At 48.6% G+C, this 72,089-nt stretch overlaps 2 protein-coding genes across 2 annotated transcripts in view; both read left to right on the top strand.

Moving 5' to 3' along the window:
- The window catches only part of LOC143926940 (galectin-1-like), a 21,411-nt gene extending 9,048 nt beyond the window's left edge, over positions 1 to 12,363 (top strand). The window contains exons 2-4 of the mRNA XM_077450969.1: positions 1,918 to 1,985; positions 8,837 to 9,011; positions 11,771 to 12,363. Coding sequence (XP_077307095.1) covers positions 1,918 to 1,985; positions 8,837 to 9,011; positions 11,771 to 11,914 — 387 coding nt within the window. The 3' untranslated portion in view covers positions 11,915 to 12,363. The remainder of the gene's footprint in view (positions 1 to 1,917; positions 1,986 to 8,836; positions 9,012 to 11,770) is intronic.
- Positions 12,364 to 27,801: 15,438 nt separating this feature from the next.
- LOC143927104 (galectin-1-like) lies at positions 27,802 to 49,278 on the top strand. Its single transcript, XM_077451059.1, has 4 exons — positions 27,802 to 27,813; positions 38,273 to 38,340; positions 43,019 to 43,190; positions 49,022 to 49,278. Exons 1-4 carry the CDS (start codon positions 27,802 to 27,804, stop codon positions 49,163 to 49,165), a joined length of 396 nt encoding a protein of 131 aa, XP_077307185.1. The 3' UTR covers positions 49,166 to 49,278.
- Positions 49,279 to 72,089: the final 22,811 nt, after the last annotated feature.

Consider the following 72,089-nt stretch of genomic DNA (forward strand, 5'->3'; position numbering starts at 1 on the left):
CTGATCCCTACGGTGTGCATCTGTCACCTCGCCTCAAGGTGACCTGATAAAAATTTAATTAAATTCACAAGGGCTTTTTTTTAACCTTTATTATTCCTTTATATTGGCTTTTAAAATTTGTGGTGGGGAAGGGGGTAAGTGGGATACTCCAGGCCGTTTGATGTACACAACAAACTAACAGGATAGGAAAAAGAAAAAAATGTTTTAGTCACCTATGAAATGGACTAATTCCATTACCATAAGGCTGGGGTGAAAAGGGATTTGGACTGTGTACTAGGGTTGCCACCTGTCTGGGATTCACCCGGACACATTATTCATACAGGAATGTGTCTCAAAACAGGGCCTGATAGGAAGGTGATGGGGAACTATGTGTGCCGCATCAGTATTTTCTTTGGAGCGCCCAAAGGTGTCCCAGGTCTGTTACAATCCTATAGTGTATACTAAGAATTTCTTTTTTTGCTGTGCGCCCCTAAAGTGTTCGGGTTTGGTATGAAGAAAAAGTGGCAACCCTACTGTGTACATAAATGATGTTGGCTAATTTAAGAACAAGATGAGAGTGCTGGTAATAATCTTGGGATGGAACTGAGGGGTACACCTTTGGAGAGAGAACACTATCACAGATAACAACCGTATCTGAAGGAACGGAAAAATATTGTGTTCAATAAGTGCATTTTGCTGTTCTATCCATAGGCAGCAATACATTCTGATGAGTGTGCGATCTTCCTATATGGTGAAGGCACGTCACAGCAGGCAGTTGTTACTTGTATGGTGAAGGTTGAGAAAGCCATTCTGGGACTCTCTGGACCCTTCACTTGTGATGTAATAGCACAGCAATTGAATTACATTTCAACATTGTTATACAGATATTTATTATTATTTGCACGAGTGTTTTATGTGAAATATATTCTGATTATAACTTCCGAGTGCTGCAATTATTGTTATACAGGGTGTAGTAATCATCCCCCCTCTCTATTATACAGGGTGTAATAATCATCCCCCTTTCTCTATTATACAGGGTGTAATAATCACCCCCCTCCTTTTTATTATACAGGGTGTAATAATCATCCCCTCTCTATTATACAGGGTGTAATAATCATCCCCCCTCTCTATTATACAGGGTGTAATAATCATCCCCCCTCTCTATTATACAGGGTGTAATAATCATCCCCCTTGTCTATTATACAAGGTGTAATAATCATCCCCCTCTCTATTATACTGGGTGTATTAATCACCCCCTCTCTATTATACAGGGTGTAATAAATCTCCCCCTCTCTATTATACAGGGTGCAATAATCATTCCCCCTTCTCTATTATACAGGGTGTAATAATCATCCCCCTCCTTTCTATTATACAGGGTGTAATAATCATCCCCCTCTCTATTATACTGGGTTTATTAATCACCCCCTCTCTATTATACAGGGTGTAATAATCATCCCCCTCTCTATTATACAGGGTGTAATAATCATCCCCCTCTCTGTTATACAGGGTGTAATAATCATCCCCCTCTCTATTATACAGGGTGTAATAATCATCCCCCTTGTCTATTATACAGGGTGTAATAATCATCCCCCTCTCTATTATACTGGGTGTATTAATCACCCCCTCTCTATTATACAGGGTGTAATAAATCTCCCCCTCTCTATTATACAGGGTGCAATAATCATTCCCCCTTCTCTATTATACAGGGTGTAATAATCATCCCCCTCCTTTCTATTATACAGGGTGTAATAATCATCCCCCTCTCTATTATACTGGGTTTATTAATCACCCCCTCTCTATTATACAGGGTGTAATAATCATCCCCCTCTCTATTATACAGGGTGTAATAATCATCCCCCTCTCTGTTATACAGGGTGTAATAATCATCCCCCTCTCTATTATACAGGGTGTAATAATTCTCTCCTTTCTCTCATATAGGCTCTTTGCTCAATTAGACCTGGTCACTGCGTGGAGGTGGAGGGCTTCATTCCGCATGGCTGTAAAAGGTAGGTGAAGATTTTATCCTCAGCTACTTATTATACAATATGTGTCTGCTCTCTGTATAATACTGATGTAGCATCCCGGGGTTTAGTCAGTGAGCTCCTCACAAATGTACTTGCCAGGAGTAGTTATCTTGGTTGATTGATAGAGATTTATTGATTTCTCCCAAAGTTTGGCCTTGTTGCACTTTTCTCTTCTACCACTAGGTGGCCGGGTACTTGGTGGTACTAGATATGAGAAGAGCAACCCAAGGTCAGGTTATGAGTATATTGTTATCTCAGCCAATGAACAGGAGTTTCCTTGAATCCCTTGTCCTGCTGGGAGAACCTTTATATCGGATGGAGTCAGGTGATCTGTTCTGTGCCACCTGGACGGTGTAGTGTCACAGTTTGATGCCTATCACAGGATGGTGCGGAAGTGACGTTGTTGCGTACTGCGCATGCGCGATGCGCTCCAAACGCTCGCGCCGTGCGTTCCAACATAGTTTCGGCAATACAGTTCAGCGAAACCATCACATAATGTTACGGAAGTGATGTTACACACAACACAAACACGGGCCACGTTGTTGCGTACTGCGCATGCGCGATGCGTTCCAAACACTTGCGCCGTGCGTTCCAACATAGTTTCGGCAATACAGTTCAGCGAAACCATCACATAATGTTACGGAAGTGAAGTTACACACAACACAAACACTGGGCCGTTCGTTACAACACTAATACTTCCCTTGTTACCTAGTAGGTTTTGCATTGCTGGGACTTGTAGTGCCTATCCTGAGCTACATGCTTCAATGTTCAGTGTCCTCATCCCTATCCCCATGCTTCAATGTTCAGTGTCCATCCTTATCCCCGTGCTTCAATGTTCAGTGTCCTCATCCTTATCCCCGAGCTTCAATGTTCAGTGTCCATCCTTATCCCCGTGCTTCAATGTTCAGTGTCCTCATCCTTATCCCCGAGCTTCAATGTTCAGTGTCCTCATCCCTATCCCCCTGCTTCAATGTTCAGTGTCCTCATCCTTATCCCCGAGCTTCAATGTTCAGTGTCCTCATCCCTATCCCCCTGCTTCAATGTTCAGTGTCCTCATCCTTATCCCTGTGCTTCAATGTTCAGTGTCCTCATCCCTATCCCCATGCTTCAATGTTCAGTGTCCTCATCCCTATCCCCGAGCTTCAATGTTCAGTGTCCTCATCCCTATCCCCGAGCTTCAATGTTCAGTGTCCTCATCCTTATCCCCGAGCTTCAATGTTCAGTGTCCTCATCCCTATCCCCCTGCTTCAATGTTCAGTGTCCTCATCCTTATCCCCGAGCTTCAATGTTCAGTGTCCTCATCCCTATCCCCCTGCTTCAATGTTCAGTGTCCTCATCCCTATCCCCGAGCTTCAATGTTCAGTGTCCATCCTTATCCCTGTGCTTCAATGTTCAGTGTCCTCATCCCTATCCGCAAGCTTCAATGTTCAGTGTCCTCATCCTTATCCCCATGCTTCGATGTTCAGTGTCCTCATCGAAGCAGGGGGATAAGGATGAGGACACTGAACATTGAAGCTCGCGGATAGGGATGAGGACACTGAACATTGAAGCAGGGGGATAGGGATGAGGACACTGAACATTGAAGCTCGGGGATAAGGATGAGGACCCTGAACATTGAAGCAGGGGGATAAGGATGAGGACACTGAACATTGAAGCTCGCGGATAGGGATGAGGACACTGAACATTGAAGCAGGGGGATAGGGATGAGGACACTGAACATTGAAGCTCAGGGATAAGGATGAGGACACTGAACATTGAAGCACAGGGATAAGGATGAGGACACTGAACATTTAAAGCTTGCGGATAGGGATGAGGACACTGAACATTGAAGCACAGGGATAAGGATGAGGACACTGAACATTGAAGCTTGCGGATCGGGATGAGGACACTGAACATTGAAGCATGGGGATAGGGATGAGGACACTGAACATTGAAGCACAGGGATAAGGATGAGGACACTGAACATTGAAGCATAGGGATAAGGATGAGGACACTGAACATTGAAGCTTGCGGATCGGGATGAGGACACTGAACATTGAAGCATGGGGATAGGGATGAGGACACTGAACATTGAAGCACAGGGATAAGGATGAGGACACTGAACATTGAAGCTCGCGGATAGGGATGAGGACACTGAACATTGAAGCATGGGGATAGGGATGAGGACACTGAACATTGAAGCACAGGGATAAGGATGAGGACACTGAACATTGAAGCTCACGGATAGGGATGAGGACACTGAACATTGAAGCACGGGGATAAGGATGGACACTGAACATTGAAGCTCGGGGATAAGGATGAGGACACTGAACATTGAAGCACGGGGATAAGGATGGACACTGAACATTGAAGCATGGGGATAGGGATGAGGACACTGAACATTGAAGCATGTAGCTCAGGATAGGCACTACAAGTCCCAGCAATGCAAAACCTACTAGGTAACAAGGGAAGTATTAGTGTTGTAACGAACGGCCCAGTGTTTGTGTTGTGTGTAACTTCACTTCCGTAACATTATGTGATGGTTTCGCTGAACTGTATTGCCGAAACTATGTTGGAACGCACGGCGCGAGCGTTTGGAGCGCATCGCGCATGCGCAGTACGCAACAACGTCACTTCCGCACCATCCTGTGATAGGCATCAAACTGTGACACTACAACGGCTGTCTGAGTAAACGTGTGTCGTATGTCCTTGGCTGCTAGGCTGGAGATTGGGTCTATCCCAGGGGCATCTGGCTGCCAGGTTGTGTGAGATCCAGAAGTAAGAGAGCAGCGCAGGGTTGGGATTGCAGCTTGCAGTCCAACCAGAAAAGATGGTTCTGCCGGCCGGAGAACCTGTCAGTGGTTGGAGGTTGAAGAGAAGCTGTTGCCATAAAGGGACAGACCACTTTTACCAGGGACCACAGTGAGTTACTGAAGCAAGTACCAGAACCACATTCTCACCGAAAGGGCACGGTGGAGAATCGGGGAAACTTCAGGCGGTGATCAAGTCAGGGAAACGCTTGCAGAGCAGCCTTGTGTGTCAAGCTAGGGACCGAGCTGGTCAGCAGTTGTAGTGAAGCTGAAAGGATTTCTATGTTTGAGTTAGGAACTGTTAAAGACTGTTACCATAGGAGACAGCAATCCTACAAGTGCAGATGTGGCGCCTTGCTGGGGTCTTTCCCTGTACGGCTGTTCTCTTATTGAAGTCTCGGAGTCTGCCAATTGGATTTGAAACTACCTAAGGGTGTCCTGGCCCTAACCCTCTTCCCCCCAAGAATACAAAAAGAACTGATAAGAGAAATAAAAAACCTCTTTTACATGCAAGAAGTACAACTTACAAAAGTAGAAGTGTGCTCTGTGTACAGTACATCCTACTGACCCTCCTCACTGGGAATTTGGGGTGCGTGGTCCCTCAAATAATACCCGACATCAGATTGTTTTGCTGAGAGCAAGTTTAGCTTCAACATTTGTTCTTCTACATTGTAACAAAATGTCATCCTGGATAAAACTTGTCTGACTTATCAGCCATCATCTGAAATATGACAACTAACAATCTTGTGACTCCCATCCACGCTCTCCGTCCACCAGTCCTCCATCCTTCCATCAGTCTGATCAGCAGACCTCTTCCCTGCCATGGTACTTACACCCCATGGAGGTTGGCTGAATTTCCAGGACTTCTTGTTGGTCAGAGGATGGTGACTAGGAATGAGACGAACACCGCTAACCCCCCCCCTCCCCGGTTCGGTTCGCACCAGAACTTTCGAACGGACCAAAAATTTGTGCAAACTTTAGAACCCCATTGAAGTCTATGGGACTCGAACGTTCTAAATAAAAAGTGCTAATTTTAATCGCTAATATGCAAGATAGTGTCCTAAAAAGGGGACATGGTTCAATGCCTAAAATGTTTTAAAAAACTGCAGTTTTTTCGGGATCACTGATTTTAATGACGATTAAAGTAAAATATATCTTTAAATATTGTGCCTGGGGGGTGTCTATAGTATGCCTGTGAAGTGCCACATGTTTCCCGTGTTTAGAACAGTACCTGCACAAAATTACATTTAATGGAAAAATACAAAAAAAGGACATTTGAACAGGGGCATAAAAATTGGGCCTTAGGCACTGGTGCCACAACACTGCAACACCTCACAGAAACTCCAGTTGGGGTGCAGGAATGAGCCCTGCTGCAAAGTATTGCATCAAAAACTTTAATTACACGCCCCTGTTAAACAGGGGCTGAAGAATTGGGCCTTAGGCACTGCTTGCTGGTGCCACAACACTGCAACCTCTCCCAGATACTCTAGTTGGAGTGCAGGAATGAGCCCTGCTGCAAAGCATTGCATCAAAAATTGTATTACATGCCCCTGTTAAACAGGGGCTGAAAAATTGGGCCTATACACTGCAACCTCTACCACAGCGGTAGGGAACGTCAGCTCTCCAGCTGTTTTGAAACTACAAGTCCCATGAGACATTGCAAGACCCTAACAATCACAGGCATGACTCCCAGAGGCAGAGGCATGATGGAATTTGTAGTTTCAAAACAGCTGGAGAGCCAAGGTTCCCTACCCCTGCTCTACCATATACTCTAGTTGAAAAGCAGGAATGAGCCCTGCTGCAAAGCATTGCATCAAAAATTGTATTACATGCACCTGTTAAACGGGTTGAAAAATTGGGCCTATACACTGCAACCTCTCCCAGATACTCTAGTTGGAGTGCAGGAATGAGCCCTGCTGCAAAGCATTGCCGGTAAAGAGCCGGAATCGCCTTTCCGTGAGAAAAAGTGGCGTTTGGGGACCTGCCACTGAGGAACCACACATTGCACAAACTCACGGAAGGGGGCCGAGTCTACCAACTGAAAACGCAGCAGTTGAAGTGCTATCCATTTAGCCAAGCTAGCATTCAACCGCTGGGCATGTAGATGGCTAGGAGTGAACTTCTTTCGACGGTCCAGCAGCTGGGGCAGAGAAATTTGCCTGCTATAATCGGATGTGGGTGTACTGCTAGCAGAGTGCCTGCATGTACTTGACTGTGACACACCTAATTCTACCCCTTCATTCCTCTCAGTGCAAGTTTCATAGAGGACTGAAGGTCTAGTGGGGTTGGAGATCCCAGCTGATGAGGAGCAAGGAGAGGTCCGCTTTGTTCTTTGGTGTGGGTCTTTAAGGTACTCTTGCCAACAAGCTGCATGGCAGGTCAACATATGTCTGGTCAAGCATGTAGTGCCCATGCGAGATACGCTTGAGACATATGTTGGAAATAGCAGCGGTGCGATCTTATGCACTCGTCTCAAAAGAGGCCCACACCAAAGAACTTTTGGAATAATGCGCAGAGGCAGTGCCCTGCACAGGCGGAGCTCTGCGGTGTGATTCAGTCGGTGTGCTGCCCCTAAGCTGGCCCCTGCCTTGTTGGAGATGTGCCTCTTCCTCCTCTCTCCTATCAGGCACCCACGTGGAGTCAGTGACCTCATCATCCCCTCCCTCTTCATCACTGGAGCAAATCTGGCAGTTGCAGCTGGTGGAACATGACTGCCAGATTGCTGTCCTTCTTGAACATCCCCTCTCTCTGCGCTCACACTACTGCCTTCCTCTAGCTGGGTATCATCATCAGAGCCTTCAAAACACTGGGCATCCTCCTGGAGCATGTACCCAACACTGTGCTCAAACAGTTTGGGGGACTCCTCAGGAGGACGTGGTGGGTCTAGGGAAGGAGTGATTGATGATGACATTGAGACGAGGGAAGAGAATACGTTGGCAGCTGCTTTGCTAGTACCCTGAGCCTGGGTGAGAGAGGAGGAGGAGGATGAAGAGGGCTTGGTCATCCACTCTACCAAGTCTTCGGCATGATGCGGCTCAACACGTCCAGCTGCCGAAAATAAGGACAAGCGTGTCCCATGGCCACGTGCTAATGATGATGCACCGTGTCTGTGACCAGCACTGTTGTTTCTAGACACAGAGCCTGCTTGCCCTCTTTTATTGGCTCATGACTGTCTGCCTCTCCTTGTTGGCCTTCCAGACATAGTAATGGCCTGCAGGGAGATGGGAAAACCAGCAATTGGGTAGTGTATATTGTGCTGGAGGCACACAACACCCACTAACTCCTGCAGAAGCCTGTATGAGACAACACCAGCAATAAAGGGTAGATACAGGTGTATACTGTGCTGGAGGCACACAACACCCACTAACTCCTGCAGATGCCTGAGAAAAGAACACACTGTCCCTGCCTATGCTGCTCTTTCCCTGCATGCCGGAACACACTACACAAGGCCGCCGTGCTGGCAGCCTTATATAGTGTGGGGCATATACTGAACCCCCCTGAGCTATAGTTGGCCACCGGCATCTCGCCTGTGGCCAATTATTGCTCTCTTCACTGCCAGCACTGTGATTGGCCAAGCATGTAGGGTCACAGTGCATGCTTGGCCAATCATGAGCCCGCAATTCACTGTGATGGCGCAGTGCATTGTGGGCCGTGAGTGCCACACGAACGCCCCATAATGTTCGGTATTTGCCGAACGTGCGAACAGCCAATGTTCGAGTCAAAGACTTGAACATCAAGCTCATCCCTAATTACTGGTAGCACAGGAGTACACTTCATTAATAATTTTTTTTAATATTATGGCTCAGCAATTTCTATTTAAGGCACTTTTTTTTTTCCTGGGGACCTCAAAGCACTTTATCTACAGTTGGGGCAGATATTTTGGGTGATTTTTGGAAAATGTAAACATAATTTGCTATCAGGAACTGTCATTAAAAGTGTCAGAAGTCCCTTGATACCCCGCGGGAGGACCACTGGTGAATGACTCGAGTATTTTATCCAACAAGGTCAGCTGAGCGAAATAATTGTTATTTTATGTATTTCTAGGTTCAACATAAACTTGGGAAAAAATAATAATAGTAATATAGTGATACACTTTGATGCTCGATTTGACCATCTTGGAGACAAGGGCAAAATAGTCATGAACTCAGTGAAGGACGGTGTCTTTGGAAATGAGCAGAGAGAAGGCTTCTTCCCCTTCCAGATGGGATCACACACCAAGGTACGTCTACACCGGGAGGGGCGGGGCAAATGTTGGATGGGGCAAAGTGACATCACTGTTCATGTTGGACGCATTTTGAGGTTATTTATTAAAACTGGAGAGTACAAAATCTGGTGCAGCTGTGCATGGGAGCCAATCAACTTCTAACTTCAGCTTCTTCAATTAAGCTTTGACAAAAAAAAAAAAACCCGAAAGCTGATTGGTTTCTTTGCAGAACTGCACGAGATTTTACACTCTCCAGTTTTAGTAATCCCCATAAAATTGGCCCGAGAATATGTATGAATGTGTGTTGGGGACCTTAGGTTGTAAGCTCCTTGAGGGTAGGGACTGATGTGAATGTACAATGTATATGTAAAGTGCTGCGTAAATTGACGGTGCTATGTAAGTACCTGAAATAAATAAATTAATAAATAATATCTATCCACGAAAGGTGCAGTAGGCAGCCAGTGATGGCTCAGGTGAAGGGTATATAGGCTTTGCTATGATGGTCGCCCCTTCAGCTCATTCCATGAAGGATGAGAATCTCCCACATAGGAAGATCCAATGGATTCCATCATGCTGCCATTGTGTGCCATGATATACTGCCTATTGCGCGGTTTCTGTTGGTCAGATCAGCGTAACATTTCATTTCTATTTTGTGTATGCCTGATTGGAAATGTTCTGTTTGTGAGATGATTATTATAGGAAGAGGGAATGGGGATCAGGAAATCCCTGACATGGAATGTTGGAATGTCACTATAAGGTCCCCTGTAAAGGCTCAATCTGTGGAGTAGTGGGGGGGGGGGGGGGGTTTGTCCGGGAACTGAAGCGCATCACCATCATGTTACATCTCTGTTATGGAGAGACCAATGTGTGTCCCGGGGATGGGATACAGGGGGGGGGGGATCATTGTCGGTGCTGGGGGTAAAATAATGGAAAGGATCCAATGTGAGTGCCAGGGGGGAGGAGTACAAAGGAGCTACCAATGTGTGTGATGGGAAGGAAAACAGGGGGATAACAATGTGTGTGATTGGGGGGATACAGGGAATGGATATTACCAGGGGCGTAACTATAGGGGGTGCAGCAGTCGCGACCGCAACTGGGCCCTGTGATGCAGGGGGCCCATGCAGCCCCCTCTACATGTGGCCGGCAGCAGCATAGGCAGCTAGCACACAATATTACATACCCCCTCCATATCCCCCTGGGGACAGGGACCCCTTCTCACGTGAGGACAGGGACCCCCACCTCCCCTGGGGACAGGGACCCCTTCTCACCTGGGGGCAGTAACTTCATCTGCCCTGGTGAAAAGGACCTCATCTCTTCTGGGGACGGGGACCCAATTCTGCCTAGGGACAGTCCCCCAATGGGGCACCTAAAAATGTAAAAAAAATAATAAATAAAAACTACTGATACCAGTGGTGGAACTACAGGGCTCACAAAGGTCATACCTGTGACCATGCCCTGGAGTTCCACCACCGGACTCGGAGAGAAGGGCCCTGGCTGGGGTTCAGGGGGGCCCTTCATGGTTTCTTGCATCGGGGCCCTGAAGGTTCTAGTTATGCCACTGGATATTACTCCTGATGAATGCTCTATTCATCTCCATTTCTCTCTGGAGGCAGAATTCCTCAGACACTAAAAGCGAGAAGGCTTAATTCTATATAGGGTAGAATAAGAAATAACTGACCCAGAATAATCGTATTCTCAACAATTCAAATTTACCCCAAGTCAGTCATAGTAGATGGGATCCCTATCAAGGACACATATGAATTGGAGCCATGACTTGGATGGTGGCAAATGGGGTCCTTATCAGGACAGGACATGTATTGGGGCCCCTGGAAGTGGGAGATTGTTGTTTTTTTTTAATTATTTTTATCTGTATAGAAATGGGCGTAAGCATTAGATACATAGCAGACATGGTTTGTTCATGGTGATCTGCAGATAACAGACAAAAACAGTATTATTGAAAATAACAACCGAGAGGAATAACATTCCTAGTATTATACAAACATCAAATGTTAAGCCCATCCCCCTTTGACAATAAGCCCTGCCCCCCTAGGTATCACTGTCTAATGCCAGATCCTCAGTGCACAGCCGAGCCTTTGGCATGTTTGTGGTAGGGGTAGGATAATGGAAAGGCTGCTGTATGCCATGCCAGCTACGTTTCTCAACCTTTTTTGCCCCAGAGGAACCCTTGAAAAGTGTTCAGGTACCAATTCATTGGTAGTCAGTGGGAAAAAAATGCCCCTTACATTGGTGGCCAGTGGTAAGAATACCCCACTTACAGTGGTGGTCAAACTTCCACTCTTACCAGCAGCAAAAAGAACATTGGTGTCATGAAGCTGGCCCCACCGAGTGGTGTTGGGCTCCAGAATGAGCAGGCACCATAAAATGGATGGTTAATCGGCCACAGCTCAACGGATCCCTAGAAACCTCAGAAGGAACCTTGGGTGACGATGGTTGGCATACCGGCACTGCAGACTGGCCAACATCTATTGATCTCCTGAGGGCTCCAGTCATTGTTCTAGGTGACGAGATCCACCATCAGAGATCTGTCACTAAATCATTCTGGAACAGAAGCCCCTCCTTCCATTTTTCCTTTCCATTATCAATGTTCTGCAAGACATAAATAAAGATGACATAAGATAATCTACAAGCACACGGCGTCTTATGGAAAGATTTGTGCTGAAATTAACGGTTTGGTGGTCTTTGTCTCTACGGCCAACACTCATTGACTTTTTATAGCCCAGCAAGCTGACGCTGTGCCACCTCTTCTCTTACAGGTTTGCTTCACGTTTGAGAAAGACAAGATCCTCATACAATTACCTGCTGGAAGTCCTCTCTCATTTCCAATCCGCTTTCCCATAACCGAGATCACATACGTATCTGTGGAAGAATTGGAGGCCAAGTCCATCACACTGGAATGAAGAATCCCGCAACAGAGGAGCCGCCTGTCCCCTACGTGTCCATATCCAGTCTCTGTGAAATGGCCATAGTGGACAAAGAAGAAAAAAATCTTTAACCCTCCTTTGTAACCCCCCCTCCAATCTGCATCCTTGCTGCTCATGTAGACTTACATTGTGCTTTGCTCAGTTCATTTACTAGAAATGAATTTCATCCACACTTAAAAAAAAAAAAAAAAAAAATCCAATGAGCTCTATTGTGTCTGATCATACCAATCAAGTTATTATTTAGTGATAATGACTTTGTATTGATTTCTGAATTTAATAGCAGATCTGCTGCATCGCCCCCCCCCCCCCCTGCTGGAGGTTTGTTGCATTACTTATAAATGGAACGCAGTAACCAACAGTGTGCTAATGCTTAATTTTCTGTCTGATTTCTTATATTTTCCAATAAAAATCTTTCTGATCTTTTATATCATACATTTTTTTCTGGCTCCAGACTGAAAGCTGTATACAGATATTTATTCCAAAGCTTAAACTTTCAACAATTATATACAGAAAAATAAAATGTCACAAGGGCCTACTCCATGTAAATGACATACAGAAAAAGAGCAGCTGCAGTGGATATGCCCAGTACAGGCAGTGGTAGGGTATGGTGTAGTAGTTGCGGCAGTGAATGTAGCAGTACCCCGGAATGGGCAGGGGCAATGCTGGGGGGGGGTAGGAGTTACTGGAGCAGCTTTAGTCTCAGTGTACGGATAGTAGATCAGATGCGGGGGTCTCCAAACTTTTGAAACAAAGGGCCAGCTTACGGTCCTTCAGACATTAGGGGGGGGTCGGACTGTGATCACTGGGCATAGAACAGGTCCTGATGTCAATGGGGAAAAAAACAATGCCCTTTCTTTGGTGTCAGTGGAAGCAATTGTGCCCCATCATTGGTGTCATAGGGAGAAATTGGGCTCCATCATTGGTGTCATAGGGAGAAATTGGGCTCCATTATTGGTGTCATCGGGCCCCATTGTTGGTGCCAATTTTAGAAATTGGGCCCCATCGTTGGCGTCTTTGGTAGAAAATGGACCCCGTCATTGGTGTCATTGGGAGGGATTATGCCCCACTGTTAGTAGTAGTGGCTGAAATGGTGCCCCAAGGGCTGGATAAATGCAAGAAACGGGCCGCATCTGGCCCCCGGGCCGCAGTTTGGAGACCACTGGATTAGAGTGTAATAGATTAGGGGTGAGTAGTAGTAGTAAAAACATAGAAAGAGTAGTAGTAAAGAAGTGGTAGTAGTAGCAGCACTGTATTGTTTATAGGTAGTAGAACAATCAGTAGTATTAGCAGTTGGTGTCACAATACAATAGTGGGAGTAGTAGTAGCATAGCAAGGGCAGAGGTAAGGTGGGGAAAGTAGCAGTAGTAGAAGCAATGGGTGCAGCAGCAGCACAGACAAGGTAGTGGTAAGAGAATAAGCCCCCGTTCACACCGGTGCGACCGGTCCAAATCACATGACAAGTCGCACCCTATTGTCGGCAATGAAACTGTTCAAATTGGTGCAACTCTTACTGCGCGGTGCCGCACTGATTTGAGAAAAAGTTTCCTGCACTATTTCAGTGCAGGAACTATTAGTTCACTTGCGACTTGCATAGACCCCTGTGCATGAATTCGCACAGATGAAATCACGCAGAAGTAGCGTGATTCCAAAGCTGCATTCGGTGTGCACCGGGGCTGACTGTGTTGATGGGGGGAGGGATCGAGCGTTTTTCTTTCCTGCAAACAATACATGCAGGACATAAAGTCGCACCGCCCCTATGACCAGCTTTGGACAGCTAAAGGGCATTGCAGCCATATCAGTGCACTTGCAAATACACTGACCAGTGAAGTCGCACGATTTCAAAGTCGGATTCAGTGTGAACGGGGGGAGGGGGGGCTAAGTATTTGTAGAAGTGGGCGTACTAGTCATAATATAACAAGGGTGGTGGTAGGAGGACAGGTGGCCCCAGTCAGTTTTTTTTTTTTCTGAAGGTGCTAGGGGGTAAAAGTGGGGGAGCCAAGTCTGAAATTCAACAAAATTTAAAGGCAGACACATCAAGCCGCATTTGGACTGAAAATAATAATAATTATTGTCTTAAACGGTGATAAAATACCATGCAGAATAATCCCTGGAAGACTAGAAGCACACAATATGGAACGTCATGCATCGTACAATCTCAGGAGAGAACATAGGAAAACACAGCAGAGGACAACGTAGTCCATTGAGCCCGAGAGGATTCCATTTTATGTCCAATCATAAGCATTAAAGCAGAGATACAGAGGGGTACAGAAAATAATCACCCCCTTTAAAATAATCACATTTTGTTGCTTTGCAACTTATAACATGAAAGATATACCACCAACATGTCAAAAATAAATTGAGTTGGAAAAAGGACCCCCCCCACCTTGTGTCAGTATTATGTTGAACCCGGTTTGCTTTAAAGTGGTTGTAAACCCTTACAACCAACTTTGACCTACAGGTAAGCCTAGATTAAGGCTTACCTGTAGGTCCAAGAAATATCTCCTAAACCTACACGGTTTAGGAGATATTTACCCGAAGACAGCCACAGCTGTCTACAGTGCATGCGCCGTAGACAGCGGTGTGCAAGTGCACTGGGCAGGCCACAGATCGCGGCGATATGCCGCGAGTGTCAGCTCCCGTGCGCATGTGCGGGAGTGACGTCATCGCGGCTCTGGCGAATCACAGCGCCGGAGCTGCGAGACCCGGAAGTCCCTACGGGGATACATGGCAGCGGCGAAGAGGAAGACGGAGGACCGCCTCGGGGGCTTCGTTCTCAGGTAAGTTATTCATAACGAGCTAGTATGCTATGCATACTAGCTCATTATGCCTTTGCCTTACAGGGTGTATTTTTTTTTTTGCCTTTACTTCCTCTTTAATTGCAGCCTTTAGTCTGTTGGGACTTTTTTTCTACTAACTTCACAAATCTAGAATTTACAATATTTGCCCGCTCTTCTCTGCAGAACTGCTCAAGTTCAGTTACATTTAATGGTGGTGAAACTGTTCCCCCCAAAAAAATGTTGGGGTCAGGAGGAGAAATGGCAACTGAATGGAGGACGGAAGGTATTAAAGGTTAAATGCAGAATGAGATGTGTGATAAAATGGGGCCCCCCCTGTGTCTCCGCCCACACTCAAGCCACACCCACACACAGCCCCACCTACATATTGCATTGCCCACATTATTAAGTTAAGAAAATAAAGAAAAATGAACTTACATTAAAGAAAGTGCAACAATGGTAGATTTCTAAATAAGGGTTTTAATCAATTAAAATAATATAACAGGTGTAACAAATGTCTTCTTAGCCGAACACTACCCCCTATACACTTCATGTACTGTATATATGTAGATGTAGTGCCCTGGGGTTTAGTCAGGAAGCTCCTCACTAAATTCCTTGTCAGGAGTAGCTACTGCAGTCAATTGCTAGGGATTCATTGACTTCTCCCTAAGCCCCTCTACACACGATCGGACATTTCGACAACCAAATCCGTCGGATTGTGTCCGAAACTGTTGCATACACACGGTCTGACAAAGTTGTCGAAAAATCCGATCTTTCAGAACGTGATGACGTAATTTCGTTAAGACGGGACTACGTTCAGGCTAGTAGCCAATAGCTTTGATGTAGGAATTTGATCTGAGCATGCGTGGCACTTTGCCCGATCGAAATTCTCTACACATGATCGGAGTATGTCCGATCGGACCAGTTGGTCGGAAAATATTTCCAACATGTTGGAAAATTTGGTCCGACGGATATTCCGACGGAATCAGTCCGATGCATACCACACACAGTCGGATTATCCGACAACACGGTCCGATAGGACACATTCCGATGGATTCTCCGGCCACGTGTACGGGGGCTAAGTCTGGCCTGGTTGTACTTGGAGGTAGAGATGGACGAACTTCCGACGGGGTGTTTCGCAAACGCGAACCGCGAACGTGGCCAAAAGTTCACGAACCGCAAAGTTCGCGACGGGCTCCATTGACTTCAATGGCAGGTGAACTTTAAAAACCTACAGGTCATATTTTCAGCCACAAAATAATTACTAGCTGTGCACACATAGTCCCACTACATGGCCACTGACATAACACATGTATGAAGTGAATCTGGGATCGACAGCTACAAGCATTCTTTTTTTATCTGTGAAATTTTGACAATTCAGGACTCAGGAGTGCATGAAGGCCATGGAGGAGAGGAAAGGTCAGGGTAGGCTATGAAGAGAGTGCAGGAGATGATCACCAGCACCGTGATAGAGTGCACTGACACCGGCACCGAGATAGAGTGCACTGACACCAGCACCGAGACAGAGTGCACTGACACCGGCACCGAGACAGAGTGCACTGACACCAGCACCGAGACAGAGTGCACTGACACCAGCACTGTGATAGAGAGCACTGACACCAACACCGTGAGAGCACTGACACCAGCACCATGATTGAGAGCACTAACACCAGCACCGTGATAGAGAGCACTGACACCAGCACCGAGATAGAGTGCACTGACACCAGCACCGAGATAGAGTGCACTGACACCAGCACAGTGATATAGAGCACTGACACCAGCACCGTGATAGAGAGTACTGACACCAGCCCCGTGATATAGAGCACTGACACCAGCACCGTGATAGAGAGCACTGACACCAGCACCGTGATAGAGTGCATTGGCACCAGCACCGTGATAGGGTGCACTGACACCAGCACCGTCAATATAGAGTACTGATACCAGCACCGTGATAGAGAGCACTGACACCAGCACCGTGATAGAGTGCACTGGCACCAGCACCGTGATAGAGTGCACTGACACTAGCACTGTGATAGAGTGCACTGACACCAGCACCGTGATATAGAGCACTGACACCAGCACCGTGATATAGAGCACTGACACCAGCACCGTGATAGAGTGCACTGACACCAGCACCGTGATATAGAGCCCTGACACCAGCACCGTGATATAGAGCACTGACAGCAGCACCGTGATATAGAGCACTGACACCAGCACCGTGATATAGAGCACTGACACCATCACCGTGATAGAGTGCACTGACACCAGCACCATGATATAGAGCACTGACACCAGCACCGTGATAGAGTGCACTGACACCAGCACCGTGATAGAGTGCACTGACACCAGCACCGTGATATAGAGCACTGACACCAGCACCGTGATATAGAGCACTGACACCAGCACCGTGATAGAGTGCACTGACACCAGCACCCTGATATAGAGCACTGACACCAGCACCGTGATATAGAGCACTGACACCTGCACCGTGATAGCGTGCACTGACACCAGCACCGTGATAGAGTGCACTGACACCAGCACCGTGATATAGAGCACTGACACCAGCACCGTGATAGAGAGCACTGACACCAGCACCGTGATAGAGTGCACTGACACCAGCACTGTGATATAGAGCACTGACACCAGCACCGAGATAGAGAGCACTGACACCAGCACCGAGATAGAGAGTACTGACAGCAGCACTGATACCAGCAACTCGCTGCTGGGCCCCAAAAATATGGCACCGCTCAACCTCTTCAAACAGGAGGGTACGGGCATATAATACGGTGTGCTTTTTTTGTACAAGGAAGTGAGCCAGATGTAGAAAAAAGGTCTGTGTGCGCGACTAAATAAATTGTTTATAGAGATATACATGGTCTACTGGTCACATGTGTTGAATTCCTCCGAGATCCATGCCTCATTCATTTTTAGAAATGTGAGGTAGTTAACACTGTCGTGAGCTAGGCAAGTACGCTTATCGGTCACGATCCCCCCTGCTGCGCTAAACGTCCTTTCGGACAGGACACTGGACGAGGAGCAAGCCAAAAGTTCGATTGCAAATTGGGCAAGCTCTGGCCAGAGGTCAAGCCTGCCCACCTAGTAGTCCAGGGGTTCATCACTCCTCAGAGCATCCACATCGGCTGTTAACCCAATGTAGTTGGACACCTGTCGCTCTAGACGTTCCCTGATGCTGGATCCGGATGACACCTGTCGATGGGTCGGCTGAAAGAATGACCTCATATCCGAAGTCACCAACACATGTTCAAACCGGCCTCTTCTTGCAGGCGCTGTTGGATTGGTACCCGCAACTCTTTCTCTGGGAATGGGAATTGCTCCTCTGCCAGCGCACGCAAAAGCAGAATGCAGCATTTCTCGAAGCAAGGCCTGGAAGTGCTCCATTCTGCCAGCCCTCTGTGACGGCGGTAGCATTTTCGCCATTTTGGGTCTAAGTACGTTGCCACCCAGTACTGGTCCTTGACCCTTATGCTTTTTATACGGGGGTCCCTGTTAAAACACTGGAGCATGAAGGCCCCTATTTTCACTAAACTGGAAGCGGTGTAGTGGCCTGGCTTCTGCTCATCATCCAGGATAATGTCGTCCTCCTCGTTCTCCTCTCCCCATCCACTCACAACAACAGGGATCCCAGAAAGGTTTAAAGCATGCTCTTCTTGCTCCTCCTCATCCGCCCCGGCACCATCCTCCTCTGACTCCTCTTCAGACTCCTGTTGTTGACTTGTCTCAGATAGAGTAGCCCCCCCTGGGAATTCATCCAGCATTGCGACTTCCTCATCTTCCTGCTCCTGCTCCTCCACAGCTTGATCAATGACACGACACAATGCAAGCTCCATAAAGAAGGCATAAGGTACCATGTCACTGATGGCGCCATGGCTGCGACTGACCAGTTTGGTGATCTCATCAGAAGTCTGCATGCGTCGCGCATGAGCAGCCACTGGCGCGCTGAAAAAAACCCCAGCTCCCCAGAACCTGTTCTGACGCAGAGTTCATATAGGTAGACGTTAATTGCACGTTTCTGCTGGAGCAGCCTATCAAGCATATAGAAGGTTGATTTCCATGGCGTCGGGCAAACGCAAACAAGACGTCTGACAGGCAGATTGTGTCGCCGCTGAATGTCAGCAAGGCGAGCCATGGCCGTGTAAGATCTTCTGAAATGGGCTGAGATTTTCCTTGCCTGCCGCAAAATGTCCTGGACCACAGGGTATTTCACAACGAATCACTGCACGACCAAGTTTAAGACATGTGCCATGCGTGGCACGTGCGTAATTTTGCCCTGTTTCAATGCGCTAAGCAAATTGGCACCGTTGTCACACACCACTTTACCAACTGACAAATTGAGCGGTGTTAGCCACTGATCTGCCTGTGAACACAAAGCTGAAAGGAGTGCCGGGCCAGTGTGGCTCTTGGCTTCCAGGCACAACAGAAGCAGCACGGCATGGCAACATCTCACCTGGAATGTCGAATAGGTTCTGGGGAGCTTGGGCGGCGCAGCGGAAGAGACGCTAACAGCGGAAAAGGAGGAGTCAGCCAAGGAGGAGAGGGAGGAGGATGGAGTAGGAGGAGGAGGAGAAGAAGAGCCAGGCCTGCATGCAATCCGTGGCGGTAAAACCAAATCTACACGGGTGCCACGGGATACATGCTTGACAGCCGTCAGAAGGTTCACCCAGTGGGCAGTAAAAGTGATATACCGTCCCTGCCCGTGTTTGCTAGACCACGTGTCTGTGGTCAGATGTATCTTGGCACCGACACTGTGTGCCAGAGATACATTCACTTGCCGCTGAACATGGCCATATAGCTCTGGGATGCCCTTCTGTGAGAAATACTTCCTTCCTGGGACCTTCCTTTGTGGTGTTCCAATGGCCACAAATTTTCGAAAGGCCTCCGAGTCCACCAGTTTATATGGCAGTAGTTGGCAGGCTATCAGTTCTGACAAGCCAGCCGTCAACCGTTGGGCAAGAGGTTATCCGGCGTCATCATTTTTTTACGCTCGAACATTAGGCCCACGGAAGCCTGCCTTTTTGCAGAAAAACGTGAGCTTGTCGTGATGGAAGGTGGAGTGGAGGACAATTGTGAGGAGAGAGGAGAAGGAGAAGTAGAAGACGAGGCTGGACGGTGAGAGCCTGGAGTGTGGCTTTGTGTGTTCCATTGCTCCCACTCGGCTCGGTGAAGGCTGCTCATGTGCCTTCTTAAGGCGGTCGTCCCTAGGTGAGTGTTGGGCTTACCGCGACTTATGCGTTGACTGCAAAGATTGCAGATGGCAACACTATTGTCAGCAGCGGACACGTTAAAAAAAGCCCACACTGCGGAGCCATGTGCCGGCGTCCTGGGAGCGCCAGATGTGACCGTACATGGTTGATGCCTCGCTCCTGATACATTAGCAGTCTGCTTTGTCCCTCCTGTGCAATGTAAGTTCTTCCTGCTTCTCCTCCCTATCTGCTGGTCCATATCTCCCTCTGAACTCCCCTCCTCTTCCTCTCTTGTGGGCACCCACGTGACATCACTAGACACGTCATCATCAACATCACCTTCCCCACCGCTATAAGTAGAGATCTCGGAGTAGGCAGCAACACCGGGGACCAACCTCCTCCTTGGGCTGATCTGGGTACTGTCGTCAGACTGCTGAGTGGCGGTTGTTACTACCTCCTCTTCCTGATCCAATGCCAAGAGTGGCTGCGCATCAGAAATGTCTTGATATGGATCGGAAAATAATTCCTGTGACTCAAGCGGAAGATATATGGTGGTGGTGGTGGTGTTGTTGGTGGTAGTGTCTTTGGGGTTGCACACAGCAGAGAGTGAAGAAGAGCAGATCGAGGATGAGGAGGGTGCAGAAGAGTAAGGCTGAGTGAGCCACTCAACCAAGTCTGGTGCGTCCTTTGACGTAATCACACGCACCTTCTGCAAATTGCCAATTTGGCTCAAGCCTGTTGCTCCTGCCCTACCCCTACCACCCCTGCGGAAGGGCCTGCCTCTTCCTCTGCCTGTCATTTTTTAAATGACCCTGTGACAAAAGTCTCTAGAGAAGGGCAGATCTTCAATCTGTCGTCCTGTCCTTACAAGGACCTTTGTGGACCTAGTAGCTAGTGATGTGCAGACTGTCCCTCAGTCACTACACTGATAAAAGACTGCTGCAGAATAGGGCAGCAGTTCACCACAACCCTATATATTGTACACCTATACCAGTCCTTACAAGGACCTATGTGGACCTAGTAGCTAGTGGTTTGCAGACTGGGGAATGTCCAATTGTCCATGTGCTGAAATATCTCAGTTGGCTGTCCTGTACCCCATGATGGATGTGTCATCATGGGTCAAAGTTCTTTCACTCTGTAAACACATATGTCCGCCGGGCAAACAGCGGCAATAGTCCGCCGATCGGGCGAATCGCAAACACGCCAAATTCGCCGTGAATCGAACACCGGGCGAACAGTTTGGCCATCCCTATTCCTGATCTTTCTGTACTGATCGTGCTCCCTCAATTTCAGGTCTGACCAGCATTTCCTCAGTTGATCCTTGGATCATCATACCCCAAAATTCCTGTGCAGACTCTTTACAACTTTAGTCATGATCTTGGCCTTTCTCACATTTGGGTTTGGGTAAGGTCCATACTTCCCATCATAGTCGGCTCTCTTCAAGACATCCACCACCTCCACCATCTCTACAAAATATATATTTGAGGCCTTAAATCTCCTCTGGGATCAGAACGTTCGTGGCTCCGGGCTTTCGTCGTAGCTGCTGCTGTCTGCTTGCACTTTCTCCACCATGTGCTCTTCCACTGCGCAGAAAGAGAAGGGGCGGGGAATAGACTAGAAAGAACGTCAGGGGCGGGTGGAGTTTCATGCATGCGCAGTGTATATAAAGAATAACGCGCGTGCATCGTACGTACGATCTGTGAGCTGGGGAAGGAGTAGCGGAAGCGACGATCGTGATAAAGAAGGTACGATTTTAACTTGGGGCATCAGTGGCCTTTACTGCTTATAGATTGAGGCCTATATTGGGACATGATCAGGAGAGTTTAGCCTGACATTAGGGTTTGTCTTGTGTTGTGTCTTGCTGAGAAAATGGATGGGTTCAATTCAACTTCCTCCCCTTATTCATAGACAAGTATAGGGACCTGCCCTGTCTGTGGCAGGTGAAACATCTGCATTATAATCATAAACAAAAGAGGTAGGCAACGCTGGAGAAACTGCTGGAGTTGGTGAAGCCGCAGATCCCCACGGCAACCGCCCCCTATTTGAAGGCAAAAATTGTTGGCCTGAGGAGCACTTAAAATAGGGAGCGGAATAAGGTCCAGGATTCCATGAGATCAGGAGCAGCAGCAGATGACATTTATGTCCCCAGGCTGTGGTGCTGTGACAGACTGCGTTTTCTGTCAGACCAGACTGAAGTCAGGCAATCACTCTCAACCCTACCTTCCACTCTTCCTTCCATGCTTACTTCCACCCCAGCTGAGGCTTCCGACTTCCAACCTGGGCCTTCCAGCCAGGAAGAAGTGGAGGATATTATTGACCACTAATTTCTGATTTAATAAAGTGTTTTACATATCAATAGACAGTAGTGGGCCAAAAATTTTGGGGCAATAATGAAAAATGCTGGGCTCAGGATGATAGTCTCTTCTATTTGTTAACATTCAATTTGCAACAGTCATGAGCTGAAAATTGTGTGTGATGAACAAAAAATTAAAACTATGTCCCATTTTTCATAAACAGGAAAGCCTCGGCCAGGAGGAGGGCATGGAATGTGGCAGACAGGAGGAGGCTGTGGAATCTGGCAGCCAGGAGGGTATGTGGCAGGAAGGAGGTGGTTCGGCCCAGTAGCCTGACCTAATCCCAGGTCCCTCCCCTCTGCCTTACACAAAAAAGTCCCAGGGAGGGGAGTAACATGGAGGAGGCAGCGCTTGGGCTGATTCGGGAGACTAATGCTGCCCTCAGAACCACCCCCACTTTTCAAGAGGCCTTTGCCTCCATGGCTGCATGCAAAATGCTGGAAATGGAGGAGGGTCAATGCCTCATCTGTGAGGGAATGATGTATCTGATCCTAAATAAGACGTTGAGGGGCCAACTTACAACCAAAACCCACCTGTGTGAGTTTGACCATCCTCCTCCTTCACTTCCACCTCCTACCTCAACTCCAACATCACAGCCTGGAACCAAGCCTGGAAGGAAGAGTGGAAGGAAGACAAGTGTGATGGCCTGGGTTCAGTCTGGTCTGACAAAAGAAGCATGCTGTTGTATGACCACAGCCTGGGAACATATATGTCATCAGCTGCTGTTCCTGATCTCTCTGAGTCCTGGACCGGATTGTGCTCACTATTATATGGACTCCTCAGGCTACCAGTTTTGCCTGTAAAATAGTTGATGTTAGCCCTGGGGTACAAAGGCTTCGCCAATTTTACCAGTTTCTCCAGCGTTACCTTCCTCTTTATTTTATTATGACCCATAATAAATGGCTATTTTGGATTCACAAATACTTGCCTATGTGTTTTACTTCAAAAAGGACAGTTTGTTTGTGAGCAGGCAGGTACATTTCCAAAATGCAATGTCAAATTAACAAGGGACACCAACACCAACCAATCTCCTTGAGGTTAAAAAATACAAGATAATAATGCTGCTGTGGTAGCTTGACACACGTAACGAAAAACAATATTATGGAGAGTACTAGGGAAAAAAAAATAAAAAAAAAAGCAGGAGCTCTTGATAAAAAAAATCTAAATAAAAAAAAAAGATCACTATAAACAAAAATTAAAAACATTATTATGGAGATCTGACGGAAAAAAAAAAATTCAGGAGATCACGAGAAATAATAAAGAAATCAGTTTGTCAGAATATTTAATGCGAATATCAGCAGCAAAACAACTCTATTATTCTAGCGTTATATAGAAGAAGAGAATGCGCTGCATTTCAAAATTGGAAGCGTGAGGAATGTGTTATCTCCATTACGAACGCTAGTTTTACCAGACCGAGCATTTCCGTCTCGTAATTGATTCAGAGCATGCGTGGAAATTTTGTGCGTCGGAATTGTGTACACACGCTCGGAATTTACGAGAACGGATTTTGTTGTCGGAAAATTTGAGATCCAGATCTCAAATTTTGTTTGTCGAAAAATATCTGATGGAGAATACACAGGGTTGGAATTTCCGACAACAAGCTCCCACCGAACATTTGTGGTCGGACATTCCGACCGTGTGTACGCGGCATAACACTTGAAAACACTGGAAAAAACTTCTTCTGTTCTGCTCTTATCTGATGCGCTGGTGTTGGAAACCATCAGAACTGGCTGCTCCATATAATCCGTGGCCACTTCTGGAGCCAAGAACCTACCTCATCGCATGGGGGGGGGGTAATACACACTACGGAATATGTCAAAGCTATATAAAGATACTATATAAGAATAATAGTGTGTAATTGTGAGGGAATATTAGAGTGTAAGCTCCTCTGGTACAGAGACTGATGTGACTGGCTCAGTGTTCTCTGTACAGCACTACAGTAGGTGTCAGAGATATATATTTTTATATGTTGTGTTTCATATATGGTGCAATTCCACTGTCTATGTAATCCTCCTGCTCCCACTCCCCGCAGCTGTTCCCAGACAGCTTTGTGCTGCCATCAGAGTCGGAAAAAGATCATCCGGTGCCCAGGGCAAAGATGCCAAACTGTGTTCCCCCCTTCCCTTAGGGTTAGGGTCAGGACACCCTTATCCCTGCAATAAACCATTGCGCCCGGGGCAGCCGAGCCTCCTGCCCACCCCTTGTCCTGGCCCTGGTTGGATGTCTCATTTCCAGAGAAGTGGGGGGGGGGGAAGAGAGGTCACTTCTCAGGAGCTCGCTGTCTGTTATCACTTCTCTAGAACTTCTCCACATTGACCTGAAGCTACAATTATTAACTTCCTCATTGTGCTGATTTCAGATGAAGATCTGATGCTCATAGAAGTTGCGCAGCGAGTTTTATTGTTGAAATTAATGATGTATTTATTGATGTTTTTGTGGTCATAAATGCCCTTTAGGTTTTTATGGTTTCCGACTGTAAGTATGTCTTCATTAGTGATGAGCTGAACACCCCCCCCCCGGGTTCGGTTCGCAACAGAATATGCGAGCAGGCAAAAAATTTGTTCGAACCCCGTTAAAGTCTATGGGACATGAATAATCAAAAGTGCTAATTGTAAAGGCTTATATGCAAGTTATTGTCATAAAAAGTGTTTGGGGACCCGGGTCCTGCCCCAGGGGACATGTAGCAATGCAAAAAAAAAGTTTTAAAAACAGCAGTTTTTTTTTCAGGAGCAGTGATTTTAATAATGCTTAAAGTGAAACAATAAAAGTGAAATATTCCTTTAAATTTCCTATCTGGGGGGTGTCTATAGTTTGCCTGTAAAGTGTCGCATGTTTCCCGTGTTTACAACAGTCCCTGCACAAAATTACATTTCTAAAGGAAAAAAGGTAATTTAAAAGTACTCTCGGCTATAATGAATTGTCGGTCCCAGCAATACACATAAAAGTCATGGGATTGGACACATGAAAGTCAAACGGCATTGGGATTCCCCTACAGTCCATTACCAGGTCCTTTTGGTCTGGTATGAATATAAAGGGGAACCCCGAACAAAAATTTAAAAAAAAAGAAAAATGCGTGGGGGGGCCCCCCAAATTCCATACCAGGCCCTTCAGGTCTGGTATGAATTTCAAGGGAAAATCCGTGCCAAAAAAAGTGGCGTGGGGGTTCCCCCTTAAAATCCATACCAAACCCTTCAGGTCTGGTATGGATTTTAAGGGGAAACCTGCGCCAAAATTGTAAAAAATGGCATGGGGGTCCCCCCAAAAATCCATACCAGACCCTTATCCGAGCACGTAACCTGGCAAGCCACAGGAAAAGAGGGGGGATGAGAGAACGGTCCCCCGCCCTCTTGAACCGTACCAGGCCACATGCCCTCAATATTGGGAGGGTGCTTTGGGTAGCCCCCGGAAGCACCTTGTTGATGAGGACAAGGGCCTCATCCCCAAAACCCTTGCCCGGTGATTGTGGGGGTCTGCGGCCAATCGGAATCTGGAAGCCCCTTTAACAAGTCTTTTATTAAAAAAATTTTAAAAAAAAATGTCGCCATCCCTATGGCTTCCCCGTAGCGTCAGAGGAGGCGAGGCCACCTGTTACATCACCGGGTGGCTTTGCCCCCTCTGACGCTATGGGTAAGCCATAGGGATGTCCCCGTGCGTCAGAGGGGGGTGGGGGTAACCCGGCAATATCACCATGTGGCCCCGCCCTCAGTTATAAAAGAACTGTCACCTGAGAGGACGTCATTACGGTGGGTGCCTCCCATGAAGGCGGATCGGCGACGACGTGCAGATTTTTTTTCTTTTTCGGTCCGTCAGCGGAGCAAGAGAAGAAGAAGACTTCGTGGGACATTTGGCTTTTTTATATTTTTTAATAAAGGACTTGTCCCAAGCCTTGTCATGTCTTTTTACCATATTCACCCTCTTTTTGTGTAATGGTATAGGTACATTTGTACCCCGTTACCATTTCACACAGGGGGGAGGCCGGGATCTGGAAGTCCCCTTGTTAAAGTGGTCTTCCAGATTCCGATAAGCCTCCCACCCGCAGACCGCCCACAACCACCGGGAAAGGGTTGTGGGGATGAGGCCCTTGTCCCCATCAACATGGGGACAAGGTGCTTTGGGGGGCCCCAAAGCACCCTCCCCATGTTGAGGGCATTTGGCCTTGTACGGTTCAGGAGGGGGGTGCTTTCTCGCCCCCCCCCCTCTTCAGGAGGGGGGTGCTTTCTCATCCCCCCCTCTTTTCCTGCGGCCTGCCAGGTTGTGTGCTCGGATAAGGGTCTGGTATGGACTTTTGGGGGGACACCCACACCATTTTTTTAAATTTTGGCACGGGGGTTCCCCTTAATATCCATACCAGACCTGAAGGGCCTGGTATTGAATTTAGGAGACCCCCACGCAATTAATTTTTTTACATTTTGGTTCGGGGTTCCCCTTAATATTCATACCAGACCCAAAGGGCCTGGTAATGCTGGTTTTTTTCAATGACTTTTATGTGTATTGCTGGGATCGACAATTGATTACAGCAGCGAGTACTTTTAAATTACTTTTTTTCCTTCAGAAATTTAATTTTGTGCAGGGACTGTTGTAAATACGGGAAAAATGCACCACTTTACAGGCATACTATAGACACCCCCCAGGTACAAAATTTAAAGGAATATTTAACTTTTACGGTTTCACTTTAAACATTATTAAAATCACTACTCCCGAAGAAACTGACGTTTTTAAAGCTTTGTTTTGCATTGATACATGTCCCCCGGGGCAGGACCCGGGTCCCCAGACACTTTTTATGACAATACCATGCATATTAGCCTTTAAAATGAGCACTTTTGATTTCTCCCATAGACTTTTAAAGGGTGTTCCGCGGCTTTCGAATTTGCCACGAACACCCCAAATTGTTCGCTATTTCGGCGAACAGGTGAACACCCGATGTTCGAGTCGAACTTGCGATTGACTCGAACATCGGGCTCATCCCTATTTGTGAAGCCAATTCAGACTTTGTATCAACAGTAACGGGAACGTTTCATGGCGGATCTGTGTTCTGTTTCCAATGCTGCGTTATACATTGCCGTACTTCAATAGTCTGCCCAGTCTGCCCAGACAGGATAATCACCTGCTGTCCTCATCACTATTAGAATGCAATGCAATTTTACTTCAGATCAGAGCAGTACAGAAGATGTTTGTCCAGTCTTGGCGTTTTTATGTGATGCAATGTGTATAAGGTAATGTAAATTGTTACTTTGTGTTGTAGAAATGACTTTGAGAAAAAGTCATCTTTTGCCCCCTTGGTGTTTGTGGTGAGTGGTGACACCCCACATGACCTCCATGTGATCCATGCTCATTAACACCATATCAACATTTTATTAGTTATCATTCACATTTTATTAGTTCTCTGTAATGAGCAGTTCTGGAACAATACCAAGTCCAGGGAGCACTGGGCGGTGTGATCCCTTCAACATGACTGGTTCCACCTCCAGCAGACCTCCTATATATGAAGGGGTACAGGTGCGCCTGTTCACAAGTTTGTTTGATAAGGAAGCAAGATGGCAGATAATGTGAGTATGAGCGCCGATAGAAGCTGCAAAAGCTGAACAAATGGGTTCTGTGGGCTATAAGCAGTGGTGGGTGTAGTGCTGCTGGGTGTGGGCAGTGCATATAGTGCTGTTGGGTATGAGTAGTGGTTGGAATAGTATTGCAGGGTGAGGGCATAGGCTGGAATAACTTTGATGGGTTTGGGCAGTGGTGGGCATAGTGTTGCTTGGTGTGGGCATTCAAGGGTATAGAGTTGCTGGGTGTGGGCAGTAGTTGGTATAGTTTTTCTGGGTGATGGCAGTTGTTGGTATAGTGTTTCTGGATGTGGGGCATTGGGGTGGGTACAGGGTTTCCTGATGTGGGCAGTGGTTGGTATAGTGCTGCTGGGTGAGGTCAGTGGTGGGTATAGTGTTGCAGGGTTTGGAAAGTGTTTGGTTTAGTGTTTCACATTGTGGGCAGCAATTGGTATAGTTCTGCTGGTGCTGGATGTGGGCATTAAAGAGTATAGCGTTGCTGGGTGTTGGTAAAGGTGAGTATCGTGCTGCTGGGTGTGGGTAGTGGTTGGTATAGTGCTGCTGGGTGTGGGTACTGGCCAGCATAGTGTTGCTGGGTATGGGTAGTGATGGGTATAGTGTTGCTGGGTGTGGGTAGAGGTGAGTATAGTGTTGTTGGGTGTGGGTAGTGATGGATATAGTGTTGCCCGGTGTGGGTAGTGGTGAGTATAGTGTTGCTGGGTGTGGGTAGTGGTCAGTATAGTGTTGTTGGGTGTGGGTAGTGGCCAGTATAGTGTTGCTGGGTGTGGGTAGTGGTGAGTATAGTGTTGCTGGGTGTGGGTAGTGGCGGGTATAGTGTTGCTGGATGTGGGTAGTGGTGAGTATAGTGTTGTTAGCTGTGGGCAGTGGTGAGTATAGTGTTGTTGGGTGTGGGTAGTGGTGAGTATAGTGTTGTTGGGTGTGGGTAGTGGTGAGTATAGTGTTGTTGGGTGTGGGTAGTGGTGAGTATAGTGTTGCTGGGTGTGGGTAGTGGTGGGTATAGTGTTGCTGGGTGTGGGCAGTGTTCTGTATAGTGTTGCTGGGTGTGGGTAGTGGTCAGTATAGTGTTGCTGGGTGTGGGCAGTGGTGAGTATAGTGTTGCTGGGTGTGAGTAGTGGGGAGTAGTGTTGCTGGGTGTGGGTAGAGGTTAGTATAGTGTTGCTGGGTGTGGTCAGTGGTGAGTATAGTGTTGCTGGGTGTGGGCAGTGGTGAGTATAGTGTTGCTGGATGTGGGTAGTGATGGGTATAGTGTTGCTGGCTGTGGGTAGTGGTGAGTATAGTGTTGCTGGGTGTGGGTAGTGGTGGGTATAGTGTTGCTGGGTGTGGGCAGTGGTCTGTATAGTGTTGCTGGGTGTGGGTAGTGGTGAGTATAGTCTTGCTAGGTGTGGGTAGAGGTGAGTATAGTGTTGCTGGGTGTGGGTAGTGGTCAGTATCGTTTTGTTGGGTGTGGATAGTGGTGAGTATAGTGTTGCTGAGTGTGGGTAGTGGTGAGTATAGTGTTGCTAGGTGTGGGTAGAGGTGAGTATAGTGTTGCTGGGTGTGGGTAGTGGTGAGTATAGTCTTGCTAGGTGTGGGTAGAGGTGAGTATAGTGTTGCTGGGTGTGGGTAGTGGTCAGTATCGTTTTGTTGGGTGTGGGTAGTGGTCAGTATAGTGTTGCTGGGTGTGGGTAGTGGTGGGTATAGTGTTGCTGGGTGTGGGCAGTGTTCTGTATAGTGTTGCTGGGTGTGGGTAGTGGTCAGTATAGTGTTGCTGGGTGTGGGTAGTGGGGAGTAGTGTTGCTGGGTGTTGGTAAAGGTGAGTATCGTGCTGCTGGGTGTGGGTAGTGGTTGTTATAGTGCTGCTGGGTGTGGGTACTGGCCAGCATAGTGTTGCTGGGTATGGGTAGTGATGGGTATAGTGTTTCTGGGTGTGGGTAAAGGTGAGTATAGTGTTGTTGGGTGTGGGTAGTGATGGATATAGTGTTGCCCGGTGTGGGTAGTGGTGAGTATAGTATTGCTGGGTGTGGGTAGTGGCCAGTATAGTGTTGCTGGGTGTGGGTAGTGGCGAGTATAGTGTTGCTGGGTGTGTGTAGAGGTGAGTATAGTGTTGTTGGGTGTGGGTAGAGGTGAGTATAGTGTTGCTGGGTGTGGGTAGTGGTCAGTATCGTTTTGTTGGGTGTGGATAGTGGTGAGTATAGTGTTGCTGGGTGTGGGCAGTGGTGAGTATAGTGTTGTTGGGTGTGGGTAGTGGTGAGTATAGTGTTGTTGGGTGTGGGTAGTGGTGAGTATAGTCTTGCTAGGTGTGGGTAGAGGTGAGTATAGTGTTGCTCGGTGTGGGTAGTGGTTGATATAGTGTTGCTGGGTGTGGGCAGTGGTCTGTATAGTGTTGCTGGGTGTGGGTAGTGGTCAGTATCGTTTTGTTGGGTGTGGATAGTGGTGAGTATAGTGTTGCTGAGTGTGGGTAGTGGTGAGTATAGTGTGGTTGGGTGTGGGTAGTGGTGAGTATAGTGTTGCTAGGTGTGGGTAGAGGTGAGTATAGTGTGGTTGGGTGTGGGTAGTGGTGAGTATAGTGTTGCTAGGTGTGGGTAGAGGTGAGTATAGTGTTGCTGGGTGTGGGTAGTGGTTGGTATAGTGTTGCTGGGTGTGGGTAGTGGTGAGTATAGTGTTGCTGGGTCTGGGCAGTGGTCTGTATAGTGTTTCTGGGTGTGGGTAGTGGTCAGTATCGTTTTGTTGGGTGTGGGTAGTGGCAAATATAGTGATGCTGAGTGTGGGTAGTGGTGAGTATAGTGTTGCTAGGTGTGGGTAGAGGTGAGTATAGTGTTGCTGGGTGTGGGTAGTGGTGAGTATAGTGTTGCTGGGTGTGGATAGTGGTGAGTATAGTGTTGCTGGGTGTGGGTAGAGGTGGGTATAGTGTTGCTGGGTGTGGACAGTGGTTTGTATAGTGTTGCTGGGTGTGGGTAGAGGTGAGTATAGTGTTGCTGAGTGTGGGCAATGGTTGGTATAGTGTTGCTGGGTGTGGGTAGTAGGGATGAGCTTCGTGTTCGAGTCGAACATACATTCAACTCGAACATCGGCTGTTCGGCCGTTCGGCGAATTCCGAACGTTATGGGCCGTTCGCGCCAAATACGTGTGCCACTCACGGCCCACAATGCATTGCGATGGCGCAGTGCATTGCTGGCTCATGATTGGCCAAGCATGCACTGTGACCCCACATGCTTGGCCAATCACAGCGCCAGCAGCGAGGAGAGCCATGATTGGCCACAGGCAGGATGCCTGTGGCCAATCATAGCTCAGGCTGTGTAGTGCACGCCCCACACTATATAAGGCCGCCAGCGCGGCGGCCTTGTGTAGTGTGTTGGCGTCTGAAGCAGTGGGTGTTCTGTGTACCTTCAACACAGTATACACCGATCGTTATCAGCCGATTTTCGATCTTGCTCTTCTGTAGTGGTTATTGTCTGTGTGCCCTGACCGCAGTATACACCACTATTTTCACCTCACCTATATAGCTAGTGATCTATCTTTTATAATAGAGCTTGCAGTCAGTAGTGTTAGGAGCTTGTGCGTGCTGTCTGCGTGCTCTGTACCCAGTACACACCGCTATATTCACCTACATAGCTCTTCTCTATTTGAGCCATCTGCAGGAGTTATTGGAAGTTGTGTGCGCCTCCAGCACAGCACAGTATACATCTGTATATACCCCTTTATCTCTGGTGTTCTATAATAAAGGCATCTGCAGGAGTTAGTGGGTGTTGTGTGCCTCCAGCACAATATACACTACCCAACTGCTGTTTTACCCAACTCCCTTCAGGCCATTACCATGTCTGGAAGGCCAGCAAGGAGAGGCAGACAGGCGCGAGCCGATAAAAGAGGGCAAGCAGGCTCTGTGTCTAGAGACAACAGTGCTGGTCGTGGACGCGGTGCATTGTCATCAGCACGTGGCCATGGGACACGCTTGTCCTTCTTTTCGGCAGCTGGACATGTTGAGCCGCAACATGCCAACGACTTGGTAGAGTGGATGACCAAGCCCTCTTCATCCTCCTCATCCTCTCTCACCCAGTCTCAGGGTACTAGCAAAGCAGCTGCCAACGCATCGTCTTCCCTCGTCTCAATGTCATCATCAGTGACTCCTTCCCTAGACCCACCACGTCCTCCTGAGGAGTCTCCTGACAATCACACCGCAGAGCTCCGCCTGTGCAGGGCGCTGCCTCTGCGCGTTATTCTAAAAGTTCTTTGGTGTGGGCCTTTTTTTTTGAGACGAGTGCATCAGATCGCACCGCTGCTATTTGCAACATATGTCTCAAGCGTATCTCGCGTGGCCAAAACATCAGCCGCTTGGGCACCACATGCTTGACCAGACATATGTTGACCTGCCATGCAGCTCGTTGGCAAGCGTACCTCAAAGACCCACACCAAAGAACAAAGCGGACCTCTCCTTGCTCCTCATCAGCTGGCATCTCCAACCCCACTAGACCTTCAGTCCTCTCTGAAACCTGTTCTGAGAGGAATGAAGGTGTAGAATTAGGTGTGTCACAGCCAAGTGCTTCCGGGAACTCTGCTAGCGGTACACCCACGTCCGATTATAGCAGGCAAATGTCCCTGCCCCAGCTGCTGGACCGGCGAAAGAAGTTCACTCCCAGCCATCCACATGCCCAGCGGTTGAATGCTAGCTTGGCTAAATTGCTAGCACTTCAACTGCTGCCTTTTCAGTTGGTAGACTCGGCCCCCTTCCGTGAGTTTGTACAATGTGCGGTTCCTCAGTGGCAGGTCCCCAAACGCCACTTTTTCTCACGGAAGGCGATTCCGGCTCTCTACCAGCATGTGGAAGGCAATGTCCTTGCCTCGCTGGACAGGGCGGTCAGTGGTAAGGTGCATATTACCGCTGACTCATGGTCCAGCAGGCATGGACAGGGACGTTACCTGTCTTGCACGGCCCATTGGGTCACTCTTCTGGCAGCTGGGAATGATGCAGGACAAGGTGCAGTAGTGTTGGAGGTTGTTCCGCCACCACGCCTCCAAAATGCTACTATTGGTTGTGACACACCTCTCTCCTCCACCCCCTCCTCTTCTTCTTCCTCCATGGCCTCTTCCAGTGCTCTGTCCTCAGAACCAGCGGTGCTCCGTAGGCGTTCCAGGGGCTAGGCAAGTACGCAGGCAAAACAATGCCATGCTGTGCTTGCGCTGGTTTGTTTGGGGGACAGGAGCCACACTGGGGCGGATGTTTTGTCAGCTCTGCAGGGGCAGGCCGAGAGGTGGTTGACACCACGCCAGCTTAAGCCAGGAATGGTGGTTTGCGACAATGGCACCAACCTCCTCTCCGCCCTCCGACAGGGACAACTGACCCATGTGTCATGTGTGGCTCACATCCTTAACCTGGTGGTGCAGCGGTTCTTGGGCAGGTACCCAGGCTTACAGGATGTCCTGAAGCAGGCCAGGAAAGTCTGTGTGCTTTTCCGCCGATCATTTAATGCCTGTGCTCGGCTGGCTGAGCTCCAATAGGAGTTGAACCTGCCCAAGTACCGCCTTATATGTGACATGCCCACCAGGTGGAACTCAACGTTGGCCATGCTGCAGCGGCTGCACACGCAGCAGAGGGCCATCAATGAGTACCTGTGTGACTACGGCACCAGGACAGGGTCAGGGGAGCTCGGTTTTTTCTCACCACGCCAGTGGGGCATGATCAGGGATGCATGCACTGTCCTGTCACCATTTGAGGAGGCCACAAGGATGGTGAGCAGTGACAGTGCATGCATCAGTGACACTGTACCTCTTGTCCACCTCTTGGAGCATACGCTGCGTGGAATAATGGACAGGGCACTTGAGGCAGAACAGAGGCAGGAAGAGGAGGACTTCCTTGCCTCTCAAGGCCCCCTTTATCCAGACAGTGTTCCTGCTGTGCCACCCATCACACAGGAAGAGGATGAGGAGGAGGAAGAGGAGGAGGAGGATGATTGTGTCAGCATGGAGGTGGAGGCTGGCACTCAGCATCAGCAGCAGCAGCAGTCTTGTAGGGATGATTTACAGTCCCAAGAAACCTGTGGACTTGTACGTGGCTGGGAGGAGGTAGCTGCGGATCATGTTGTCCTTAGTGACCCAGAGGACTCCGGACCGAATGCCTCAGCTAACCTACACTGCATTGCCTCCCTGATCCTGCAAAGCCTGCGGAAGGATCCTTGTATTCTTCGGATCAAGGAGAGGGACCATTACTGGCTGGCCACTCTCCTTGATCCACGGTACAAGGGTAAGGTTGCCGAGGGAGCAGAGGATGAGACATCTCCGGGAGGCCTTGCAGAAAGGTCTGTGCAACGCGTTCCCAGAGACTGGGAGGTTACAAACTCCTGGTCCTGGACAACGTGTTGCTGAGGCATCAGTCAGAAGGAGCGGTGGAGAAGGTGGCCATCTGACTGATGCTTTCAGACAATTTTTTAGTCCGCAGCCCCAAGGTATGATCGGTTCCAGGAACCATCGCCAGCGTCTGATTTACACGGTGCAGGAATACCTAAGGGCAAGGTCAGACTTGGACACCTTTCCCACCGAAAATCCTCTGGCTTACTGGGTCTTGAGGATGGATCACTGGCCAGAGCTTGCACAGTATGCAATTGAGCTACTGGCCTGTCCTGCACCCAGCGTTCTTTCGGAACGCACCTTCAGTGCTGCTGGTGGCTTTGTTACCGATCACAGGGTGCGCCTGTCCACCGACTCAATTGATTGACTGACCTTCATCAAGATGAATCAGTCTTGGATCACCCACAGCTACCAAGCACCTGAAGCTGATGTAACCGAATAATTTTTTTTGAAATACCACATCCCTTCAAGACTGCCTATGCTGATGCTGAGTGACTGTCCTGTTATGTTGATTGTCTATCCTCTTCCTCCTCCGCTGATATGTTGGAAGAACATTTTTGGTTCTGGGTGATGCCATCAGCCCAATTTTTCTGCCCCTGCTTAACAGGGGCGTTTAATTACAATTTTTGATGCAATGCTTTGCAGCAGGGCTAATTCCTGCAATAAAACTAGAGTATATGGGAGAGGTTGCAGTGTGGTGGCACCAGCACCAGTGCCTAAGGCCCAATTTTTCTGCCCCTGTTTAACAGGGATATGTAATTACAATTCTTGATATAATATTTCACAGGAGGGCCCCTTCCTGTGCCCACCCAGAGTAACTGTGAGGACTTATAGTGTTGTGGCACCAGCACCACAACCACCAAAGGTCAATTTTTCTACCACTGTTCAACAATGGCATGTAATTACAATTCTTAATATAATCGTTCACAGCAGGGCGCTCCAGCGCCCACCAAGAGTCACTTTGAGGGCTTACAATGTTGTGGCAAAACCAACACTTGTTCCGCCATTTCTGCAGAGCATATAGGGCAGGCCCCTACTTTCAAACATCCAACTTACAAACATCTCCTACTTGCAAACGGAAGGAGACAACAGCAAGTGAGATGAAAAAAGATGGGCGACAAAACAAATTATACAGGGGTGATAACCCTTCCCTATGTTTTCCAAAAAGCTTAAAAATAGATTTTTTGACTGGAGCTACACTTTAAAAATGTACCAGTTGAAAATTACAAACAGATTCAACTTAACACAACAAACCTACACAGTCCCTGTCTTGTTTGCACCGCCTGTATACTGCTGTTCTGAGTATATAGGGCCTGGGGGCCACACGCATTTCCTTTTTTTAATATGGGTACAGGGTTCCCCTTAATATCCGTACAAGACCCAAAGGGGCTGGAAATGGGCAGGGAGGGCTACCCATGCCATTTTTCTCAATGATTTTCAACCATATTGCAGGAACCAGACTTTAAAAACCGCAAGCAGTTTTAAATGGTGTTATTTCCGTTTAATGTCATTTTGTGCAGGGACTGTTCTAAACACGGGAAACACGTGGCACTTCACAGGCATACTACAGACACCCCCCAGGCACCATATTTAAAGGAATATTTCACTTTTTGTTTCATTTTAATCGTCATTAAAATCAGTGCTCCCGCCAAAACGGCCATTTTTAAAAACATTTTAGGCATTGACCCATGTCCCCTGGGGCAGGAGCCAGGTCCCCAAACCCTTTTAAGGACAATATCTTGCATATTAGCCGTTAAAATTAGCACTTTTAATTTCGAATGTTCGAGTCCCATAGACTTCAATGGGGTTCTAAAGTTCGTACGAATTTGGGGTCCGTTTGAAAGTTCTGGTGCGAACCGAACCGGGGGGTGTTCGGCTCATCCCTATTGTTGGGTGTGGGTAGTGATGGGTATAGTGTTGTTGGGTGTGGGTAGTGATGGGTATAGTGTTGCTGGGTGTGGGTAGTGATGGGTATAGTGTTGTTGTGTGTGGGTAGAGGTGAGTATAGTGTTGCTGGGTGTAGGTAGAGGTGAGTATCATGTTGCTGGGTGTGGGTAGTGGTGAATATAGTGCTGCCGGGTGTGGGTAGTGATGGGTATCGTGCTGCTGGGTGTGGACAGTGGTGGGTATAGTGTTGCTTGGTGTGGGAATTGGTGGGTATACTGTTGCTGTGTGTGGCCAGTGGTTAGTATAGGCTTACAGGGTTTGGGCAGTAGTAGGTATAGGGTTGCTGGGTGAGGGCAGTGGAGGGTATAGGGGTGTTGGGCGAGGGCAGTAGTGACATTATTGTTGCTGGGTGGGAGCAGTGGCTGGTATATTGTTTCTGGTATGGACATAGGTTGGTGTAGCATTGATAAATGTGGACCATGGTGAGCATAGAGCTGCTGAATGTGTACAGTGTGACTATATGGTTTCTGGATTTGGACAGTGATGGGTATAGGGTTGCTCGGTGTGGACATACTGTAGGTTGATGTAGGGTTGCTATGTGTGGGCATAGGTTTGGATAAGGTTGGTGGGTGCGGGCAATGGAGAGTATAGGTTTGACAGGTGTGGGCAATGGTGAGTAAACAACTGATTGTCTGGGCAGTGGTGGGTATAGGGTTGCTGGGTGTGGGTATAGGTTGGTTGTAGTGTTGATGGGTATGAGCAATGCTTGTTGACTGAGTGGCTGTTCTCACCGTACACTGCTCACTGACTCTCCTCCCTGTACACTGCTCACTGACTCTCCACACCGTACACTGCTCACTGACTCTCCTCCCCGTACACTGCTCACTGACTCTCCTCACCGTACACTGCTCACTGACTCTCCTCCCCGTACACTGCTCACTGACTCTCCTCACCGTACACTGCTCACTGACTCTCCTCCCCGTACACTGCTCACTGACTCTCCTCCCCGTACATTGCTCACTGACTCTCCTCACCGTACACTGCTCACTGACTCTCCTCCCCGTACACTGCTCACTGACTCTCCTCACCGTACACTGCTCATTGGCTCTCCTCACCGTACACTGCTCACTGACTTTTCTCACTGTACACTGCTCACTGACTCTCCTCACCGTACACTGCTCACTGACTTTCCTCACTGTACACTGCTCACTGACTCTCCTCACCGTACATTGCTCACTGACTCTCCTCACCGTACACTGCTCACTGGCTCTCCTCACCGTACACTGCTCACTGACTCTCCTCACCGTACACTGCTCACTGACTCTCCTCACCGTACACTGCTCACTGGCTCTCCTCACCGTACACTGCTCACTGGCTCTCCTCACCGTACACTGCTCACTGACTCTCCTCACCGTACACTGCTCACTGACTCTCCTCACCGTACACTGCTCACTGACTCTCCTCACCATACACTGCTCACTGGCTGTCACCACATTTTTGATAAGTTAACTAAAAATAAAGTGTTTGTTTACATTAACATAAGAGTCTGTTTATTCCAAAAAAAAAAAAAAAATGGTTTACATATATTTAGAAAAGTGTGTGGTATGTGTTTTTATATATACAGTGTATATATATATATATATATATATATATATATATATATATATATATATATATACACATACATATACACACACAGAAGCCCGCACGCATGTGTGTGTTTGAGCTTAGGGGTGCACACCTATGCTCCTCTCTATTATACAGGGTGTAATAATCACCCCCCCCCCTCTCTATTATACAGGGTGTAATAATCATCCCCCCTCTCTATTATACAGGGTGTAATAATCATCCCCCCTCTCTATTATACAGGGTGTAATAATCATCCCCCCTCTCTCTATTATACAGGGTGTAATAATCACCCCCCTCTCTATTATACAGGGTGTAATAATCATCCCCCCTCTCTATAATACAGGGTGTAATAATCATCCCCCCTCTCTATAATACAGGGTGTAATAATCATCCCCCCTCTCTATAATACAGGGTGTAATAATCATCCCCCCTCTCTATAATACAGGGTGTAATAATCATCCCCCCTCTCTATAATACAGGGTGTAATAATCATCCCCCCTCTCTATAATACAGGGTGTAATAATCATCCCCCCTCTCTATAATACAGGGTGTAATAATCATCCCCCCTCTCTATAATACAGGGTGTAATAATTCTCTCCTTTCTCTCATACAGGCATTTCACATTTTCAGCCCTTGTTACCGTGTTGAGGTGGGGGGCTTAATTCCGGAGGGCTGTAAGAGGTAGGTGAAGATTCTTGCCTCGGCTTTTATTATATAACATACGTCTGCTCTCTGTATTATATAATTATCTGCCAAAAGTACAACTTACAAAGGTAGAAGTGTGCTCTGTGTACAGTACATCCTACTGACCCTCCTCACTGGGAATTCGGGGTGTGTGGTCCCCCAAATAATACCCAACATCAGATTGTTCTGCTCAGAGCAAATTTAGCTCAAACATTTTTGCTTCTACATTGTGACAAAATGTCATCCTGGATAAAACTTGTCTGACTTATCAACCATCATCTGAAATATGACAACTAACCCAGTGGGTGCCGGTGGAAATATATTTTTTTGGGGGGGCGGTAAACAGTAGGTCCCCCCCTCCCCCGGTCAGTTGGTAGCACTTACCCCATCACCCGCAGCTTCCCCTGATTGGCAGCTTCTCGTCCTCTCATCACGGCACCTTACGTTTCCTCCCTCCTCCTCAACGGCCAATCAGGAGTCTTATCTTTTCAGGGACAATAGGAAAACATGTCTGACAACCGGTTCTGATTGACCGGATTGAGGATCAGTGTTTCAACAGCAAATATTTATTCGCTGTTGTAACACGCCTGGGTGGGATCGGTGCGCATCCTCTGCATCCCAAGCCCATCCAATTTTGAAGCATATTAGAGCCTCTGGCTCTAATCAGGTGCTTAAAAAACTGTAATTCATGCACCGGTGCCCTATAAAGGGGCAGACGCATGAGTTGTTGGTGGTGGCCGCAGCGGGCATGGATAATTTCATGCTATGCATGAATCTATTCATTACCATATAGGTGGAGAGAGGGGTTGGGAAAGGGATGGAGAGAAAGAAAGAAAGGGATGGGGAGAAAGAAAGGGATGGGGAGAAAGAAAGAAAGAAAAAAGAAAGAAAGGGATGGGGAGAAAGAAAGGGATGGAGAGAAAGAAAGAAAGAAAGAAAGAAAGAAAGAAAGAAAGAAAGAAAGAAAGAAAGAAAGAAAGAAAGAAAGAAAGGGATGGGGAGAAAGAAAGGGATGGAGAGAAAGAAAGAAAGAAAGAAAGAAAGAAAGAAAGAAAGAAAGAAAGAAAGAAAGGGATGGGGAGAAAGAAAGGGATGGAGAGAAAGAAAGAAAGAAAGGGATGAGGAGAAAGAAAGAAAGGGAGAGAAAGAAAGAAATGGAGAGAAAGAAAGAAAGGGAGAGAAAGAAAGAAATAGAGAGAAAAAAAGAAAGGGATGGAGAGAAAGAAAGAAAGGGAGAGAAAGAAAGAAAGGGAGAGAAAGAAAGAAAGAAAGAAAGAAAGAAAGAAAGAAAGAAAGAAAGAAAGAAAGAAAGAAAGAAAGAAAGAAAGAAAGAAAGAAAGAAAGGCATGGGGAGAAAGAAAGAGAGAAAGAAAGAAAGAAAGAAAGAAAGGGATGGGGAGAAAGAAAGAAAGAGAGAAAGAAAGAAAGAAAGAAAGAAAGAAAGAAAGAAAGAAAGAAAGAAAGAAAGAAAGAAAGAAAGAAAGGGATGGGAAGAAAGAAAGAGAGAAAGAAAGAAAGAAAGAAAGAAAGAAAGAAAGAAAGAAAGAAAGAAAGAAAGAAAGGGATGGGAAGAAAGAAAGAGAGAAAGAAAGAAAGAAAGAAAGAAAGAAAGAAAGAAAGAAAGAAAGAAAGAAAGAAAGAAAAGGATGGGGAGAAAGAAAGAAAAAAAGAAAGAAAGAAAGAAAGAAAGAGTGATGGAGGGAAAGATAGAAAAAAAAGAAAGAGAGGGTAGAAGAGAGAGAGAGAAAGGAAGAAAGAAAGAACGAAAGAGGGATGGAGGGAGGGAAGGAAAAAGAAAGGGAAAGAGAGAGGGATGGAGGGAAGGAGGAAGAAAGAAAGGAATAGGGAGTAAGAAAGAAAGAAAGAAAACAAAAAGAGGGGGTGGAGGGAGGGAGAAAGAAAGAAAAAAAGAAAGAGAGATGAAAGGAGGGAGGGAGAAAGAAAGAATGTAGGAAAGAAAGAAAGAAAGAGAGAGAGAGAGAGAGAGAGAGAGAGAGAGAGAGAAGAAAGAAAGAAAGAAAGAAAGAAAGAAAGAAAGAAAGAAAGAAAGAAAGAAAGAAAGAAAGAAAGAAAGAAGAGGGATGGAGGGAAAGATAGAAAAAAAGAAAGAGGGGTGGTAGAAGAGAGAGAGAAAGGAAGAAAGAACGAAAGAGGGATGGAGGGAGGGAAGGAAAAAAGAAAGGGAAAGAGAGAGGGGTGGAGGGAAGGAGGAAGAAAGAAAGAAAGGGATGGGGGTAAGAAAGAAAGAAAGAGGGGGGGTTGAATGAGGGAGGGAGAAAGGAAAAAAGAGAGAGGGATGGAGGGAGAAAGAGAGAAATAATAAAGAGAGGAATGGAGGAATGGAGGAAGGGTGTCCCTTACATCAGAGTACTCACCTCGAGGCAGGAGAGAGAAGGAGGGAGCCGATGGATGGATCGTCAGGCTACATCTTTCCTCTTCTGGCTGCTGGGCTTCAAACTTCCCACCCACACATCCCCTTCTCTTAGGCAGAACACTGTCGGGGAATGTGGGCGGGTCAGACACAGGAGGAGAGGGCAGGAGGAGCAGGAGCAGGAGCAGCTCTCTCTCCTCTCCCGCCTGTGCGGGAGGGGGGAACTGTTAGCGCTGTTTCTGCTGAGCGGCTCTATCTGGCTGTGATCCAGAGCTGTCAGTGAGCTCCCGTCCCCTTGAGAATTGGTCCTTATCACAGCCCCGAATTGAAGGGGATTGTGCAGCTTACAGACCGGACAGGACTCGGCACTGTACTAATGATACCGAGATCCCTGCCTGCCAGCCTCAGAGGCGGCTCTTTAACTAGGCAAATTAGGCATCCACGAAGCCCCTGTGAGCGAAGGACCTTAGGCGACTGCCTAATTTGCCTAATAAAAGAGCCGCCTCTGCTTGGCAGTCTCAGCAGCAGCTCAGCTCTCCCTGCTCTCTCTCTGAGAAGTGACTCAACTCTGCCTGCTCTCCATCAACCAACAGAGACTCAAAGTTCCGCTCACCTTGTTCCCTCTCCCAGCAGTGACTCAGCAGCTCAGCTCCCCCTACTCCTTCTCCCAGCAATAGTTAAAGGGGTTGTAAAGGTAAATGTTTTTTCACCTTAATGCATTCTATGCATTAAGGTGAAAAAACATCTCACACTGCCGGCACCCCAAGCACCCCGTTTTACTTACCTCATCCCTCGAAAATTCCGCGCTCGCCCCCGCCATCCTCCTTCACCACTCAGCCTGGCCGCTGATTGGATGGAGTGGATGGATGGAAAGCAGTGCAGCCATTGGCTCGCGCTGCTGTCAATCCCACCCACTGACTAGGAGCGCCGGGGGGCGGGGCCGTGTGATACAGCGAGCGGCTATAGCCACCGGCTGTATCACGGGAGCGCGCCCGCAGGTGCTTCTAACCATGTGAGGGAGCTCGCATGAACGTGAGAAGTACCTGTGGGAGGAAGCAGAGACAGCCGCCGAGGGACCCCAGAAGAGCAGGTTCGGGGCCACTCTGTGCCAAACGAGCTGCACAGTGGAGGTAAGTATAACATGTTTGTTATTTTAAAAAAAAAAAATGTTAACTTTACAATCCCTTTAAGTTTACCCTGCTCATTTTACCAGCAAGGAGTCAGCAACTAAGCTCACCCTGCTCTTTCTCCCAGCAGCAGCCAGACTTACCCTGCTGCCTTTCCCAGAAGTTGCTTAGGTGCAGGTCACTCCTTTCCTTCAACAGTGACTCTGCAGCTCAGATCACCATACTCCCTCTCTTAGTAGTAGGATGGGAGAGCAAAAAGCTAATAAAGACTTGAATGTTTTTATTGTTCCTGTTGGCAACTTCCAGGATGAATTGTTCCACAGTGGCTGCAACTACACATATCAGTAAGGGATTATCTTAGCCCTTGTACACACGGTCGGAGAATCTGTCGGAATGTGTCCTATCGGACCGTGTCGTCAGATAATCCGACTGTGTGTGGTATGCATCGGACTGATTCCGTCCGAATCTCCGTCCGTCCGACCCAATTTTCCAACATGTTGGAAATATTTCCCGACCAACTGGGCCGGACGGACCTAATCCGATCATGTGTAGAGCATTTTCATCGGAACCAAGTGCCACGCATGCTCAGATCAAATTCCTACATCAAAGCTATTGGCTACTAGCCTGAACGTAGTCCCATCGTAACGAAATGACGTCATCACGTTCTGAAAGATCGGATTTTTCGCCAACTTGGCCCGACCGTGTGTATGCAACAGTTTCGGACACAATCCGTCAGACTAAATCCGACGGGCAAAATCCGACGGATTTGGTTGGCAAAATCTCCGACCGCGTGTACAGGGGGCTAAAAGCTTACAGCTTTTTAGGAATATGTAAGTAACCGTTTGTCGATGTCCAGGCTACAGGTTCACGTCAGGTATTTTGTGGTAAGGGGACGTGTATTACGAGGACCCCATTTGTTTAGAAATGTTTTTCTAGCAAACTATTATAGTTTTAGGTCTCTAAAAATATTAGCTGGTATAATCTATTTATACTTTTTTTTTTCATTTCTATTTATTATTTTAGAAAATGTAAATATAATGTTCTATCATGAATTTTCATTAAGAGTGGCAGAAGTACCTCTGATGCCCATGGGAGGACCACTGGTGGGGTGAATGACTTGAGTTCGATATCCAACAAGGTCAGCTGAGAAGAACAATTGCCTTTTCTGTCTTTCTAGGTTTTCCATAAACTTGGGAACAGATGAGAAGAATTATGTGATACACTTTGATGCTCGATTTGACTATCTTGGAGACATCCGCCTGATAGTCTTGACCACGAAGGTGGACAATGTCTTTCAAGAGGCGCAGAAGGAAAGCTTTTTTCCCTTCCAGGAGGGATCAGACACCAAGGTACGTCTACACTGGGAGGGGCGGGGCAAATGTTGGATGGGTCATCACTGTTCATATTGGACACATTGGGGTTGATTTACTAAAACTGGAGAGTGCAAAATCTGATGCAGCTGTGCATGGGAGCCAATCAGCTTCTTCAGCTTGTTCAATTAGAGCCGAGTTCACACAGGGGCGACTTAGCCGCCTGACAAGTCGCGTTCCAGTTCTGTGCAATGGAGCGGTTCTAATCGGAAGTGACTCAAGTCGCTCCGACTTAGAAAAAGGTTCCTGCACGACTTTTGGGGCGACTTGCATTGACTTCTATACAGAAGTCATTTTGCAAGCCGCCGCTAAAGTCGGATCCCGGTCGCCTGAGGCAGTCGCGCTGCAAGTCGTGCTGCCTCAGTGTGAACCGGGTCTTAGCCCTTGTACACACGGGTCGGACATTCCGACAACCAAATCCGTCGGATTTTGTCCGAAACTGTTGCATACACACGGTCGGACAAAGTTGTCGGAAAATCCGATCGTTCAGAACGTGATGACGTTATTTCGTTACGACAGGACTACATTCAGGCTAGTAGCCAATAGCTTTAGTGTAGGAATTTGATCTGAGCATGCGTGGCACTTCGATATTCTCTACACATGATCGGAGTATGTCCGATCGGAGCATTTTGTCTGAAAAAGTTGGAAAACTTGGTCCGTCGGATACTTCGACGGAAACAGTCCGATGGAGACCACACACTGTCGGAATATCCAACAAAACGGTCCGATCGGACACATTCCGTCGGAATCTCCGACCGTGTGTACAAGGGCTTAGGCTTTGCCAAAAAAAAAAAAAACTGGATGTTGATTGGTTTCTATGCACAGCTGCATCAGATTTTACACTCTCCAGTTTTAGAAAATCCCATAATATGTGTGACTCCATATCCATCTCCGAAAGGTGCAGTAGGCAGCCAGCGAAGGCTTGGGTGAAGGGTATATAGCCATTCAGCTCATTCTATGAAGGATGAGAACCTCCCACATAGAGAGATCCAATGGATTCCATCATGGTGCCATTGTGTGCTATGATATACCGCTTAGTGAATGGTTCCTTTTGGTCAGGTTACTGATTGTCAGAATTATTGGCTTGTGAAATTTTTCATGCAACATTTTATTTAGAAATGCCTTCAACACAGTTGACCACCCGCTCCTCCTCAGCAAATTACACTCCCTTGCCCTCCATGATTCTGCTTTATCCTGGTTCTCCTCCTACCTATCTCAGAACACTTTCAGTGTCACTTACAACTCCATCTCCTCCGCTCCTCTTCATCTTTCTGTTGGGGTACCCCAAGACTCTGTCCTTGGGCCCCTCCTATTCTCTCTCTACAGGGCTGGACTGGGACTTGCTTACATCAGAGTGTCCCATTACCAACCCCCTTACATCAGAGTGTCCCATCAGCAGCCCCCTTACATCAGAGTGTCCCATCATCAGCCCCCTTACATCAGAGTGTCCCATGAGCAGACCCTTACATCAGAGTGTCCCATCAGCACCCCCTTACATCAGAGTGTCCCATCAGCAGCCCCCTTACATCAGAGTGTCCCATTACCAGCCCCCTTACATCAGAATGTCCCATCAGCAGCCCCCTTACATCAGAGTGTCCCAGCAGCAGCCCCCTTACATCAGAATGTCCCATCAGCAGCCCCCTTACATCAGAGTGTCCCATCACCAGCCCCCTTACATCAGAGTGTCCCATCACCAGCCCCCTTACATCAGAGTGTCCCATTACCAGCCCCCTTACATCAGAGTGTCCCATCAGCAGCCCCCTTACATCAGAGTGTCCCATTACCAGCCCCCTTACATCAGAGTGTCCCAGCAGCAGCCCCCTTACATCAGAGTGTCCCATCACCAGCCCCCTTACATCAGAGTGTCCCATTACCAGCCCCCTTACATCAGAGTGTCCCAGCAGCACCCCCCTTACATCAGAATGTACCATCAGCACCCACTTACATCAGAGTGGCCCACTGAGCCATCGGCCTACCGGGAAACTCCCGGTAGTCCCAATGGCCAGTACATGCCTGTCTCTCTATACCTCTTCCCTGGGCCAGTTGATGACCTCCCATGGTTTCCAATACCACCTCTATGCTGACAACACCCAGATCTATCTCTCCACAACTCAAATCACCCCCTCCATCTCCTCACCGATCTCCAACTTACTGAATGACATATCGGTATGGATGTCACACCACTTCCTCCAACTCAATCTTTCTAAGCCCTTGTACACACGATCGGAGATTCCGTCGGAATGTGTCCGATCGGAGCGTTTTGTCGCATATTCCGACTGTGTGTGGTCTACATCGGACTGTTTCCGTCGGAATATCCGTCGGACCAAATTTTCCAACTTGCCGGAAATATTTTCCGACAAAATGCTCCGATCGGACAAAGTGCCACGCATGCTCAGATCAAATTTCTACATCAAAGCTATTGGCTACTAGCCTGAACGTAGTCCCGTCGTAACGAAATAACGTCGTCACGTTCTGAACGATCGGATTTTCCGTCAACTTCGTCCGACCGCGTGTATGCAATAGTTTCGGACAAAATCCGTCTGACAAAATCCGACGGATTTGGTTGTCGGAATCTCTGATCGTGTGTACAAGGGCTTAAACTGAGCTTGTAACATTTACTCCTTCCCGACCCCCCCCCCCCTGTGAATTCACCATTAATATCAACAACACAACCATTGGTCCCTCCACACATTCCAGGGTCCTGGGTGTTATCCTTGACTCTAACCTCTCCTTCAGCCCCCACATCCAATCACCGGCTGAATCCTGCCGCCTTCACCTCCACAACATCTCCAGAATTCCACCTTCCTGACTAATGACACCACAAAGCAACTTATTCACTCCTTTAATTTTTCCCACCTTGACTACTGCAACTCTCTTCTTAAAGAGGAGCTGCACAAAAAAAAAAAATATTAAAAGCCAGCAGCTACTAATATTGCAGCTGCTGACTTTTAATAATATCACACTTACCTGTCCCAGGTTCCAGCGATGTCGGCGGCAGATGACGAGCGATCGCTCGTCTCGCTGCAGCCACCGCCGCCATCCTCTGTCAGGGAATCGGGAAGTGAAGCAAGAGGGCTTCACTGCCCGGTTCCCTACTGCGCATTGCGCGAGTCGCGCTGCGCTGGTTCCCCGCTGTGTCTCTGGGAACTGTGTGTTTCCCAGAACACAACGGGGGGCGGGGGCAGAGCCATGCGGCGGTGGGCGGAGCCATGCGGCGGTCTGGCCGGAAGTGGGTGCAGTTACCTGGATTATCCAGGTAACTGCACCCCCCTCCCCCCCGAAAGGTGCCGATTGTGGCACCAGAGGGGGGAGGGATAATACTAGCGGAACTTCCCCTTTAGGGTGAAGAACCGCTTTAATGGTCTACCCTTACACAGGCTCCTCCCCCCTTCAGTCTATTATGAATGCCGCTGCTAGAGTAATACACCGCACTAATCTTTCCGTGACTGCCGCCCCTCCCTGCCAATCCCTTCACTGGCTTCCCCTCCCCCACCGTGTAAAATTCAAAATGCTAAACATAACATACAAAGCCATCCACAACATCGCCCCCATCTACATCACCAACCTCATCTGCAGATATCGCCCAAATCGTGCCCTCCGCTCCTCCCAGGACCTCCTGCTTTCTAGCTCCCTTGTTACCTCCTCCCATGCTCGCCTTCAGGACTTCTCCAGAGCCTCTCCCATCCTCTGGAACTCCCTGCCCCAGTATATCCGATCAGCCGCTACCCTGTCCACCTTTAGGACTTCTCCAGTGCCTCTCCCATCCTCTGGAACTCCCAGCCCCAGTATATCCGATCAGCCCCTACCCTGTCCACCTTCAGGACTTCTCCAGAGCCTCTCCTATCCTCTGGAACTCCCTGCCCCAGTATATCCGATCAGCCCCTACCCTGTCCACCTTCAGGACTTCTCCAGAGCCTCTCCCATCCTCTGGAACTCCCTGCCCCAGTATATCCGATCAGCCCCTACCCTGTCCACCTTCAGGACTTCTCCAGAGCCTCTCCCATCCTCTGGAACTCCCTGCCCCAGTATATCCAATCAGCCCCTACCCTGTCCACTTTCAGGACTTATCCAGAGCCTCTCCCATCCTCTGGAACTCCCTGCCCAAGTATATCTGATCAGCTCCTACCCCGTCCACCTTTAGGAGATACCTGAAAACTCATTTATTCAGCTGAAGCCGATCCCACACCCCACCTAACAACTGTCCCCGAGCCACCCCCATAAAATTATTCTCTGCAGCTATTACCTTTTGTATCCCCACCCCCTTCCTACTAGAATGTAAGCTCTACAAGCGGGGCCCTCCAGTACCTTCTGTATTGAACTGTACTGTAATTGTGCTGTCCCCACTCTACATTGTAAAGCGCTGCGTAAACTGTTGGCTCTATATAAATCATGTATAATAATAATAATTATTCTAGGTGAGAGATACACCATCCTCATCAGTGGTGGCTAGTGATCAATTGTTTTGAGGGGGGGGGGGCGCAAAAACAAAAACCATCAATTTCAGCCTCAATGCACCATCAAATGCAGCCACTGTGTCATCAAACGCCGCCACTGTGCCCATCATATGCCGCCACTGTGCCCATCAAGCGCCGCCACAGTGCCCATCAAGCGCCGCCACAGTGCCCATCAAGAGCAGCCACAGTGCCCATCAAGAGCAGCCACAGTGCCCATCAAGAGCAGCCACAGTGCCCATCAAGCGCCGCCACAGTGCCCATCAAGAGCAGCCACAGTGCGCATCAAGAGCAGCCACAGTGCCCATCAAGAGCAGCCACAGTGCCCATCAAGCGCCGCCACAGTGCCCATCAAGAGCAGCCACAGTGCCCATCAAGCGCCGCCACAGTGCCCATCAAGAGCAGCCACAGTGCCCATCAAGAGCAGCCACAGTGCCCATCAAGCGCAGCCACAGTGCCCATCAAGAGCAGCCACAGTGCCCATCAAGAGCAGCCACAGTGCCCATCAAGCGCAGCCACAGTGCCCATCAAGCGCAGCCACAGTGCCCATCAAGAGCAGCCACAGTGCCCATCAAGTGCAGCCACAGTGCCCATCAAATGCTCTACTGTGTCCCCCCCCGCCCGTCGTCTGCCCAGCACTTAACCTGTCTCATTGGGGTAGCAGGTGACGGCGGCGAACGTTTTCCCTCCATGTCCTCAATGTCTTCTCCCATCCTCTCCTATGATTGGATGCCTGATAGGTGTCCAATCACAATGCCTGTTGTTTCAGCTAATCAAATCCAATCAGGTGACAGGCAACAGACCCGAGCACCTGATTGGACCTGTTTGGCGGAAAGGCGGTTCAGTGTTAGGAAAGCGAATATTCATTTGCTTTTCTAACACAGTTGAGTGAACCGTTCACCTTTTTTGATGCCTATTAGAGCCTATGGCTCTAATCAGGTGCTTAAAAAATATATATATATATAAAAAATAAAATACCCCGCCGCTGTAATTCAGGCGCCCAGCGTCTGAAAAGGCGGCCATAGATAGATTCATGCAGTGCATGAATCTATCTATTGGTGATAGAGGGGGTGGTTGGAGAGAGGGGGCGGGGCCTGTGCGCCCTTGTCAACGCACCGCCACTGGTCCTCATAGACCCTGTCACTAAATTATTGCAACACAGAAGCACATCCCTCCATTTTTCCCTTCCATTAACAAATTTTCTGCAACACATAAGTAGAGAGTACATAAGATAAGCTACATGTACATATCATATTATGAAAAGATATTTGTGTTGAAGGCTTTTTCTCTACGCCCAACACTCAATGACTTTTTATATCCCAGCAAGCTGACGCTGTGCCGCCGCCTCTTCTCTTACAGGTTTGCTTCCAGCTTGAGAAAGACAAGATCCTCGTAGAATTACCTGCCGGAAATCCTCTCTCCTTTCCAATCCGCTTTCCGTTTAAGGGGACCCCATACTTGGCCGTGAAGAACCTCCATCTCAAGTCCGTCATCGTAAAATAAAGAATCCGGCAACAGAGGAGCGGTTTGTCCCACGTGCCCACATCCACCAGGCTCCGTGAAAATGGCCATAGTGGATGAAAAAGAAAAAAATAATTCTTTAATTCTGCTTTGTAACCCACCCAACCTCCCCTCCTCCGCTTCCAATCAGCATCCTTGCGGCTCATGTAATCATACTTTGTGCTTTTCCTTTACTTTACTTACATTTCAAATAAAATCCAATGAGCTCTATTGTGTCCGATCAATCCAATCATTTTATTATTTAGCATCAAACTGACTTCCAACTGAATTGCTGATCAGCAACCGGAAGATCGCGGACAGGCGATTGGTAAATCCCAGTCTAGTAGATCGTCATTCCAGAGCATCGGAGTGCAGTGCAGAGGGACGACTTGTAAAGTCGGAGGCAGGGGCGGACTGACCATTCGGGCACTCGGGCACTGCCCGAGGGCCCCGTGCCACTAAGGGGCCCCATTAGGGTTGCCAGCCTCAATAAAGCCAGGGACAGTATGTAAAAATCTGTGTTTTTTTTTTAAATATCCCAAAATTATAGCTGCCCCGCCTCTCCAGTACCTTTTCAGTGTGTGTGTATGTGTATACTGCGTGTGTGTATACTGTGTGTCTGTGTGTGTATATTGTGTGTCTGTGTATGTGTATACTGTGTGTCTGTGTGTGTGTATACTGTATGTGTGTGTATACTCTGTGTGTATATTGTGTGTCTGTGTGTGTGTATACTGTGTGTATGTGTATACTGTGTGTGTGTGTATACTGTATGTGTGTGTATATTGTGTGTCTGTGTGTGTGTATACTGTGTGTATGTGTATACTGTGTGTGTGTGTATACTGTATGTGTGTGTATATTGTGTGTCTGTGTGTGTGTATACTGTGTGTATGTGTATACTGTGTGTGTGTGTATACTGTGTGTGTGTGTATACTGCGTGTGTATATTGTGTGTCTGTGTGTATACTGTATGTGTGTGTGTGTGTATATATACTGTATGTGTGTGTATACTTTGTGTGTCTGTGTGTGTGTATACTGTATGTGTGTGTGTGTGTATACTGTGTGGCCCCATAATCTATTGCCTGGGGGGGCCCATAATCTTCTCCTATTGCCCGGGGGCCCCATAATCTTCTCCTATTGCCCGGGGGCCCCATAATCTTCTCCTATTGCCCGGGAGCCCCATAATCTCCTATTGCCCGGGAGCCCCATAATCTCCTATTGCCCGGGGGCCCCATGAGTTGTCAGTCCGCCCCTGGTCGGAGGTGTATTAGGGAGGAAGAGCCGTATAATCCGATGCCTCCTCTGTAGTGCCGGCTCCTGTCCCATGCGGAGTGATACCAACTGCACCCCACCTCTCACCCCGGCTAGTGGTCTCCAGAGTGGCGCCAGCAGCAGGAAAGATCTTCAGGGCAGTGTGAAGCAATACACCGGGCATAACAGTATAGGGCTGCTGTCACACTGATGTGACACTGCTGGGGGTGCAGAGCAGTGTACCTTAGGGTTGCCACTTTTTCTTCAAGTCAAACCTGAACACTTTAGAAGCGCACACCAATTTTTTTTTTTTACATCTAGTTTGCTAATAAATAACATTTCTAATCATATGAAGTTAATAACAAGAGTTTCCCCTTTACATCAGAGTCCACAGAGTTCCCCTTTTTACATCAGAGTCCACAGAGTTCTCCTTTTACATCAGAGTCCACAGAGTTCCCCCTTTACATCAGAGTCCACAGAGTTCCCCCTTTTACATCAGAGTCCAAAGAGTTCCCCCTTTTACATCAGAGTCCACAGAGTTCCCCCTTTTACATCAGAGTCCACAGAGTTCCCCCTTTTACATCAGAGTCCACAGAGTTCCCCCTTTTACATCAGAGTCTACAGAGTTCCCCCTTTTACATCAGAGTCCGCAGAGTTCCCCCTTTTACATCAGTCCTCCTTTTACATCAGAGTCCACAGAGTTCCCCTTTTACATCTGAACTCGCAGAGTTCCCTTTCACTGTAAGGGGGGACTCCTCCCCACCCTATTCATGGGACTGGACTTGGGTCAAAGTAAGAACCCCAACACCAAGCCCCCGCACAGCACGAACCCTACGACCAGTGTGTATAGGGTCACCACCTTTTCTTCAAGTCAAATCCGAACACTTTAGCAGCGCACAGCAATTTTTTTTATAGTATAAACTATACATATATTCTGCAATAAATAACATTTCTATTCATAAGAAGTTAATTACAAGAGTTCCCCTTTACATCAGAGTCTATAGAGTTCCCCTTTTACATCTGAATCCACAAAGTTCCCTTACATTGTAAGGGGGGACTCTGCAGACTCTGATGTAAGGCAGGACTCTGCAGACTCTGATGTAAAGGAGAACTCTGGGGACTCTGACATAAGGGGTGCTCTGGGAACCCTGATTTAAGGGGGAACACTGAGAACTCTGATGTACGGAGAGGACTCTGATGTAAGGGGGCACACTGTGGCCTCTGGTGTAAAGGAGAACTCTGATGTAAAGGGTGCTCTGAGAAACTTGATTTTCCTTTGTGTACTCACTCAGAGGCAGTAGAGAGAAGGGGTGAGACTTAAGTCACAGACAGGGATGGATGGTGAGCTCACTCACTCTTTGGCAGTCAGCACCTCGCATCCAGATGTATCTGAGGCTGCTGGACTTCAAATTTCCAACCCCCCATTTCCTTTTCTGAGGCACAGCGCCTGGGATTGGAGTGTCGGCAGACACCGAGGGGAAGGGGTGGGAGGAAGAGGTGCAGATCGAGCCCTCTCTCCTCTCCCGTCTGTGTGGGGGAGGGGGGGGGGATTGTTAGTACCAGCTTTGGCCGGCATGAAAGAGAGTGTAACAGACGCTCTCCCCTTCGACAACTGCAGCCAGCAACCCTGCTGGGAAGCCATAGTCCAGTCTGAAGAATGTGTCTGGGTTTCAGGCAGTCTGAAACCCGGACGCATGATTCCAAACCTGAACTGTCCGGGTGAATCCCAGACAGGTGGCAACCCTAGAGTGCCTGCAGCTTACCTGTGGGTTTGCTGCACTTAGCCATAGACTTCTATTATATCCTGCGGTTTTACCACCCCCAACTTTATGTGTGAACGAGCCCTAAGGTGCGGCTGCTGAATGCAACTACAGGCTCTTTCAAGCGCTGCTCCTCTGAAAAAGCAGTCCGAGTGTGTGTGTGTTGATAGGTGGTGAGGAGGCGATATGTTGCCTTCTGCCCACCTGATTTAAACCTGTGATTGCTGTGCAATGCATGCGTTTGAGACACGGTAGTCCTGCAATTAGAGGTTTAAATCAGGAGTGAGGAGGCGGCACTGCACCCGGAGATCTTTGACTTCTCCCGTGTTGTTCAGGCAGAAGGTTGTTAGTGCTAATAACACAAAACCATATATTCGTGTTGTAAGATAAAGTGAATATGGATTAAAAAATATTAGTGACTAAATACATAAACACATATAAAGAGTAAGTCCCAAAAATGTCCATCAAAATAATAGAAGGACCCGCCACATAAACCACTCAGCCTCCAGAGGAGTAACTTCAGCAGATGTATGCACTTCTTTAATTTGATAATATCAGAAGAATAATATAGGTGGGTGCTCTTACCAGAGTCGGTGGATCTGCGTGTCATCAACACCAGATCGTATGGGCATATACGGCTCTCAGTGAAGAGAAAATGGTGAACTGGATCCTGGATAATCCCCCAACATTTCAGGCCACACGATGATGTCCTCAGAAAACCTCTGGATGGTGAAATCCAAGACAGGAAGGAGGTACCAACAGGGGATGTACCACCCAAAGGTGGTTATTAATCGCTGGGAGCAGGTAGTATGTAAGACAAAAAAACGCACAGGCTCCAAATGGTATAGATCGAAAGATAAAAAATGGCTATTTATTTCCATAAAAAGCGATCCAAACCAATAAAATAAAAGTGATCTCAAAATTTGTTTTAAAGCAATATGGGGGAGCAAAGAGACCAGGCCCTACGCGTTTCATCCGAATGGACTTTTACCGGGGCATCAGAGATCAAAAATGATGCCCCGGTAGAAGTCCATTCGGACGAAACACGTAGGGTCTAGTCTCTTTGCTCCCCATATTGCTTTTTAACAAATGTTGTGATTTGTGATCCACCGACTCTGGTAAGAGTATCCACCTATATTATTCTTCTGATATTATCAAATTAAAGAAGTTCATACATCTGCTGAAGTTACCCCTCTGGAGGCTGAGGGGTTTATGTGGCGGGTCCTTCTATTATTTTGATGGACATTTTTTTGGACTTACTCTTTATATGTGTATTTAGTGACTAATTAATATTTTTTAATTCATATTATCTTTCGACACGAATATATGGTTTTGTATTATTAGCTCTACATTTTCACTAACTGTCTTTATATGAATATTTGTCTAATTCGTATGTAGCAGCTCTCCTGTTTTCTTTTGCACAGATTAGGGCAGTATTATTTTCTTTTTTCAGGTAGGTTGCCTACCTCTGTGTGTAGTCTATAGAAAATCACTGCCTGCTGCATAGCGCCCTCCTGCTGGAGGTTTGTTGCGTTCGCCGAACAACGAATATTATGGGGAGTTTGCGGCTAATTAGAGCGCCGCGGAATGCCCCATAATGCACTGCGAGATCAAAGTGCATTGGTGTCTGATGATTGGCCAAAGCAGGGCCGCTGATAGGGCAGTACAACCAGCCCTGTTGTACTGGGCCTGGCCAGCAGGGGGGGCCCCAAGCAGCTTTTAACTTCTAGCTAAAAAAAAAAGAAAAAAAGAAAAAAAGCTAAATAACTATATTAACCCACACCCAATTGATTACTAAGGTATATAAGGAATATATATTCATTTCCTGGGCCCCATCAGGTTACCAGAGGGGCCCAGGAGGTGAAAGCAGAAGAGGGACTTTTTTTTTTCCATTTTCGGGTGCAGGGATACAATTGCATGCTGTTCTCAGTATACTAAAGTTCTCCCTGCTCACTGTGTGCCTCTCCGGCGGATGGATATTACTGTTATACGGCTCCCTTCATCCAGTAAGTGCTGCAGCCTGAGGGACTTATTACTGAGGCGGCTGAGACAGACAGAGCAGCAGGAGTAATCTGGACAACGGCTGTGGTGCACAGGCAAGCAGTCCCCTGCACAGACACACTGACAGGTCACACTATTGTATAATGTGCAGCCCCCAGACTCTGTGTGCTCATGGTTATTATCATTATGATGATCAAGGCACAGCGGGTGCTGTATGGCTCTGTCAGTGTAACATGGCTGTGTGGACTTTCCTGATACATGGCTGTACTGTGTGTTACAGACTATAACTCAGCACAGCCATAACAAAGTCAGCACCACACAGTCATGTTACACTGACAGAGCCATACATCACAAGCACATAGTGAGATGCTACTTTTACACATGTGATGGGGGGGAAGGGGCAGTAAAAACACACAGCCAAGCTGCATTTTTACCACCCCCAAACCACACCCCTTTGATAACCTTTCACCCAAGCTTTGCAATTAGGTCCTTTTTCATGCAGACCTGATTGAAAGCTCCATGTAGGTTTACAGGTATGAACTGACTTGTGTGCATTTAGATCCACCTTCCTTCCGTGCCCATTCAGGTAGGAAAAAAAAAAATTGGAAAAGAATATCCTTTTCTGTTTTTCCAGACCTAAATGTGACAGATCAGAGGTAGCCTGATGTAAATGGACACAAGTCGGTGGTGTATGAAGACACAAACTGAAAGGGCACAACACCGACATCTCTCCCATTCAGATGCAGTTATGAATGGTGGGGCGCTAGAAATGTTACATGTTCCAGCTCCTGCCTCCAGACACCCCCCCCCTACCCTGACAGCGGGGAGGCAGGGGCGGGATGAGGGGTGGGCGGAGCCAGGGTGGGTTGTGGGCGGGGTCAATGGGGGGCCCTGTCAGGTAGGCTGTATGGGGCCCCATGATTTCTAACAGCGGCCCTGGGCCAAAGCATGCACCTGACCTGCATGCTTTGGCCAATCACAGCACGCTCTGCTGCAAGAGCCATAATCGGCCAAAGACAGGGTGCCTTTGGCCAATCATGGCTCAGGGGGACTAAGTCCATTCCCCACACTATATAAGGCTGCCTACATAGTGGTCGTGTATAGTGTGTGACTGTGGACAGAGATAGATTGAGCTAGATTAGGCAGGTAGGTTAGTTAGTGGCAGTGTATTTAATATCCATATACAGTATCTCACAAAAGTAAGTACACCCTCACATTTGTGTAAATCTTTTCTTCTCTCTTTTCATGTGACAACACTGAAGAAATGACACTTGTCTACAATGTAAAGTAGTGAGTGTACAGCTTGTATAACAGTGTAAATTTCCCCGTCCCCTCAAAATAACTCAACACACAGCCATTAATGTCTAAACCGCTGGGAACAAAAGTCAGTACACCCCTAAGTGAAAATGTCCAAATTGGGCCCAATTAGCCATTTTCCCTCCCCGGTGTCATGAGACTTGTTAGTGTTACAAGGTCTCAGGCATGAATGGGGAGCAGGTGTGGTAAATTTGGTGTTATCGCTCTCACTCTCTCATACTGGTCACTGGAAGTACAACATGGCAGGCACCTCATGGCAAAGAACTCTCTCAGGATATGAAAACAAAGAATTGTTGCTCTACATAAAGATGGCCTAGGCTATAAGAAGATTGCCAAGACCCTGAAACTGAGCTGCAGCACGGTGGCCAAGACCATACAGCGGTTTAACAGGACCGGTTCCACTCAGAACAGGCCCCGCCATGGTCCAACAAAGAAGTTGAGGTCACGTGCTCAGCTAGGGTTGCCACCTCTCCGGTTTTGACCCAGACAGTCCGGATTTGGACACATGTGCCCGGTTTTCAAGCCACCTGAAACCAGGGCACATATAGCTGCAGTTCAAACTTAAACGGCGCATCCCAATTTCCGCACACGCCATCAGTGTTACACATTTATTACTGCCTGTGCGCTCCGCCAACGAGCCAATCTCAGCGATGAGCAGCAGGCGACATGCGTACCTTTTCAGCCTGCGATTGGCTGAATAGGTCAGGTGTGGGCGGCGGACATGGGGATCTCCGATTAGCTCGGGGAACCTGGTCACACGTGGAGTGTGCCTTCTCATGGACTGTGGGTGATCGCGGCCGCCCGGAGTCCCGCCTCCTTGCCTGTTGTGTGCTCTGCTGTGTCTCATCAAAACCTCACTCAGGTATCTTTCTCATCTGCCCTATCACCCCCCTCTGTAAACCACTCCCCATCTGTCAGCTCCTCTCCCCTATCAGTTACCCCCCCCTCTGTCAGCTACTCCCCCCCTCTGTCAGCTACTCCCCCCCTCTGTCAGCTACCCCTCCTCATTCACCTATTCTCTCCCCTCATTCAGCTATTCTCCCCCCTCTGTCAGCTCCCCTCCCCTGTCAGCTACCCCCCATCAGCTATTCCCCCTCTGTCAGCTACTCCCCTCCCCTGTCAGCTACCCCCCTCTGTCAGTTACCCCCCCCCCCGTCAGCTCCCCTCCCCAGTCAGCCCCCCCCCTGTCAGCTACTCCCCCCTCATTCAGCTATTCTCACCTCTCTGTCAGCTACTCTCCCCCCCATTCAGCTACCCTCCCCCTCATTAAGCTACTCTCCTCCCTCTGTCAGCTACTCCTCCCCTCTCTGTCAGCTACTCCGTCAGTTACCCTCTCCCCGTCAGTTACCCCCTTCCCCTGTCAGTTACCCCCTCCCCCTGTCAGTTACCCCCTCACCCTGTCAGCTACTCCCCCCCTGTCAGCTACTCCCCCCCTCTGTCAGTTACCCCCCTCTGTCAGCTCCCCTCCCCAGTCAACTACCCCCCCTCTGTCAGCTATCTCCCTTTATTCAGCTATTCTCTCCCATCATTCAGCTATTCTCCCCCCTCTGTCAGCTCCCCTCCCCTGTCAGCTATTCCCCCTTCTGTCAGCTACCCCCTCTGTCAGCTACCCCCCCCTCTGTCAGCTACTCCCCCCATTCAGCTATTCTCACCCCTCTGTCAGCTACCCTCCCCCTCTGTCAGCTCCCCTCCCCCTCTGTCAGCTACCCTCCCCCCCTCTGTCAGCTACTCCCCCCTCTGTCAGCTACCCTCCCCTGTCAGCTCCCCTCCCCAGTCAACTACCCCCCCCATTCAGCTATTCCCCCCCCCTCATTCAGCTATTTTCCCCCCTCTGTCAGCTACTCTCCCCCATCAGCTATTCCCCCTTCTGTCAGCTACCCCCCTCTGTCAGTTACCCCCTCTGTCAGTTACCCCCCTGTCAGCTACCCCCCCCCATCAGCTACTCCCCCCTCTGTCAGCTACTCCCCCCTCCCTCCATTCAGCTACCCTCCCCCTTTGTCAGCTACCCTCCCTAATGGGGGGGTCCTCTATGGGGGACCCCTACATTTTCGAGGGGGTAACACTGACCCGTATTTTATGAAGGGGGTGACAATGACCCCTGGTTTATAGGAGGTAACACTGTCCAATAAAGCGTGCCACATTATTGCTCTCCTTAGTGCACCCAAAAGGTGTCCCAGGTCTTTACAATGCACATTCACAATGTAAACTACAAAAAAATTTGCCATGCACTGCTAAAGCGTTGGGGTTTGGCTTGATGAAAAGGTGGCAACCCTATGCTCAGCATCATATCCAGAGGTTGTCTTTGGGAAATAGACGTATGAGTGCTGCCAGCATTGCTGCAGAGGTTGTAGGGGTGGGGGGTCAGCCTGTCAGTGCTCAGACCATACGCCGCACACTGCATCAAATTGGTCTGCATGTCATCCCAGAAGGAAGCCTCTTCTAAAGATGATGCACAAGAAAGACCACAAACAGTTTACTGAAGACAAGCAGACTAAGGAGATGGATTACTGGAACCATGTCCTGTGGTCTGATGAGACCAAGATAAACGTATTTGGTGTCAGATGGTGACAAGCGTGTGTGGGGGCAACCAGGTGAGGAGGACAAAGACAAGTGTGTCTTGTCTACAGTCAGGCATGGTGGTGGGGGTGTCATGGTCTGGGGCTGCATGAGTGCTGCCGGCACTGGGGGGCTACAGATCATTGAGGGGACCATGAATGCCAACATGTACTGTGACATACTGAATCAGAGCATGACCCCCTCCCTTCAGAGACTGGACCGCAGGGCAGTATTCCAACATGATAACCACCCCAAACACACCTCCAACACCACCACTGCGCAATAGCCAAATGACAGCTACAGCACGGTCGGCCAATCCTTGGAGGACGTCATATGATGTCCTCCTGTGATCGCTCCCGATGCAGTGTGCGGGGGCGGCACGCTCTGTGACTGCTGTGTCCTTAGGGTCGGGGTAAAGGGCCAATCACAACGGACCTTTACCATGTGGTTAGCTGTATCCAATGACAGCTGATCACTATATAAACACAAGACGGTTATCGGCATTCCTTTGCTCACGCTGACAGCATGAGAAGCGGAGAGCTGGTGGTAACTGACCTGTGTGAAAGGGACATGTACAGTGATAATCAGGGCACTGGTTATCAGTGTCTTGATTACCAGTAGTGATGGACGAACTTCCGACGGGACGTTTCGCGAAAGCGAAATGCGAACGGACCCAAACGTTCGCGAAACCGAACGTTCGCCGCGGGCCCCATTGACTTCAATGGGAGGCGAACTTTGCAAACCTTCATGTCGAATTTGCGGCCACGTGGTAATTATTAGGGGGTAAAACGTAGTCCCACCATCTGGACAATGACATAATACATGTATGAGGTGAATTTGGGATCGATAACTACAAGCATTTTTATTTTATTTGGGAAATTGTTCTAACAATTCAGGACTATGGAGCTAATGAAGGCAATGGAGGAGAGGGAAGGTCAGGGACCAGGGTAGGCAAAGAAGAGGGTGCAGGAGATGATCACCAGCAGCGTGACATACCGGAATGACACATGCACCGTGATAGAGGCATCTGACAGCAGCACCGTAATACAGAGCACTGACAGCAGCACCGTGACATACAGCGCTGACAGCAGCACCGTGACATACAGCGCTGACAGCAGCACCGTGACATACAGCGCTGACAGCAGCACCGTGACATACAGCGCTGACAGCAGCACCGTGACATACAGCGCTGACAGCAGCACCGTGACATACAGCGCTGACAGCAGCACCGTGACATACAGCACTGACAGCAGCACCGTAAGCAGCCCCAGGAGGAAGTCAGCACAGCACAGGGATGGTGTGATCCCCTCATAATAAGAACCCCCAGGAGGAAGTCAGCACAGCACAGGGATAGTGTGATCCCTTCATAATAAGAACCCCCAGGAGGAAGTCAGCACAGCACAGGGATATCATAAGCAGCCCCAGTAGAAATATGACACCGCTCAACCTCTTCAAAGAGGAGGGTAGGGGCATATAGTACGGTGTGCTTTTTTGGGTCAAGGAAGTGAGCAGACTGTACGTCAGTCCCTATACCGCTGAAGGACTGCTGCAGTATAGGGCAGCGGTCAGCAGTGGTGCACGTCAACCCTATCTATTGTGGACCTATAGCGGTCCTTACAGAACAGCAGACTGTACCGCACTCAAGCCTATGTACCGTAGCACCCTATACCAAGTTACCAGTCCTTATAAGAACTTTTGTGGACCAAGCAGGTTGTGTATTAGTGTTTAGCAGACTGTACGTCAGTCCCTATACCGCTGAAGGACTGCTGCAGTATAGGGCAGCGGTCAGCAGTGGTGCACGTCAACCCTATCTATTGTGGACCGATAGCGGTCCTTACAGAACAGCAGACTGTACCGCACTCAAGCCTATGTACCGTAGCACCCTATACCAAGTTACCAGTCCTTATAAGAACTTTTGTGGACCAAGCAGGTTGTGTATTAGTGTTTAGCAGACTGTACGTCAGTCCCTATACCGCTGAAGGACTGCTGCAGTATAGGGCAGCGGTCAGCAGTGGTGCACGTCAACCCTATCTATTGTGGACCGATAGCGGTCCTTACAGAACAGCAGACTGTACCGCACTCAAGCCTATGTACCGTAGCACCCTATACCAAGTTACCAGTCCTTATAAGAACTTTTGTGGACCAAGCAGGTTGTGTATTAGTGTTTAGCAGACTGTACGTCAGTCCCTATACCGCTGAAGGACTGCTGCAGTATAGGGCAGCGGTCAGCAGTGGTGCACGTCAACCCTATCTATTGTGGACCGATAGCGGTCCTTACAGAACAGCAGACTGTACCGCACTCAAGCCTATGTACCGTAGCACCCTATACCAAGTTACCAGTCCTTATAAGAACTTTTGTGGACCAAGCAGGTTGTGTATTAGTGTTTAGCAGACTGTACGTCAGTCCCTATACCGCTGAAGGACTGCTGCAGTATAGGGCAGCGGTCAGCAGTGGTGCACGTCAACCCTATCTATTGTGGACCGATAGCGGTCCTTACAGAACAGCAGACTGTACCGCACTCAAGCCTATGTACCGTAGCACCCTATACCAAGTTACCAGTCCTTATAAGAACTTTTGTGGACCAAGCAGGTTGTGTATTAGTGTTTAGCAGACTGTACGTCAGTCCCTATACCGCTGAAGGACTGCTGCAGTATAGGGCAGCGGTCAGCAGTGGTGCACGTCAACCCTATCTATTGTGGACCGATAGCGGTCCTTACAGAACAGCAGACTGTACCGCACTCAAGCCTATGTACCGTAGCACCCTATACCAAGTTACCAGTCCTTATAAGAACTTTTGTGGACCAAGCAGGTTGTGTATTAGTGTTTAGCAGACTGTACGTCAGTCCCTATACCGCTGAAGGACTGCTGCAGTATAGGGCAGCGGTCAGCAGTGGTGCACGTCAACCCTATCTATTGTGGACCGATAGCGGTCCTTACAGAACAGCAGACTGTACCGCACTCAAGCCTATGTACCGTAGCACCCTATACCAAGTTACCAGTCCTTATAAGAACTTTTGTGGACCAAGCAGGTTGTGTATTAGTGTTTAGCAGACTGTACGTCAGTCCCTATACCGCTGAAGGACTGCTGCAGTATAGGGCAGCGGTCAGCAGTGGTGCACGTCAACCCTATCTATTGTGGACCGATAGCGGTCCTTACAGAACAGCAGACTGTACCGCACTCAAGCCTATGTACCGTAGCACCCTATACCAAGTTACCAGTCCTTATAAGAACTTTTGTGGACCAAGCAGGTTGTGTATTAGTGTTTAGCAGACTGTACGTCAGTCCCTATACCGCTGAAGGACTGCTGCAGTATAGGGCAGCGGTCAGCAGTGGTGCACGTCAACCCTATCTATTGTGGACCGATAGCGGTCCTTACAGAACAGCAGACTGTACCGCACTCAAGCCTATGTACCGTAGCACCCTATACCAAGTTACCAGTCCTTATAAGAACTTTTGTGGAACAAGCAGGTTGTGTGTTAGTGATTAGCAGACTGTACGTCAGTCCCTATACCGCTGAAGGACTGCTGCAGTATAGGGCAGCGGTCAGCAGTGGTGCACGTCAACCCTATCTATTGTGGACCGATAGCGGTCCTTACAGAACAGCAGACTGTACCGCACTCAAGCCTATGTACCGTAGCACCCTATACCAAGTTACCAGTCCTTATAAGAACTTTTGTGGAACAAGTGAGTTGTGAATGTTTAGCAGACTGCAGCAGAAGGGCAGCAGTCAAGTATAATATCCTTTCTATATTTGGAAGAAAGAATATTATACATGTACAAGCCTATTACTGTACCACTGATACCAGTCCTGAAAAGAACCTTTGTGGAACTAATAATAACAGCAAGTCTTTAAAATTACCCTCACTGCCTGACAACACTGCTTCCTTCCTGTCCCTATACAAATTGGCAAAAAAAGAGAACGATTAGTGGTTACTGGAACAGCTCTTTTGTGGACCTTGATAGTAACAGCTAATGATGATGATGATGATGATGATGATGAAAGACTAATCTGGCTGTCCCTGTAGCATACACCGTCCTTTCCCTTTCTCTAAACTAACAAAAGACACTCAGGCTGCTGCAAGAATCAGCAGCACAGCAAACCTATCAACACCTAACACCTATACCAGTCCTGAAAAGAACTTTTGTGTACCAAATAGCTAGTGGTTTATCTCTCCCTACTCCACACAGGAACCTGTCCCTATCGTAACAGAAGAAAGAATGTAAAATGGCCACCGGATCGGGTGTATTTATAGGTTAGGGGGAATGTCCAAGTGTCCATGTGCTGTCATGTCTCAATTGGCTGTCCTGTATCACATGATAAACGTGTCACCAAAGGTTAAAGTTCTTGTATACATTAAACACGTAAGTCCGCCGCGGCGAACGACGGAAAAAGGCGTTCGAACGTGCGGACCGCGAATGTCGGAAATTCGCCGCGAAACGACCGCCGGGCGAAACGTTCGTCCATCACTAATTACCAGTGCAGTAGCCCCAACAGTGGCCACCAATGCTGCCAATCAGTGCCTCCTCATTAGTGTCACCTATCAGTGCTGCCATTCAGTGTCACCTATCAGTGCTGCCAATCAGTGCCTCCTCATCAGTATGCCCCTATCAGTGCTGCCAATCAGTGCCTCCTCATCAGTGGCACCTATCAGTGCTGCCTATCAGTGCCTTCTCATCAGTGCCACCTATCAGTGCTGCCAATTAGTGCCTCCTCATCAGTGGCACCTATCAGTGCCTCCTCATCAGTGCCACCTATCAGTGCTGCCAATCAGTGCCTCCTCATCAGTATCACCTATCAGTGCTGCCAATCAGTGCCTTCTCATTAGTATCACCTGTCAGTGCTGCCAATCAGTGCCTCCTCATCAGTATCACCTATCAGTGCTGCCTATCAGTGCCTTCTCATCAGTGTCACCTTTCAGTGCTGCCTAACAGTGCCTCCTCATCAGTGTCACCTATCAGTGCTGCCAATCAGTGCCTCCTCATCAGTGCCACCTATCAGTGCTGCCAATCAGTGCCTTCTCATCAGTATCACCTGTCAGTGCTGCCAATCAGTGCCTCCTCATCAGTATCACCTATCAGTGCTGCCAATCAGTGCCTTCTCATCAGTGTCCCCTTTCAGTGCTGCCAATCAGTGCCTTCTCATCAATGTCCCCTTTCAGTGCTGCCAATCAGTGCCTCCTCATCAGTGTCACCTATCAGTGCTGCCAATCAGTGCCTCCTCATCAGTGCCACCTATCAGTGCTGCCAATCAGTGCCTTCTCATCAGTATCACCTGTCAGTGCTGCCAATCAGTGCCTCCTCATCAGTATCACCTATCAGTGCTGCCAATCAGTGCCTTCTCATCAGTGTCCCCTTTCAGTGCTGCCAATCAGTGCCTTCTCATCAATGTCCCATTTCAGTGCTGCCAATCAGTGCCTCTTCATCAGTGTCACCTATCAGTGCTGCCTATCAGTGCCTCCTCATCAGTGTCACCTATCAGTGCTGCCTATCAGTGCCTTCTCATCAGTGTCACCTATCAGTGCTGCCTATCAGTGCCTTCTCATCAGTGTCACCTATCAGTGCTGCCTATCAGTGCCTTCTCATCAGTGTCCCCTATCAGTGCTGCCAATCAGTGCCTCCTCATTAGTGTCACCTATCAGTGCCCATTAGTGATGGACGAACTTCCGACGGGACGTTTCGCGAACGCGAAATGCGAACGGACCCAAACGTTCGCGAAACCGAACGTTCGCCGCGGGCCCCATTGACTTCAATGGGAGGCGAACTTTGCAAACCTTCATGTCGAATTTGCGGCCACGTGGTAATTATTAGGGGGTAAAACGTAGTCCCACCATCTGGACAATGACATAATACATGTATGAGGTGAATTTGGGATCGATAACTACAAGCATTTTTATTTTATTTGGGAAATTGTTCTAACAATTCAGGACTATGGAGCTAATGAAGGCAATGGAGGAGAGGGAAGGTCAGGGACCAGGGTAGGCAAAGAAGAGGGTGCAGGAGATGATCACCAGCAGCGTGACATACCGGAATGACACATGCACCGTGATAGAGGCATCTGACAGCAGCACCGTAATACAGAGCACTGACAGCAGCACCGTGACATACAGCGCTGACAGCAGCACCGTGACATACAGCGCTGACAGCAGCACCGTGACATACAGCGCTGACAGCAGCACCGTGACATACAGCGCTGACAGCAGCACCGTGACATACAGCGCTGACAGCAGCACCGTGACATACAGCGCTGACAGCAGCACCGTGACATACAGCGCTGACAGCAGCACCGTGACATACAGCGCTGACAGCAGCACCGTGACATACAGCGCTGACAGCAGCACCGTGACATACAGCGCTGACAGCAGCACCGTGACATACAGCGCTGACAGCAGCACCGTGACATACAGCACTGACAGCAGCACCGTAAGCAGCCCCAGGAGGAAGTCAGCACAGCACAGGGATGGTGTGATCCCCTCATAATAAGAACCCCCAGGAGGAAGTCAGCACAGCACAGGGATAGTGTGATCCCTTCATAATAAGAACCCCCAGGAGGAAGTCAGCACAGCACAGGGATATCATAAGCAGCCCCAGTAGAAATATGACACCGCTCAACCTCTTCAAAGAGGAGGGTAGGGGCATATAGTACGGTGTGCTTTTTTGGGTCAAGGAAGTGAGCCAAATGAATTAAGAAGGTCTGTGTGCTTGATTAAAAAAATAGTTTATAGACATATACATGGTCTACTGGTCACATGTGTTGAATTCCTCCGAGATCCATGCCTCATTCATTTTTAGAAATGTGAGGTAGTTAACACTGTGGTGAGCTAGGCGAGTACGCTTATCGGTCACAATCCCCCCTGCTGCGCTGAACGTCCTTTCGGACAGGACACTGGATGAGGGGCAAGCCAACAGTTCGATTGCAAATTGGGCAAGCTCTGGCCAGAGGTCAAGCCTGCCCACCCAGTAGTCTAGGGGTTCATCACTCCTCAGAGCGTCCACATCGGCCGTTAACCCAATGTAGTCGGACACCTGACGGTCTAGGCGTTCCCTGATGCTGGATCCGGATGACACCTGTCGATGGGTCGGCTGAAAGAATGACCTCATATCCGAAGTCACCAACACATCTTCAAACCGGCCTCTTCTTGCAGGCGCTGTTGGATTGGTACCCGCAAATCCTTCTCTGGGAGTGGGAATTGCTCCTCTGCCAGCGCACGCAAAAGCAGAATGCAGCATTTCTCGAAGCAAGGCCTGGAAGTGCTGCATTCTGACAGCCCTCTGCGACGGCGGTAACATTTCCGCCATTTTGTGTTTGTACCGGGGGGTCTAAGTACGTTGCCACCCAGTACTGGTCCTTGACCCTCATGCTTTTTATACGGGGGTCCCTATTAAAACACTGGAGCATGAAGGCCCCCATTTGCACTAAAGTGGAAGCGGTGTGGTGGCCTGGCTCCTGCTCATCATCCAGGATAATGTCGTCCTCTTCATTCTCCTCTCCCCATCCTCGCACAACAGGGATCCCAGAAAGGTTTAAAGCATGCTCTTCTTGCTCCTGCTCATCCGCCCCGGCACCATCCTCCTCTGACTCCTCATCAGACTCCTGTTGTTGACTTGTCTCAGATAGAGTAGCCCCCCCTGGGAATTCATCCAGCATTGCGACTTCCTCATCTTCCCGCTCCTGCTCCTCCACAGCCTGATCAATGACACGACGCAATGCACGCTCCAGAAAGAAGGCATAAGGTACCATGTCACTGATGGCGCCATGGCTGCGACTGACCAGTTTGGTGATCTCCTCAAATGGCCGCAGAAGTCTGCATGTGTCGCGCATGAGCAGCCACTGGCGCGGTGAAAAAAAACCCAGCTCCCCAGAACCGTTTCTTTCGCAGAGTTCATACAGGTAGACGTTAACTGCACGTTTCTGCTGGAGCAGCCTATCAAGCATATAGAAGGTTGAGTTCCATTGCGTCGGGCAATCGCAAATAAGACGTCTGACCGGCAGATGGTGTCGCCGCTGAATGTCAGCAAGGCGAGCCATGGCCGTGTAAGATCTTCTGAAATGGGCCGAGATTTTCCTTGCCTGCCGCAAGATGTCCTGGACCCCAGGGTATTTGACAAGGAATCGCTGCACGACCAAGTTTAAGACGTGTGCCATGCACGGCACGTGCGTGATTTTGCCCTGTTTCAATGCGCTAAGCAGATTGGCACCGTTGTCACACACCACTTTACCAACTGTCAAATTGAGCGGTGTTAGCCACTCATCTGCCTGTGAACGCAAAGCTGAAAGGAGTGCCGGGCCAGTGTGGCTCTTTGCTTCCAGGCACAACAGACGCAGCACGGCATGGCAACGTCTCACCTGGCATGTGGAATAGGTTCTGGGGAGCTTGGGCGGTGCAGTGGAAGAGACGCTAGCAGCGGAAAAGGAGGAGGCAGCTGAGGAGGAGAGGGAGGAGGATGGAGTAGGAGGAGGAGAAGAAGAGTCAGGCCTGCATGCAATCCGTGGCGGTAAAACCAAATCTACACGGGTGCCACGGGTTACATGCTTGACGGCCGTCAGAAGGTTCACCCAGTGGGCAGTAAAACTGATATACCTTCCCTGCCCGTGTTTGCTAGACCACGTGTCTGTGGTCAGATGTATCTTGGCACCGACACTGTGTGCCAGAGATACATTCACTTGCCGCTGAACATGGCCATATAGCTCTGGGATGCCCTTCTCTGAGAAATACTTCCTTCCTGGGACCTTCCATTGTGGTGTTCCAATGGCCACAAATTTGCGAAAGGCCTCCGAGTCCACCAGTTTATATGGCAGTAGTTGGCGGGCTATGAGTTCTGACAAGCCAGCCGCCAACCGTTGGGCAAGAGGGTTATCCGGCGTCATCATTTTTTTACGCTCAAACATTAGGCCCACGGAAGCCTGCCTTTTTGCAGAAAAATGTGAGCTTGGCGTGATGGAAGGTGGAGTGGAGGACAATTGTGAGGAGAGAGGAGAAGGAGAAGTAGAAGACGAGGCTGGACGGTGAGAGCCTGCAGTGTGGCTTTGTGTGTTCCGTTGCTCCCACTGGGCTCGGTGATGGCTGCTCATGTGCCTTCTTAAGGCGGTCGTCCCTAGGTGAGTATTGGGCTTACCGCGACTAACGCGTTGACTGCAAAGATTGCAGATGGCAACGCTATTGTCAGCAGCGGACACGTTAAAAAAAGCCCACACTGCGGAGCCATGTGCCGGTGTCCTGGGAGCGCCAGATGTGACCGTACATGGTCGATGACTCGCTCCTGATACATTTGCAGTCTGCTTTGTCCCTGCTGTGCAATGTAAGTCATTGCTGCTTCTCCTCCCTATCTGCTGGTCCATATCTCCCTCTGAACTCCCCTCCTCTTCCTCTCTTGTGGGCACCCACGTGACATCACTAGACACGTCATCATCAACGTCACCTTCCCCACCGCTATAAGTAGAGATCTCGGAGTAGGCAGCAACACCGGGGACCAACCTCCTCCTTGGGCTGATCTGGGTACTGGCGTCAGACTGCTGAGTAGCGCTTGTTGCTACCTCCTCTTCCTGATCCAATACCAAGAGTGGCTGCGCATCAGAAATGTCCTCTTGATATGGATCGGAAAATAATTCCAGTGACTCAAGCGGAAGGTATGTGGTGGTGGTGGTGGTGGTCGTGTTGTTGGTGGTAGTGTCTTTGGGGGTGCACATAGCAGAGAGTGAAGAAGAGGGTGCAGATCGAGAGGATGAGGAGGGTGCAGAAGAGTAAGGCTGAGCGAGCCACTCAACCAAGTCTGGTGCATCCTTTAAAGTAATTGAACGCACCTTCTGCAACTTCCCACTTTGGCTCAAGCCTGTTGCTCCTGCCCTACCCCTACCACCCCTGCGGAAGGGCCTGCCTCTTCCTCTGCCTGTCATTTTTTAAATGACCCTGTGACAAAACTCTTAGTCCCTATACCGATGAAGGACTGCTGCAGTATAGGGCAGCGGTCAGCAGTGGTGCACGTCAACCCTATCTATTGTGGACCGATAGCGGTCCTTACAGAACAGCAGACTGTACCGCACTCAAGCCTATGTACCGTAGCACCCTATACCAAGTTACCAGTCCTTATAAGAACTTTTGTGGACCAAGCAGGTTGTGTATTAGTGTTTAGCAGACTGTACGTCAGTCCCTATACCGCTGAAGGACTGCTGCAGTATAGGGCAGCGGTCAGCAGTGGTGCACGTCAACCCTATCTATTGTGGACCGATAGCGGTCCTTACAGAACAGCAGACTGTACCGCACTCAAGCCTATGTACCGTAGCACCCTATACCAAGTTACCAGTCCTTATAAGAACTTTTGTGGAACAAGCAGGTTGTGTGTTAGTGATTAGCAGACTGTACGTCAGTCCCTATACCGCTGAAGGACTGCTGCAGTATAGGTGAGCGGTCAGCAGTGGTGCACGTCAACCCTATCTATTGTGGACCGATAGCGGTCCTTACAGAACAGCAGACTGTACCGCACTCAAGCCTATGTACCGTAGCACCCTATACCAAGTTACCAGTCCTTATAAGAACTTTTGTGGACCAAGCAGGTTGTGTATTAGTGTTTAGCAGACTGTACGTCAGTCCCTATACCGCTGAAGGACTGCTGCAGTATAGGGCAGCGGTCAGCAGTGGTGCACGTCAACCCTATCTATTGTGGACCGATAGCGGTCCTTACAGAACAGCAGACTGTACCGCACTCAAGCCTATGTACCGTAGCACCCTATACCAAGTTACCAGTCCTTATAAGAACTTTTGTGGAACAAGCAGGTTGTGTGTTAGTGATTAGCAGACTGTACGTCAGTCCCTATACCGCTGAAGGACTGCTGCAGTATAGGTGAGCGGTCAGCAGTGGTGCACGTCAACCCTATCTATTGTGGACCGATAGCGGTCCTTACAGAACAGCAGACTGTACCGCACTCAAGCCTATGTACCGTAGCACCCTATACCAAGTTACCAGTCCTTATAAGAACTTTTGTGGACCAAGCAGGTTGTGTATTAGTGTTTAGCAGACTGTACGTCAGTCCCTATACCGCTGAAGGACTGCTGCAGTATAGGGCAGCGGTCAGCAGTGGTGCACGTCAACCCTATCTATTGTGGACCGATAGCGGTCCTTACAGAACAGCAGACTGTACCGCACTCAAGCCTATGTACCGTAGCACCCTATACCAAGTTACCAGTCCTTATAAGAACTTTTGTGGAACAAGCAGGTTGTGTGTTAGTGATTAGCAGACTGTACGTCAGTCCCTATACCGCTGAAGGACTGCTGCAGTATAGGTGAGCGGTCAGCAGTGGTGCACGTCAACCCTATCTATTGTGGACCTATAGCGGTCCTTACAGAACAGCAGACTGTACCGCACTCAAGCCTATGTACCGTAGCACCCTATACCAAGTTACCAGTCCTTATAAGAACTTTTGTGGACCAAGCAGGTTGTGTATTAGTGTTTAGCAGACTGTACGTCAGTCCCTATACCGCTGAAGGACTGCTGCAGTATAGGGCAGCGGTCAGCAGTGGTGCACGTCAACCCTATCTATTGTGGACCGATAGCGGTCCTTACAGAACAGCAGACTGTACCGCACTCAAGCCTATGTACCGTAGCACCCTATACCAAGTTACCAGTCCTTATAAGAACTTTTGTGGAACAAGCAGGTTGTGTGTTAGTGATTAGCAGACTGTACGTCAGTCCCTATACCGCTGAAGGACTGCTGCAGTATAGGTGAGCGGTCAGCAGTGGTGCACGTCAACCCTATCTATTGTGGACCGATAGCGGTCCTTACAGAACAGCAGACTGTACCGCACTCAAGCCTATGTACCGTAGCACCCTATACCAAGTTACCAGTCCTTATAAGAACTTTTGTGGACCAAGCAGGTTGTGTATTAGTGTTTAGCAGACTGTACGTCAGTCCCTATACCGCTGAAGGACTGCTGCAGTATAGGGCAGCGGTCAGCAGTGGTGCACGTCAACCCTATCTATTGTGGACCGATAGCGGTCCTTACAGAACAGCAGACTGTACCGCACTCAAGCCTATGTACCGTAGCACCCTATACCAAGTTACCAGTCCTTATAAGAACTTTTGTGGAACAAGCAGGTTGTGTGTTAGTGATTAGCAGACTGTACGTCAGTCCCTATACCGCTGAAGGACTGCTGCAGTATAGGTGAGCGGTCAGCAGTGGTGCACGTCAACCCTATCTATTGTGGACCGATAGCGGTCCTTACAGAACAGCAGACTGTACCGCACTCAAGCCTATGTACCGTAGCACCCTATACCAAGTTACCAGTCCTTATAAGAACTTTTGTGGACCAAGCAGGTTGTGTATTAGTGTTTAGCAGACTGTACGTCAGTCCCTATACCGCTGAAGGACTGCTGCAGTATAGGGCAGCGGTCAGCAGTGGTGCACGTCAACCCTATCTATTGTGGACCGATAGCGGTCCTTACAGAACAGCAGACTGTACCGCACTCAAGCCTATGTACCGTAGCACCCTATACCAAGTTACCAGTCCTTATAAGAACTTTTGTGGAACAAGCAGGTTGTGTGTTAGTGATTAGCAGACTGTACGTCAGTCCCTATACCGCTGAAGGACTGCTGCAGTATAGGTGAGCGGTCAGCAGTGGTGCACGTCAACCCTATCTATTGTGGACCTATAGCGGTCCTTACAGAACAGCAGACTGTACCGCACTCAAGCCTATGTACCGTAGCACCCTATACCAAGTTACCAGTCCTTATAAGAACTTTTGTGGACCAAGCAGGTTGTGTATTAGTGTTTAGCAGACTGTACGTCAGTCCCTATACCGCTGAAGGACTGCTGCAGTATAGGGCAGCGGTCAGCAGTGGTGCACGTCAACCCTATCTATTGTGGACCGATAGCGGTCCTTACAGAACAGCAGACTGTACCGCACTCAAGCCTATGTACCGTAGCACCCTATACCAAGTTACCAGTCCTTATAAGAACTTTTGTGGAACAAGCAGGTTGTGTGTTAGTGATTAGCAGACTGTACGTCAGTCCCTATACCGCTGAAGGACTGCTGCAGTATAGGGCAGCGGTCAGCAGTGGTGCACGTCAACCCTATCTATTGTGGACCGATAGCGGTCCTTACAGAACAGCAGACTGTACCGCACTCAAGCCTATGTACCGTAGCACCCTATACCAAGTTACCAGTCCTTATAAGAACTTTTGTGGACCAAGCAGGTTGTGTATTAGTGTTTAGCAGACTGTACGTCAGTCCCTATACCGCTGAAGGACTGCTGCAGTATAGGGCAGCGGTCAGCAGTGGTGCACGTCAACCCTATCTATTGTGGACCGATAGCGGTCCTTACAGAACAGCAGACTGTACCGCACTCAAGCCTATGTACCGTAGCACCCTATACCAAGTTACCAGTCCTTATAAGAACTTTTGTGGAACAAGCAGGTTGTGTGTTAGTGATTAGCAGACTGTACGTCAGTCCCTATACCGCTGAAGGACTGCTGCAGTATAGGTGAGCGGTCAGCAGTGGTGCACGTCAACCCTATCTATTGTGGACCGATAGCGGTCCTTACAGAACAGCAGACTGTACCGCACTCAAGCCTATGTACCGTAGCACCCTATACCAAGTTACCAGTCCTTATAAGAACTTTTGTGGACCAAGCAGGTTGTGTATTAGTGTTTAGCAGACTGTACGTCAGTCCCTATACCGCTGAAGGACTGCTGCAGTATAGGGCAGCGGTCAGCAGTGGTGCACGTCAACCCTATCTATTGTGGACCGATAGCGGTCCTTACAGAACAGCAGACTGTACCGCACTCAAGCCTATGTACCGTAGCACCCTATACCAAGTTACCAGTCCTTATAAGAACTTTTGTGGAACAAGCAGGTTGTGTGTTAGTGATTAGCAGACTGTACGTCAGTCCCTATACCGCTGAAGGACTGCTGCAGTATAGGGCAGCGGTCAGCAGTGGTGCACGTCAACCCTATCTATTGTGGACCGATAGCGGTCCTTACAGAACAGCAGACTGTACCGCACTCAAGCCTATGTACCGTAGCACCCTATACCAAGTTACCAGTCCTT

This window comes from Lithobates pipiens, unplaced genomic scaffold (genome assembly GCF_037356315.1).
Source record: "Lithobates pipiens isolate NorthernLeopardFrog02 unplaced genomic scaffold, aLitPip1_a1.2 Scaffold_23, whole genome shotgun sequence".
NCBI lineage: Eukaryota > Metazoa > Chordata > Amphibia > Anura > Ranidae > Lithobates > Lithobates pipiens.

Excerpts from the sequence above, each read along its gene's own strand:
- LOC143927104 (XM_077451059.1), top strand. Across the intron at positions 38,341-43,018 it reads ATTCCGGAGGGCTGTAAGAG|GTTTTCCATAAACTTGGGAA; the intron begins GTAGGTGAAGAT and ends CTGTCTTTCTAG. Across the intron at positions 43,191-49,021 it reads AGGAGGGATCAGACACCAAG|GTTTGCTTCCAGCTTGAGAA; the intron begins GTACGTCTACAC and ends CTTCTCTTACAG.